This window comes from Pyrgilauda ruficollis, unplaced genomic scaffold, assembly GCF_017590135.1.
Source record: "Pyrgilauda ruficollis isolate IOZ18807 unplaced genomic scaffold, ASM1759013v1 scaffold63, whole genome shotgun sequence".
NCBI classification, from domain to species: domain Eukaryota; kingdom Metazoa; phylum Chordata; class Aves; order Passeriformes; family Passeridae; genus Pyrgilauda; species Pyrgilauda ruficollis.
The window spans coordinates 146-72,234 of record NW_024528044.1 but is presented as its reverse complement, the minus strand read 5'-3'; the positions used below and the strand labels follow the sequence as shown (position 1 = coordinate 72,234).

Here is a 72,089-nt window from a genome sequence, read left to right as displayed (position 1 = left end):
TTTTCCCAATAGAAAGGTACATATTTTTCAGATGGGCCTGCCATTACCTCTTTGATTGTCCTCCTTCAATCACATGTTGTCACCAGACCAGGTCTTTTACGACCTGCAAGGTCACAAGTCTTCTCTACGGCTCAGAGGAGACAGGACAACTTGCAATATCAGATGAGCTCATATTCTCCAAATGGGAGCAGAAGTGCATCTGAGGGTGCAAGGCATCAGCAATTCACTCTGCCCATGCTCAGTGTACTGCTTGTGAGAGTCAAGATACAAAGGTGAACCCTGAAGAGGAGTCAGACTGCCTCTCTGTCTCCCACTTAGTTTTCAATGACTGTCAAGAGAACAAAATAATTCAGTCTGCTATCTGCCCATGCCTTCTTCTACCCATTCTTCTTTTTTTTTTTTTGCCAGTTATTTACATAACTTGCTTGAATAAAAATGTCTTAAAACAAGTCTTTGAAATGGCTCACAGGGAATCAATTATTATTTAACAGTCCAGTGTTCTGGCCCATAAGTCCACTTGCCCCCAAGATATTGCAAGGTTAGACCAGCCATAAGCCTTTTCTCAACAGAATGGTAGTTTTCCAGACTGACAAAGGACTGCAGCTGACAATGCCTGCACTTCCAGCTGTGGTGAAGGACAGAAAATGCTCATGTGAATCCCTCTTCTTCTACATTAAATGGAAATGAAACCAAAATATAAATAACTGCACTCAACAGAACCAGGCTTCAGATAGATCAGCCTTGATTTTAATCCTTAAAATGTCATAACTGTTGCAGACTATTCTGCATAGTGGATTTGGGGAAATGTAAAAAGACTAGAAGTGTTCACTTAGTGTATATCTGACAAGCATTTTTTCCTGTCATTATAAAGGAAAACTGCTGCTTCAAGTAGAGTCTGAATCAGAACAACATTTCTGAGTGCAACATTTCTTTCTATGTTGATTTGGTTCTGTACTGAGCTGAACTGTTCTGATTCATTTGTAATTTATTTAGTGCAAATGTCACATAGTCATTGTTAGGAATACAGATATTATACAATACCTGAGACAGATGCTCTCAACAAAATTTCTCAAGAAGTGTAATTCCCTGAAAATATAAGAAGAGGGAAGAACATTCCGATATATGGTTCTGGTTCTGTTTCTCTTCAAATATCATTTCAGACACTCGTGATAGAGAAGAAAAATCAACTATTCTGAGTACTTAGGGTTCTGAGAAACGCATACCTAAAGACAAGAGAGTTTTCAAGCTTTTAGTTTTCAGATTAAACATTAGAAAAAAGTTTGCACAAAGAAGTAATTCCTCTGAATATAGCATTACTGAAAAAAATCCATTGAACATAGCTGAAAAATGAAACACACTGTAGACTTTAGTTCCTACTAAGCTTAAAAAAACTGGACAAATAAATATCCAAAGCCATAGGCTGCGGTATGGAAAAGTATTTAACCATACCCTTTTAGGAAAGTATTCAGATTCAGGCTGTCATTTAAGTATTTGATCAGTTTAAGGTACGGCATAATCTGGTGATTTTCCTTCAGAATTTTGACACATTATTTTCAGTGTCTGATATTATCTCAGGCATTTTCATTGAAACACCTGAGAAACTTTAATAACAGAGCACAAAACATCAGAATGGTGTTTGGAATATGTGTCTAACACCAGTTGCATGAAAAGCAACTGGCTCCTCCAGGCTATTCAGCGTGGCAGCAGAACTGCTACTGCCTTTTGTCCCTGAAGCCTTGGATTCAGGCGCCTCATCTGTTTATCTGAAATGGGGAGTCAAGTTCAATCCAGCATGGAAGTCTGCTCATTCCTCTCACACCTCTGGGTGCAGACTATTTTGGCTGCCAATCCAACAAAAATTCAAGTGTAATGCAAGTATATTTTTTCTAAATTCTTTATTCAAAAGAAAATTTTTAACTAATTTAAGAAAAAAAAAAAGGAACATACACATTTCAGACCACTTTATAGGTATGGAAAATGTCAGCTCATAAGATCACACAATTGCATATTATTCTATATGCCACAATTTCTATATATTAGGACCTTTAAAGAGGACACTCAATTTTCCATGGAATTGACAAGTTTGGAAATAAAAGATTCACAACACTCTGAAATGCTCTGAAGAGACACTCGAAGTTCAAGGGGAAGGCTACCCTTGTTAAAAGCCCTGAGTACCTCAAAAACCAGGCTTAAAGTCACTACAGTAATCCATACCCCTGCACTGTGTCTTGTGAACACAACCTCTCAGTAATTCAAATGGGACTGTATGTATCCATACAGTTCCACAAGATAACTCTATTAGGTTACTGATGCTTCTGGACTTATTCAGATCCTGTGTTTGACTGGAACAACAATGTCATCTATATCAACCCTACTGAAAAAGAAAAGATACCCTTGGTTGTTGGAGTTCTTCTCTGACAGCTCCCTTAGGAAATAATACAAAAGTATTTATTATTTATATAAAAGCCAGCATGTCAATGCATTTTTAGATAACTCTCTGTACATTTTTCTTTTTAACATTGGAAACTACAGAATAAATTATATATGACAATTGTGGCTATTCTAAGAAACTTGGTATTGCACAACTGACAATCTACAAATTAGATGTAAAATGCTGCATGGAATTGATATTTTTTGGTATGCTGTTATGTTCCTAACTATTTTGTGCCACTCTCTGTATAAAATTAAAGATTAAATCTACTCAACATAGTCTTCTGTAGTCTGATAATATCTGTCCACTTTGTGCACTTTCAGATGTCCTGAGGTGGTATGCCAGATGTTAGGAAGGTTGTATTTTACTTCAAAACCCACAGGTAGAGAGCGAACATATTTTGCTATGCATACCATCTGGTACCTGTTTTTTACCAGAGAACAGAGTGTGTTTAATCATTAAATCAAATCCTGTAGTAGTTAAATCAAATTAATTCATACAGATATATTCATTTTTCCCCCTATGGTTTTTTCTATCAAAGTAATCTGGTTACTTTATGTGACAGCAAATGAAGTCACTGGACCAAATTCTTCTCTTAGATACACACACATAACCAACAGGAAGTTGGTAGGTTTTTACAAATGTAAATGCTCACAGGATGATCAGATATGAACAATAACTATATTTAACAAAAGTATCTTACCCACATGGCAAAGCACTGTCTTCTATTTTCCTATTTTGATCCTCATTATTTAATTAATAAATCAAAATTAACTCAATATTAGTTTTAAAGATATGCATCAATGTTCTTCAACTTATTTTTTCCTGCAATATGGGTCTAATAACATTTCTTTTCTGATGCTGGTCAAAATTGAAGTGACAAAACCTTTATCTATTTCTCTGGCAGTTTCAATAAACAAGGACTTTTTCAAAGAATAAATAAGTTTTGGAACTGTTGCTTCATAACCTGTTCTGTCCGCTCTTTACTGGTTTCTGCCCTCTTTTACTGCAATCAATGATAGAAAAAAAAAAAGTTAATTATATATATAGGTTGGTTTTTTGTTTAAAAAATTATAAAGCACCTTCACAGAGTTTTTTGGTACAGAGATTTGGTACAGAAGATGTTTACCTCTCAGCTCAAGAAGTAGTGTTTCCACAGGATTCTTTTCCTCATCTGGCCTGAGATGCCCATGTCATAGAGGTATTAATCACTGTGAATTTGTTTGCAGCTTTCATCACATTTGAGATTCATTGCATTCTGTGGTTATTTTATAAGCAAGCCCACCTTATTAGAAAAGACCTGTCATGTCCCCACACCATTCATGTTCCTTTCCCTAGCGGACAGGTAGCTGCTAAAAAAAGTGAAATTGGACAGTTTGAAGAGCCTGACTTAAACAGCAGTATTAAATGGCATATAGTGGCTGAGGAACCACAATACCTGTAAGAGTGACACTGAACAAATTAAGGTGATTACCCAGACTAAATACAATCATTATGGCTACCAAATGTTACTGGAAGATTTTCTGTCAGGACAGCAGTCTGCTATGAATTTCCACACTTGTTTAACACAGACAAGCCAGAAATATTTACTTCACTAGGTAGAGAGTGCAAATGTAGCAGCACTGATCATACCCCTGTCTTTGTGTGCAATAGCCACTAAATTAGTGAGAAAGTGACTAAAGGTGATGAGCATTTTACATTGTCTTTGCTAAATCTCAAGCAATAATAGTGAGCTGTTCATTGAGATTAACCTTGCATGAAGACATTGCTCAATAGTCTCAGTTAAGAGGAAGAATAAATTAAAACAGATTAGGTACAAAGTTTTAATTTTCAAAGGTAATTTGCTAAATTAAGAAAAGTGGTCAAAGGAATTACTTATGCTGAAGAGCATTTCTTCTGTCAGTAAAAAAAAGGCTGAAATTTCTTTCAAGCAGATTTGCAAAAAGTACCTAGAATTTGTATCCCAAACAAATAAAAAAACTTTTAAGGAAATATTCTGTATTCAAGAGTGCTCACCTTGAAAAATGAAAACTGATTTTCACAGTAATTTAATTTTTAAAATTTATTGCAATTTTCTCAATAAATCAGTACAAATTTATATGTGCACACTTTTTTTTTTTTTTTGTGGAAATGAAGAAAACAAGTTTAAAATTAAAATCCACTCCTCACTAAAATGAAAACATTATTTGGTGGTTAGAAAAAGCGGACCTGCAAAGCTGATAATCAGTAATCCATACAAATAATTTTGCAGAAGCTGGAAGGCTGCAATTAGATGCGTATCTCACCTTTCCCCTTGATATCAAGTTCTCTTCAGGTGTCACCACACTACATATGGAGAATATTTTTTGAATTGCCAGTTCTTTCACCTTCAAGATTTTTGCATAATGAGATTCACTTCTATTCATCTGGTTTTGCTCAGAAAAGCTGACGAATTACACATTACTTTCTTATAAGCATCCTTGGTTTGGGATCAAGTGATTAAAGCCAATTAATGAACAGAAATTCTAAATGTTTCTTCTTGTCGAGAGTTTTAGACAGTGGTCAGACCCTCCTGACATAAAACTGGCCTACATCTGAATGAGTTCTTGGTCCTAAATCATAACACCTTCAACAGCACCAAATGCTGGCTCCATGCAGAAGTGCCATAGCAAGTATGAAAATTTCATCATGCATGAAAATGTTGCATGATTTTCAGGGAAATTATCATTTCCTACACAATCCAAAGCTTCTGCTAGTCTTTCAGGTGCTGATAGCAGGACTTCCAGGTGCTGTGAGATTTTGAACTGTTTGCAATCCCTGACCTGAGGTGAGCAGACAATCCTCCACTCTGGCTAATCCTGTACTAGAAGTACTGGCTGTCCCTCTGCTTTGCCCTTTTACTGATCTACAGGCTTAATTGACTCCCAGATCTTGCTTTATTTTTCCAGGATATTTTTAGGGTCATGAACACCTCCGTAGGCATAACAGGTGAACCTGAAAGTGGAGAGAACTGATGTTATTCTGCTTTCCTTATGCTTCTTTTTGTGCAGCACTGTAAGACAGAGGGTGAGAGAAAGATGTGTGAAATCTATTTAACTACAGGTTCTTACCTAGAACAAACTCACTCAAAGCAAGAATTTTTAATATAACAATTTAACAAACAGCTGCAGCTACTTAGAAACACCAGGGGCAGTCTTTTGGCCTTTGTGCTTTATTATAGGAATGCCAGGAGAAGACTTTGAGTTATATTGATGGGATTTAGTGATGAATTATTTAGAGATTATGTGATTTAGTAACGTGGCTCATATATGAGTTAAAAAGGTGAATGATAATGAACCTGGCAAAGCTGAGTTACTTAATGACTTAGATGTGATAGGTATGATATATCACTTATGTGTGATATATCAGTTAACAGATTCAAATTGATGCTTGAATATCTTCCTAGTAATTTCAAATAAGGGTTCACCAACTATTAAGGACAGAACACTAGAAACCAGTCAGATGTCGATTTTTAATTGCTAGGCCTTTGGTTTTCCTCTAAGTTTTATTCTGGACTCTGGCAATTATTTTCCTGATGTTGTGTAACTTATGTCTCTGCCATATTTTTTCCCACCTGGCAGCCACAGACTGCTATTTGCACATAAGATATCAAAAGATAGTACATGGAAAAAAGCTGTATTTGAAGAAATAAGAAACCTCACGCAGTCAAGGAAGGAAACAAAATTAATAAGACATAGAGGAGTAACTAAAAGTTCCTGCAATAAAACATTCCATTGAAGATTATTGTTATTTTTGTGACATAACATCAACATTTTTCATAAAACTGCTGATGAGTCCTCTTGTTTTATCATGGCCATATAACAACAGAAAAAAAAATGGATTTCACTTCACAACTTTCTCTTTTATAACAGTGTAGTCCTACCAAAATCTAAAGGTTCATGGAAAACCCGCAGTACACTGCGGATAGAGTCCCCAAATTGCCCAAAGTGGAATATAACAAAACCTGTGTTCAGTTAAACTGTGGCCATTGAACAGGAATGCCACATTGAACATTGTGGCAGGATTGCACTCAGCAGACATTAAGGGGGTGGTATGACAGGATGGCCAGGCTCATTACAGCATCTGAGCATAGCTGTGCAGCTGCAGCATGGAAATACTCCCGGTGAGTGAGAGACTGACAGCAAAGTGTAGAGGGACTAGATGGCTCACAGAGATGTACAGATTTCCTCCAAGTACTCAGGTCTGTAGAGTAGCTAAACAAGTATAACTGCCAAATTCCACATGTGTGGTTGCACAAAATAACCCTTAAATAAAGGTGACTGAATTTTCTCTCACTGTGATAACAAGACATTCTGCTGTGCCATGGGGCTGAGCCATTCACTTTCCTTAACAAGTGTTTCTGTCATTAGCTTTTAAAGTCACCTGAATGAAGTCAAAAGAAGCCTATGGCTAAGCAGCTGTCGAAGAACTGTGCACATGGAAGACCTAGGGTGTCTGTGCAATGAACAGGATTTTTTTATAATGTTTCCTTTCACAAGGATTTAAAGGACAACTTAAATACAGATACAGTCAATACAACCTCAGATCTCTACTATACACATATATATATATATTTTAATCTTTTGACACACATGTGAGTTTAATGAGGAACTAGCAAATTGGCCAAAAATGTGAATGAAATAATTTTTTTTTTAAAGCTGTCTTACTCATTTTGAGGTGTCATACAGTTCTACAGTTCACATTGATGTAAAAGCTGTAACAATTGTGCAACAGAATAACCTGCATTATTTTTTATGACATTACCTAGTTGTCAAAACAGTGCCATATTTTGTCTCTGTTGAAATGGTGAAAATGTGATTTTAGACATTCTACTAATCTCAGTGAAGTCATCCCCTCTGTTCATAGGTGGTAAGTGTCCAGACCACAATGGACAACCCATACTGCAAATATTTCTGCATATTTTTTGTCATTTAGCTGTTTATGTCCTTGTCTTTCCCATGTCTGTTGCACTTACTGCACTGCCTTTAGAGAGGACAGGCAGTGAGCTGCTGTTTCCCAGTGATCTCAGACCTGCCATCTGAAATAGAACATTGCAAAATTGTTCAAGTAGACGTTGCTGGGATTCTAACAGAACATTCATGAGAGGCATTTTATATGCTCTGAAATACTTTCTCCTGTGCCTGTCAACAGCCATCGAGCTGACAAATAGGGACAGAGTTACAAGTGCAACAAGGGCTGAGATACAGTCTATCATTTGAACTAAGCAGATTAATAAAATGAATGACACCAGAAAAAAAATTAACAAAACAAGTCTACCTGTTCCTTCGTGGTTTTAGGAAAGAGTAAATCAAAGATGGTCAAAATTTTCCAGATTTTACGTTTTTGCTAATGCACTTTAAATAACACAGCTGTCAAAGTGAATAGAATAATGGAAACTACAGTATATATAAAAGGCTAATTTATTTTGCCTTTTAAATTAAAACTTTAGATGCAAATTACTCTAAATGCTCAGAAACCCTGCTGCCTTTACAGAAATCATGGCTTTCTTCCTGTTGATTTGGCCATAGAGCTTAATGTCTTGATCCCAGGAAAAAAAACTAGTGCATGCCTTTTTAGGACAGAATCTGTTTTGTCAGCTGAGAATGGGATCTAAGGGTGTTGATAGGTATGGGAGCCTAAGATTGTTGATAGTTATGGGATCTAAGAGTGCAGAAGAACCAGCGAAAATGTTTTAAGTCACTGATGCCAGGTCTCAGATCCTCTTCTCTGCAGGAGACTCCTCAGGACTCAATTCTTCAATGTCAAGCCAACTTTTATTCATGTTATTGTGAAATTCTTCCACTTAGTTGAGGAAAGAACTGACAAAAAGCAATTGACTACACTTACAAAATAAGCAGAATAAACCTTCCCTATCTGCACAGCTCAACTTTCTCTTTAAAAATCTTACCATTGTAGTTAAATCTCCTTCAGCACTTTGAAAGGAGTGTTAGAGGACATTGCACAGGTACAGCCACAACAAATTCAGATTTTCTATCATGCATTTCTGCTATAAGATCTCAGAGAATCATAGGAAATATTCTAAAAACTGCATTTATACCTGGCAAAAGATTTTTATGTGATCAAAGCTCATCTGCACACCCACAAAAGAAGAGAGAGAGATAACAGCAGGTGGGAAAACTCAAAATACACCCTTCCCAACTACTGCCACACCCATTACAGGAGCCAGCAGCCCATAAAATACTCATCTCTACAAGACCAGAGAGGTGCAATAGCACAAAAGCAAGGAGAAGACCCAAACTAAAGATTCAAAGGAAGGATTGCTCTGTCTAGGTTTCTCTCAGAATTGTCCTAGTAAAGCCTCAGCACCAAAGTCTGGATATTAAGACCATCAACATGAATGATGAGTACAGCATCATTTCAGCCTCACCTTAGCTGAGGCTGGGGAATGTGCCTAAGGATATGGGATTTATCTTGGGATGCAAGAGAAGTTCATTTCAAGATTTATTCTGGGATGTTTAGGGGACAAGCCAAAGGTGGGGAAAGAAAGTGATCTAGACAATTTTGGGAGGAACAAGTGTGAGGATAAAAAACAAAGAGGCCAGTTCTCTCCAGTTTTTCTATCCAGTTCTCTCCTTGGTGTGCTTCTCTGGCCAGAGCTGCACCTGAACCTCTCAGCCTGTCCCATCTTTCAAAATTTCTTTCAGTGAGGGGCTCTCTACTGTGCGTGTCTGTACCTGGGTCTGGGTGCCAGCAGCTGCAGTCAGACCACGAGTCAGGAATTCCTGTATGGAAGCGATGGGAAAGGCCTGAGTAAGTGAAACCCAGGGGCAGCTTTGGGTATGTGTGTATGTGTGTATCCCTGTGTGAGTGCAGGCTCTGCACCAGCAGCTGCAGGGAGGCTGCAGCCTCAGGGGCTCGTATGTGCAGGTGACAGCAACCAAGGAGACTGAGATCTAGTGGCAAGTTGTACATGTATATATTTATATATATATACATATATATATATACATATATATATATAAATACATGTATATATATACAGACATATATATTTTCACTGGGGTATCTCCATGCCACACACAACAGATGGAAGTGGGATGAGCTCCATGCGAGTGTTCTGTGTCTGATCTGTGTAGCCAGCCACGTTTATGCGTGATGGATGTTCATGTGTGTGCAGCTGTGCATGTGCATCCTGAGAATATGTGTTCAGTCTTGCTGCTGGTTGGACCTGGGCCGTGAAGCTTACCCGTTTCAGGGCTATCACATCCAGCAAAGTATAAATTCACCACACAATATGTTAAATATTTTTTAGTGACTATCTTAATTCATTGCCTCAGTTCTTTAAACACTTTAAGTTACTCTCTTCTGGCACTTGTTTAATTATTGCATTGATAAATTCTGTTTTACAAAACAATTCAAAGTATTTCCAGAGTGTACAGCCAACTATATTTTTCTTCTCTGGAAGATCTTTAAATTTGAGGATTTTTATCTATTTAAGTATTTTCATATTCAGTATCGAACTATCCTGGAGCTCTGTGTGTGATGAGTATGAGAAGAAAGTTTTCTAAAAAGATTTTTAAAAAACAGCACAAGGACAATCACATATTATGCTTATCAGTAGTAAAAAAAAAGTTCAGGAGGAAGTTCAGGGTTTTTACCTATAATGAGATTTTTTTATAAATATAGGGGAACTTTTTAGAAAACTTTTTTAGAAACTTTTTTAGAAAAAGTTAACCTAATTTTTTGCAATCTTCTCTCTAATTTGCATGTGACATTATGTTCTTTTCCAGACAAGTCTAAGGATTTCTAATTGACATTGACACGAGTATCCTCACGTTTCCTTAGGTAGAATTTAATAAGAAATATGTGTTAATTCTGTAATGAGTCAGCATTTCTGGATGAATGTTCCAACATAAAGAATTTTGCTATGCATATCTCTTAGCAACTGAGAAATAACAGCCTTCATTTAATTTTAAAAATCTTGTGTTTAATAAACCTTTTTAACCTTTTTGTTGTTGTTGTTGTTGTTGTTGACTGTGGAGTGAATTATCAAGGCTTGCCTTGGACTCTTGGTAATTCAGCTGTCTTGCACAAGATATTGTTCTGAAGGATGGTGAAAGACTCCCTGGACAAGTGAGAATTAGCAAATGCCAGGGTCTTTCGGTTGCTGAGCCCATTACAGCCCCTGCAAAGGCACCAGCAGGCAGGAGAGAGCAGCAAGTAAATCCCAGAGCTCACCAGAGCTGCTGGGTCCGGGGAACGGTCACATATGCGAGGTGACAGGCGCCTCTGAGAAGTGAGGACGGGGTGAAGGCAAGGACAAGCACAGCTTTCCTTCCCACTTCTCCTTAGCAGCAGAAAACTGGCAAAGCCAGCTCTTCCTGTTCTCTCTCCCTCCCTCCCCCGTGGTTTTGCTTAATGCTGCTGAACAGGCTGGAGCCAGTTTTGTGTTCTTTAGTTCCTGTGAGGATATGAGCCACTGTCCTAGGATAAAATCTGAGAAAGAATGGTTACTTGAATGAGAGTTTTGACTCTATTGTGTGAAAAGGTGCTGGCCAAAACAAATTAGAGAGGTTAGCTGTTTTAATAGTTAAGCAAGTCGTACAGTACTTTCAAGACAGACAGACAACCAGTGGCAACTCAGATGTTAATTACAATTAAATTGTTTCATACAGGGTTACAGTAGCCTTGCAGAAGCTCTCACAGCCTCATAGTATCATTCATAGTCTAGCAGGGGACATTTCTAAGCAAAACTCTAGTTTGAATAGGACTGGTAGTCTAAACACAGTTCCTTTTTTTTATATTTTTGTTTCAGAAGCTGTCACATTTGCTAAGGAGACAGCATGGTCAAGGACCTCCTGACCATAATATTGGCAGAATTCCAATTTTCTCCTTTATTCAAAGCAAGGTCACTGTAACAAATATTCATAGGCTTTTCAGTACTGAAAGGAATCAAATATCCAATGCTGCAGAGTTCCTTGGCACACTGTATTGCTATAAACTCTTACACTGCAATGTGTAAGGTTCTGTTCCAATGGTGCCACAGTTTCAATGTATCAAATTTGACACCTTTTCAATAAAATAGGCTAAATTTAGATAACCATATGCTCATGCTGACAAACTAGCTTCTCCCTGATATGTGTTTTCATTAAAGAGTACAAGAGGGCCTCAAAGTTTAATTAGTCTTAAATTAATTCAAAATATTGTATTAATTTACAGTAGAAAGGTCAAGTTGTTGAGCAAACAGCAAGAATGAATATTTTTTATTCAATGCAAAGATTCAGCTGTAAAAATTCCATTAATGTTAATAGGAGTCATGCTGCCAAATTCAAAAATCACGCTATAAATATTTTATCTGTCTATGCTCTTACTGCGCTCTAATAAAACTTGTACAATTAAAGCACCTTCTCTCTTGACTACCTGCTAAGCAAAGTTGAAGGGTACACACATATGAACAAAGAAGTACTACTCTGCACTGGGGCAGCCTCACCTTGAATGCTGTGTGCAGTTTTGGGCACCACAATGTACAAAAGACATGGAGTTCTTAGAGAATGTACAAAGAAAGGCCACGAGGATGGGGGAGGCTCTGGAGGGCAGCTGTATAAGGAGTGGCTGAGGTCACTTGTTCTGCTCAGCCTGAAGAAAAGGAGGCTCAGGGGAGACCTCATTGCAGTCTGCAGCTTCCCTGTGAGGGGATGGGGAGGGGCAGGAGCTGATCTCTTCTCTGTGGTGACACTGACAGAACCCGAGGGAATGTCATGAACCTGGGGAGAGCTTTAGGTTGGATATCAGGAAAAGGTTCTTCACTGAGAGGGAGGTTGGGCACTGGAACAGGATCCCCAGGGAAGGGGTCACAGCACCAGCCTGATAGAGCTCAGGAAGTGTTTGGACACTGCTCTGAGGCTCAGCGTGTGACTCTTGGGGTGTCCTGTGCAGGGCCAGGGGTTGGACTGCATGATCCTTATGGATCACTTCCAAATCAGCATATTCTGTGATTCTGTGAAGTGTTTTATCAATAGAGATGTATCTATAATTTGTGCTTCAGTAACTTAAGGTGAGCAAGTGTCACAGTTACATTTCAATATTTCCATAATTTTAAGAGATTTTTTTAAAACTACTTGAAAAAACCTAAAAATGTAATGATTTTAAAGAAATCCTTCTTATTAGTAACTATGTCTTTTTCTTGGTATGACTCCCAACAATACATGACATGACACACTTATGTGTGATTAGGCCATAAAGAGCAATTTAATTAATATATGTTATTTATATGATCAACATCACTCTAAAATTCACTTCTTGTTCAATGTATTCATTAAGCATTATAATTCTCTTGATAGTTCTTGCTGTGTGTTTCTTACTTCTTTTTGGTCCTATTGGTCCAAAGTTGAAATTTGAGCTATAAATGAGCTACATAGATGAAGGCAGATAAAATTTTCAGTCTCCACTAACATAAAAATTACATTAATAAATGCAGGAGATATAATTTCTAAAAATGGAATAATAATTAGATTATGTTTTACCAGGCTTTTTAAACAAAACTCCCACAAACTAAATAAAACATAATTGAATGCCTTGTACATGTTTTTTGAAAAATTCTATATTTTGCTGACACTTTAAGAATTACAATACCTTGACATATGAGCAGAATCTGAGTTAATAATAATAATAATTTTAAAAGAAAACCAGAAAAATTACAGTTCCCTGTAGTTGTATGAGACACAATCCAAACAATAACCAGAATATTAAATTGAAGAATACATCAAGAAAATTTGCACCACACATAATTAAAAATAAATAAATAAAAACCCAAAGCCCAAGTTGCGACATTAATAAAAACATGTTAAATTATTTTTTTTTAAATGTGCTTCAAGCTTTTTATAAACAGAGAAACTTCAAAAGTTTCGTGAGAGAGAAATATGAAGAATTTCACTTTGGGAAAATTGGTACAAACATATGTAGCAGATGTAACAAATTATTTCCTTGGTCCTACAAATTATGTTTCCTCTTGCCTGTGAGAAAATGGTGGTAAAGACTTGAATGTGTTGTCTCTCTATATATGCAAAACTAAATATTGCTCAACTAACACTTGCTGGTGGGCATCTAATAATGTCAGACGTGCACTCCTCTCAGAGTTGTACATATGTACATATGTAGAATTGTACATGTTCTTACACAAAGAACATTGCTAGAACAGGTTTTGTCTTCTTGTTTCAAAGGAGAAAATAAAGGAATTGCTATGTCCCTTCTCTTCCTTCAGAACCCCTGAATCTCTTGCACCTGAATATCACATGCAGTACAAATGTGGAAGTCTCTTTATTTAAGTTGTTTTGGCCTTGCAGTAACTCCATTCTCAATGCGCTCGTCACAAGTCACCCTTAATGCGCAACTTTAAGTCTGGTTGCTCCATTAAAGTCTGCTTGATATCCATGTCAAGCACCACCCGTTTTCAGGCAGGCAGGATTTCTGGTGGCAAAATGGCTTTCCTTACAGAGCAGTGGTGCATTTTCAAAAAAACCCTGAAGTCAGGGGTGAAACTAGGGACACCAATATTCATTATGGCTTTGGACCAATGGCTTTGTAATGCACTATTTAAATTATTCAAAGTAAAACTGGAAAATAGTTGGAAATAATTTCTAGAAACATTTTGCTTACGTAAGAGATAATGCAGAGAATTTTGTATATTTGTTCGGAATATGTTCTGAATATGCTTTAATACCTAAACTGTTAAGTAGGGAAAAGTAAGTCCATAGCATACCTACTTTTTTCTAATGTTCACAAATCCTTACTTTTTTCCCCCAGTTTTCTGCTATACATTTCCTTAAAGGTATCTCTTCACAATATGTACTTCTAATACATTAAAAAATCTCTGCTCAGTGTAAATTTAAAAAAAAAAAAAAAAAGATTTGACAAATAAAGCTTGTCAGTGAAAAGGAAACCATCTCTTCCAAATGTAAAGTTGCTTTACTGGTACAAATAATTCTCTATTTTAGCATTGCTCAAACAAAACCCCAAACTGTTAGCAGATTTAAAATATAGGATTAATTATTATAACGCGTTTCAAAACATAGAGAACTGATTTCAAACAGTAATCTTTTAACCTTTCTCTGAAAAAAATGAAAACATCAATCACGATTTCATTGGAAACTTCTCAAAATATTTAAAAAATGAAAGTTACACTTAATTATGTGCCATGAAATATATTTATAGATAAATCATATGCAGAAAATGCTGTCTTCAGTGAAAGAAACAAAAGTCAAGATTTGTGTAATCAATTTAGGGTGTATTAGTTGTTATCCAGGTACTGGTAACCCTTCTATGTCCTTTTTTGCAACACTACATATGCAAAAGATAGATGGATTAATACCTTACTTTCACATTTTAATTCATTACCTTACTTTCACATTCTTTGAATTCAGAAGTAATTCTCGCTTTGAGGGGATATCAGGAAGCCATTTTATATGTGAGTCTCCATAACCTAGAGATCAAATTCATCCTGTATTTCAGGCACCACCAAGAAAAAGCTGATAGATTTTAAAGTTGTGAAGACAAGTCTCTTAAAAGCTGTCACTTAGAGAGGCACCTGCTTAGCTAAACTCTCTAAAAAACTGGTATAGCCCATAGCCCCAGAAGTCACAGGAAAAGGGTAATTGTTGGGGGTTTTTGAATGAACAATAACCATTCAGGTCATTGCATCCACTTCAGTTTCTAACCATTTCTGGATATGGGACTTCTGTATCCACCTCTGAAATTCAATCTGTAGCACACTAATTCAGTTTAGGTAAAATCTTTAAATAATCTTGCAAACATTTATTTTCATATGTAAATCTATACGCATGGTTTATTTTTAATGCAGTGCCAGGGAACACTCCATATCTGCACCTATCTAATGGACTGCTGACTCTTGATCGACTTCTTTAGCACATTTTAATAGACAAAATATGAAGCACTTCCTAGCCCAATTTTTCTTCATAGAGATACTATCAGAATTTCATTGAGACGATGTGATGTTTAGGATCTAGTATTAGTAGCTGATACTAACTTAGTGTGTCTTCTGAAATCTTACAATAAAACAGAATTTCTGGAAAGAACATTCCAAAATATCCAGGGATGGGTGTGCAATACAGAAATGCTGTAATCTCTCTTGTTAATCGCATGAAATAAAAGCATTTCACCCAGCTGAGAATTGACTTGATCCCACAGAAAATTAAGTCTTGTCATTAAATTCATGAAGTACCAGACCAGACTCTAAGTACTGAAAACATATGCCTGTGTTCTCCTCATATGACCTAATTTTTTAATTCCCATTTCTATACTTGTGCACCAAACAAAGACTCCTAACCTGTTTTCCTGAAGGAGCAAGGTGAAACAGTTATATTCAAGCAAAATAAAGCCAAAAGAATGCAGGCATGATGTCCACCTTATCCAGCCTCTTGCCCTGAAATAAATGAAATCTTTTAAAACTTCAGGAAAATACTTCCTCACACTTAACGTTCCATGTACATCCTTTCCTACAGTTCTCTACATAGCAGCAGCTTTGTCCTACACTGGTAGGTATTATGCAAGAAAAGCATTGCACCCACTCTGAAGATTCTGAGTGTTTCTTACTTCTTTAGTGTAAAACAAAGTAAAATCCATCTGACCACTTCTGTGATTCATTAATCCCAGTTGATGTCTCCGTTCTTCAGTTTTCCCCTGAAAAAGCTGAAAACCCTTCAGTCAGAGGTCTCTCTAAAACTAAACTCTTTATGGGAGCAGTGAATTCACCTTCCATATGCAAAAATGTTACATGTAAAAATGCAGCTAGTTTTCATTACGAAAAAATAAAATTCTTATTTTAAAAAATATTTAATGGACTCTCATTGTATCTTATACATATCTGGTGAAATGGTTCATAACCCCTATGTAAATAGTTTTTGAAATTCACACAGGTGTGGAAAGCACAAGATCAAGTCTATATAGAAATGAAAAAAGTCATTATTTTATGTGCATTTTAAAATTCCATGAAACTGATGGTTTATTAGATTCTGTTGCAATTTTCCATAGGAGCTTAGTGAATATAGCATTAATGTCTACACTTAACATGACACATAATGTTTTCCACCAGTGCAAAACAATGTAAACAATGAAGAAAACAAACATTAACTCAATTTTCATTTTTAATATCTGATCCTTACAGAGATGTAAATGGTGAGACTAATTTATTTCACTGAGGCAGGAGCAAGACCTAAGTAGCCAGTAATGTGCTCTTCAGCTTCATGTTCACTCAGTTCTGTTCAGTTAACACACTTTTCCATTGCTGTGACAATTTTAAAGCATTTATTCTGTAAATGAATAGTCAGCTTTCATGCAAACAGTCCATTAGCATTAATCATATGATTCTCACATACATTGACAAAAAACGTGTTTGCTATATTTCTCTTGTCCATGACAAATGAGTAGTTGGTAAGAAATGAAAAATAACAATTTAAAAGGACGGTTAGAACAACAGATCTCTTGACACATTTCATCTCTCATCTGAAATATTAAAAGCTATATTCCAAGTATATCATCCAAGGATGATGTTTCTGTTGATCAAAATATAAGTCTTTGCCTACTTTATCTCTGATCCTGTTACATAAATCAGCATTTACATTTCCTGATATTCTTGTCTTTGGACAAATCTGAAGAATCCCAACTTACTGGAGTACAAATGTGCAACTACATTTAAAAAAAAATAATTAACTGAGTCATTTGCATTGACTAACATAAACAGATACTTTCTAAATATTACCTTAAAATTTTAAGGTATTAAAATCTTATCTCTTTCAAGACATGCACCTTCACTAGAATTTGACTAAAAACTGCTATGCAGCCACTGGAAAAAACTTGCATTAGGGCTTCTGCCTAACAGGAAAATATGCTGAACCTGAAGCAAAGCCCAATGAAGTTGCTTTTTCAACTTTAATTTGTACTGGATCAAGTGCTTTGCACACAATCTCTCATTTCTTCAACTTTAAAGGAGTGCTAATGACTGTCAAAGAATATTTTTCCTTTCAATATCTGTTCAAAATGAGATTTTGAAAACCATCCCAGGACTCTGCAAAATGAAAATCAGACTTGGATTTGTGTGTCAAATAATAATCTTCAGAAGCTTGTTATTTTGCAGATGGAGATTTTAGCTGCCATGTTGTCCTTCTAAAAATAACATGCAGTTTTCCAGTGAGCATGCAGTCAACTAGCAATATCAGTGTGCGTTTTTATCACAAAGAATTTGAGAAATCCATCTTTAGAGGTTTCTATCATCAAATCAGGAAAACTCTTAAATTTATACATAAGGAAAAATATTTTTTAAATCTTTAAAAACATGACACATCTTTAATGCTTCACAGTGGAAGAAAAAAGACAACAGATGAAAGTGATAATGGATAGACTATCTAAGAATTAATCAACGTTTTTTAAAGTGACAATGCTGGCAAACGACAAGAATGGAATGTTAAGGTATTTGTTGTAAGCCAAGAGGAAAAGATTTATGTGCATCATCTCCAAGCCAATACATAATAAAATCCATTTTCAGGCTTGACATAAAATACAATCAAAAGGCCATTTGTGATGCTGAGCCCATGTCTCCTTCTTATGTTATAAAGTACCCCAGATTTTCCAGCACCATTTTGGCCCTTTTCTTTAAAGGGCAGATACTATTTAGTTAGAAATGCACTTATATGTTTTTTAGTCCTGATCCAACTCCTACTGCTGCCAGATAAATATTTTCTGTTGTATTCAGAAGGAATTTAAAAAATGTTTTAAAAAATCATTAAGTAAACCTTAGTAACCTATTCTGTATTAAGATAATTGCTGTTAACAGAGATTCATCTGAGACTGCCCCAGTGGCTTGCCAGTAAGTTGATGGGACATGAACAACATATTTCTTAAACCAGCTGTAAGGCAGAAAAGCTGAGGTTACTATTTGGATTCCCTGATGAAAAGCTGCAATTGTTTCATTTATGGGTAAATGTATTCTGGCTATTCCTAGAGTGACCTTGGCAGCCAACTGTGTTGCCCTTAGTGTCAGCAGAAAGAAGGCTGTTGGTGTCAGTGGGCTTTGGATCAGGCTTTAAAGACAGAGGAAGCTTGCTTAAGGAGGAAAACAGACATAAAAAACAGTCCTGATTTCCCAGGTTTTGTTGCTTAGAGTTTAGAATACCAACAAGACATTTTAAACCCTGAAGAATAATTGTTGTAAGTCAATTATTTTAACCCTGTAAGTTTTTTTACAGTTGTATACAAGAATAAAGAACGAATTTCTCTGGCTTACAAAAAAAAAAAAAAAAAAGGCAAGAATTTATTTATCAATAGATACTTTAGCTGCTTTTTACACCATTGCAATGACTAACCAAATCACATAAAATAAACAAAAGAGAGTATAAAATCATTTCACTCCAGCTGGTATCCCAAGACAACCTTTTGACTAAGTACAGAGTTAGATGTTTCAAGTATGGCACTTATATAAATAAGAGCAGAGAAAAGAAGATATATTCACAGTTAAATGCAATGAACTCTCTTCCTTTGGTATGTGTGTCATCATAGGTGGCTGTAGGTAAATGCGTAACTCGGCTGGCAAGAACCAACTCTGTCTTGTTCATGCACATATTAGGGAATCAATCAAAATGTACTGATATATTCTGCAGATCACAACTAATGCAAGACGTTTAAGGTCTCTGGTGGATGTGTGTGTGTGTGTGTGTGTGTGTGTGTGTGTGTGTGTGGACAGGCAAAGAAAAAAATGGCAAAATTATATTCAGCATTTATTTTTAGCAGGACTAATTGATGCACAAACCATGATAGAAAATAGATAATAATACACACCAGGAATAGAGTCTGTGATTTAGACAAACAAAATAAGACATCTGTGAGATACGTGAACGCAGATATCCTGACTGAGCTGTGGTTAGGTTCCTTACAGTGTGCTTACCCTCCTTTTAAAACATGCTTATGCCTGCACATTGCAACAGCGTCCCCCACCCCACCCCACCCCATATAGAGTATCCTTGCAGAGTTTTTGATATGAACATTCTACACATTTACAACAATTAGTCAGACAGTTCAAACTGTAAACATCCTAATGACAACCAAAAAGCTGTTTCACTGACAGATAAAACCCAATCATTAGAAAGAAAAGTAGGAATAATAGTAGCTGTGCTGTAAGGCTAGGTCAAGCATGGTTTTATAGCTGTTTTTTCAGTCTTTTATATAGAGCTGCATTTTGCAGCTAGTTCAGTAAGTGGAGATCCAATACCTTAATGGCTTTCTTGGTGGTTTGATAAAATGCTTGCCTAAGCAATGTACCTTTCTCTAATGGTATCTGGGTCTGTTCCACCTGGCACAGTGTTTCAGTTCTGTCACAGCCTCACACATAAGCTGAGTCACTTGACTGAGTCCTGCCGAAGTTAGGCATGCTCATTCTTGGCAGGTCCTTATTTCTGATTTCATATATGGATTTCCTTTTTGCCTGTACTCCTCTCACTGCCATTTTGATCTTTCTCCAGCCCAAGTGGTTCAGTTCTGCCAAATTAAGCACCACACAAATCCCACTGACAGCAAACATGAATACCAAGAATACAGTCTTCTCAGTGGGTCTAGAAACATAGCACTCTACTTCTTTAATGCAAGGGTATCTGTCACATTCGTACATGGAAGGGACATTGAATCCGTACAGAAAATACTGTCCCACTAAGAATCCAATCTCTAGGGCATTTCGAAAGACCACTTGGATGATATAAAATCGAGAAATGCCTTCTTGCCTCCTCATCTTTGATTTTGTAGTTCTGATAGCAGGATTGGGGATTTCCTTCACTTCTAAGCAGTCTGGTTCTGCCTCTTTGGTGGAGTTCTCAGTGTTTTGCAGCACCCCATTGACAATAGTGTTCTTGATTTTCTTACTGTCCTCACGCTTCATTGAATCCTGGTCCCTTTCCAAGGTAAGGAAGACAGTGGAGTACCTCCGTTCCCTTTGTTTAGCAGACTGGTGAACGGAGTATGTTATGAAGCACAGGCTGGGAGTGCACACCATGATGATCTGGAACACCCAGTACCTTATGTGAGAAATGGGGAAAGCCTGGTCATAACAAGCCTGGTTGCAGCCTGGCTGCAGCGTGTTACAGACAAACATCGTTTGCTCGTCATCGTACACCGTCTCCCCTACAATGGCCACAATGAGAATTCTGAAGATCACCACCACGGTCAGCAGGATCCTGCAACAGAGAAGCCCGTCAGTGCGCGCCGCCGCCGCGCGGCCGGGAGCTGTCCAGTGCTGACCGGGCCCCGGCGCCGCGGTACCGCCGACCGGGACCGGCCCCGGCCCCGACACGGGCACCGGCCTCGGCACAGCGAACCGGGCCCGGCCCCTCCGACCGGCCCCGCTTCCGCGCGGGGGGCGCGCAGGCTGTGCGGCATGGCCTCGGCGCGGCCGTGTGCCACAGACCGCGGCCGGCGGTCAGCGCTGGCCCCCGCCCGGCCCCTTCGGCCGAAGGGCGATCGCACGGCCCTGGGGCCCCCGAGAGCACGGTCGGTGGAGGAGCGGGGCTGCGCCGGCAGCGGGACCCCGATGGCAGGGGGGTCTTCCCGACGACCGTCCGGAGCCCCGTGGCTCCTCGGGGACAAGGACGGCGGCGCTTGCGGTGTCCCCGCGCCTCCGCGCTCCGGTGCCGCATACCAGCCTCCCCAGCACACACACACACACACACACACACACACACACACACACACACACGCACACACGCAAACACGCTAGCTCCAGGCACACCCCGAAAGAGCCCGGCCGAAGGGCACCGCGCAGCCGGGACCCGCCGTGCGCCGCCGACCGCCCGGCCGGCCGGCTCGGACAGGCGGGGGTCCCCCCGTGCTCCCCGCAGCTCTCCCGCGACCCTTACCTCCCTATCATAGTAGAATGCTGCTGCACGGCAGCTTCCAGTAGCCTCTCTAGAATAGTCCATTCCCCCATCGCTGTTCATCCGGAGACAAAGACTTTGGCAAGCGTAGGGGATCTCTTCACTTCTGCCTTTTTTCACCCCTCCTATTTTTTTTTTTTTTTTTTTTCGGGGGAGGGAAAACAAACCGAAGAGCAGCCCGTCTCTACTGCCCGCAGTCCGGCGGCGGGAGGGCGGGAGGCGGCAGCCTTGCCGAGGGTTCCCGGCTCGGCTCGGCTCTGCGGGGCTCGGGGCCGCTCGGGAGCCGCCACCGGGCCGGCCCGCTCGGCTCGTGGCGCGGCGCGGCGGGCGGACCGGCGGCGTGGAGGGAGGAAGGTTGGCTTTAATGTCTTGCTGCCTCTAATCTGCCTTTAAGTAGTCTCCGCTTGCGTCACTGACAGGTTGGTGGAGAGCAGCCAAAAGCAGCGCTCGGATTTTCTCATTTTTTATTATTCCGGTGAATACAAACAAATAAATGCAATAAAAATAAATGAAATAAATAAACGGAGGAGGAGGAGGGAGGGCGGAGGAAGGGCTGCCCCGGCAGGCACGAGGCTCGTTGTGCAGCCTCCTTGCCGGAGCGCCCCGGCCGGGCTCCCGCTGCCCCGCCGCCCCCGCCCGCCGGCACACCCCGCGCTCCGCCCGGGAGCCAGCCCCGACAGCTGCTGTCCCAAACGCTGCTCTAGGACCGCAGGACCACACACGGCCCCTCCAGCCACGCGCCCCTGACCCATTGCCTCGCTCCTAGAGATCAAAACAGAAGTGGAATACAGCAGTGACCTTACGTGTTAGAATTGCTAAGCCCTGGAAGATATTTGACTTCAAATTGCATCTTTATTCTCCCCTGATAACAGTTATAACAATCACTGCAGGGAAATGAAGCTCATTTATACACATTTCAGAGAAGTCTGAGACTGAGATTGTATTTATGCTAGAAAAGACACCAAATCTTCATAAAAAGCATCTCTAAACAGTACAAGAAAAAAGTATATTGAATAAATCCCTGCATTATAATCAGTCTGCACATTTTGCTCTCATTCATTTTACTGATGCCCTTACAGACTGTATCTGAGACATCACCAAACATTTCCACACAAAACATTGGTACCAATTGGAATTGACTTCTCCAGTGAAGCAGTGTAAAATATATTCTCATATTCTGTATATTTACAAAATAATCAAGTAAACCTTCACACCAGCTCAACTAATCTCATTAAAGAACAAACATAAGAAAAAATTTTATCAGTCTTATCATAATATTCCTACCATTGAACTCAGTAAAATCAAATTCTTTCTAAAGCAGAACTGCACAGGCCATAATAAATAGTGTAGTGTTCTTTTTGTTTGTTGGTTTTTTGGGGTTTTTTTAGCTCATGAACCAATTCCATGTCATATTAAAGATGTTAATTGTTTTCTGAATAAATGGGACCATGTTTCATCTGTGCAAGAAGGCATCTGTATGCTTTAGACTCCCCAAGGTTTGTTGTCTTTTCATTTGGAGTATGCAGATGGTCTCTGCTTCACGAGATACTGGGTCAGTTGACTGATTGAATTAGGAAAGTATCAAACAGAAGAGGATCAGTGAATACACAGAAATTCTGCACAGAAATTGAAAGATTTTTATTCTCTCCCACTCAAGAGTTGTTGGCTTTTTGTATATTGTTTCCAAAAATTGCTGCTGCAACAACAGCAAAGCTAAAAAGAATAAGTTGGAGTTTGGTTTGGTTTGGTTTGTTTTAAGAGGCCTGTGGTATCTATCCAACTACCCTGACAACTGAGTGTCTCATATAGACCAAAACTGTTTGCAGATGGATCTGAAAAAGAGAGAAATCAAAGCAGTAAGGGAAGCAGTAAGGCATGTGTAGAATGAGAGAGGGCAGGGAATATGCTAAGAAGCTAATGATGATAATCCTATTTAACACACCAAACAGAGGGAAAACCTATGTTTGAAGTCACTGAAGAGAGGGGACAAGATTTTGTCTCCATAGACAAATAACAGAATTTCTACAAAGGAAAGCTGTTCCCTAGTACTGGGATAGAACACCCATTTATCTGAGTTTTTAGGACCCTTAAATGAAAAAGAATTACATTCTGATCATATCAAACACTGTTCTATTAATTAACAGTTAGTCAGTGTTTGCTGTGTTACTGACAGCCAAGTCATGAAGACAGGAGGTGAAATATCATAAATGAATTCTGCAAACATATAAACATTGTTATTAAATTGCTTTTGATTTAATTATGGTTTGAAATTAAATTCTTTCAGACCGTCTTTTACAGAAGTAACATCTCATTCTGGAATACCTGACATCTCCTTTTTCAGCAGTAACCTCATACGCCACCCTGCAACCACATTCACTCATACAATACTTGGTCTTTCTCGTGAGAAAATTTACAGGACTTCAGACCATGGTGAGTTTTGAAAAAAAAAAAAAAATTCAGTGAGAAGGGCAACATTTATTTTACATGGCTAAAAAATTCAAAGGAAGTTTTTATATCTTAAATTTACATGTATGATTTCAGAGGCTATGAATTTCTGTCCTTTATCTGAGGCCTGACTTGCTGTCAAAATAGAAGTAATAAGAATCAACGTGATGTTCTCTGAATGTTTTACACAACAGTAAAAAGCATATGAAGAATGCAATTAACTGCATTTCCATTTACAGCAACCTCTGGACTTATCTGACAAATTGTCTAAATCAAAAAGTGCTCAGACTATGTATAGTGATGACAGTAAGTTGTAGACATAAGAAGATTTTCAGCTTCTAAAGGTTCATCTTAGTTTTTACACCATTCCCCTGAATGCTTCAGCCAATGTTAAACCAGGATTTGCAGAGCAGCAGGCTGCCAGAGATGGTGTGGATGTATGTTGCACAGTGTAGATATTCAGATTGGAAACCCATGCTTCTTTTACAAAGAACTGTTTCCTAATGAAGCAGCAATAACAGTTCGCAACAGGGACAAGCTTGTCTTGTTCAATATTTTTATCTGTTGCATAGAAAGGAAACAAAATCAGCTTGCTATTCCACACATAGGCTTTTGGGTGGTAGGGTGTATTTGTGTTCCTCGTGCTTTGCATTCAAAGAGACTAAGTGTTCCTGTTCCATCCAAATTCAGTATATACTCTGTCATTCCTAACAGGATCTCAAACAAGCTTTGCAAAAAGAAAATTCAATCTGCATGTGTTCAAAGATGCCAGGGCCGTGATATTAATTTCTGATGAAGTAATGTAGACTAAGTTGATCTTGGATTAGGCCTGAAGAATGAGACTGTATGTGTCCTCAGTTTGAAGCCAAACTGAGGTTAATCTGTCTGTAAGAAGCTGTAGGCCAGATTCTCTCTAAGAAATCCAGCCCTTTTGCCCTGATCTGGTTTTGTAAAGGGTCTGGAGAGCAATCAAGTCTTGCAGAATGCACATTCCTCAAGGATGGAGCAGAACAGACTGAGAGCAGAACTGACACATTTGGCTTGTCTGTCAGACCCCCTGCAACCTGGACGTGGATGACATGAGGGGTTCAGGCTGAGGTAGCCACATGGCCAGTGCTAAACAGCATCATTGCCCTGCTTCACTACTTTCTCTGCTGAGGTTTACTAATGTAAAAACACAATACAGATCTTACATGAGCATTCCACACTCGCTGCCTCCTTTTAAAGTTATAAATTTGTTCTAAATTTACTCCGAATATTTTATCTTAAAATAAATCAAATCAATTATTAGTACTGTGCCAGCAATCTCCCTCAATGCAATCTTTTGCAGCTGCTTGCAGTGTATCCATCATCATAGTATGTGAATATATGTCATATTTATATTCTAAAACTGCATGGCAAATGACCGTATTTCATTGTTACATTGGAAACCACTATTTCCACCATGTGTAGCAACTTGAAGCAAATGAATGAAATATATTAAAATTAAATAAATATAGGCTATTAATAAAGAAAATAATGGAGTTTTCTTTCAGCAGTTTTTGTGAAAAAATTACATTGCCCAATATCTGTATAACATATAATGTGACTGCATTTTTCAGCATTACTTTCATAAAGCTTTAGAACATTCTTTGGAAGACTGGTACAATAAATGTTTCATTTCTGCTAGTATTTGGTGTTGTCCATGAAATCTAAGTCATTAGCTACTTAAACTGAAAATGTCTTTTTAAGACCTCTCATAGCCATCTGCTATGCTCTGTTTTCATTTGGTGCCATGTGTGTATTAATGAAATGATTGCATCAGATGAAATCTTTTATTCATAAAATCATCTAGGTCATCTGTTTCTACCTACACTTTCACTCTCATTAAAATGAGAATTTGTGTGTATGTTGCATGACTACAATTCTAGCTGCAATTAGCTGCTAAATGTAGATCTTAATAAGAAGTCCCTCTCGGTGTCTTTTTCTCAAATGGAATTCCCTCAAAGATAACTCTAGTATATCACAGCAGAGAAAGTGTATTTTTTCTGTAGTTTTGAAGGTAATGACATCCCAAAAGGTAAAAGATTTGAATGTGCTAATGACTGCAGTCCTTCACAGGAGAAAGCAACGTTGCAAGAATACTCATTTTGCTGCCAAGAAATGGGTAGAACACTCTTCCCATCCAGTCAACAGTGTTTGTGTCAAAGCTGTCAACCGCAGGGTGGGCTCTTGTGGTCCTTGCTGTGAGCATGGAATAGAGCCTGCATTTATATGCTTCATGCTTGACAGTAGCAGTGTCAAGTGCACAGAATTCAGGGTTTCCTTTAATGCACAAACAGACAAAACACTCAGTTAACTTAATAATCAAATTAAGACTCTATTATGCATCAGAAGTCCATATCTACAAATGAAGATTGCTATAAATGGAAAGCTATTCAGGAAAGCAAAGAATATAATCAGTGAAGAAGGAATGAATCTAGGAATAGTCATGAACTTTGAAAGTGAGGCTTCATAAGTCATGTTGAAGTTCCATAACTATTCTTGCAAGGGGTAGGGGGCTACCATAAGAAATATTCACAATGGGGGCAGGTACTAAGTAAATATTCCACAATCTTCTGAGCTAAGGGGATTTAAAATATCAAAATAGAACTGCTTTAACAACAACAAAAACAAAAAAATAATCATACTTTCTAGTTACAGAATATTTTATTTCCTGACAGAAAAAAATCACCTAAGTTTTATAGGGCTCTTGTAAGCTGTCCGCAGGGACCATTCTATGCACAAATTAACAGCTCAAATCAATTTCCTAGGAAATAACTTGGACCTATATAGTGAATTACACTTGCATTTACTTCTAGCATATTTACAGCTCCTAATGCAGCAGCATTTGCACTTCTTGCAAACTCAGATTTATTTTCAGGTAGGATGCAACCACGGGAAGGAAAATATCTTTGAAACAAATACTTATTACTTGACAGGCTCTGCAAAGAAATACAAAATAAGTAAAATATTCTACTGACCAGATCATCTGCTGCCAGTCTGTTGAGTTTCCTTTCTAACTCTCACCAATCTCAAAAAAAAACCACTCACATTGTGCTAAAGCATCCAAACCTCCATTAATGCAATTTCACAGATTATGATGATCTAAACATAAATTTGTAAGCCAATCTTATGTGGGTTTTCATTTCAGTTTTCTTTTTAAGTTTTCATATACACTAATGAAAGAGTCTTTCAAAAATATCTTGGACAGAAAAGAGTGTGAAGAAAAGAGTGTGTCTCTATAAACAGATTTAGCACACATTTTAAGGATGCAAAAAATATCTACCTACATAATTATTGCTATCTACATAATATAATAATTAATTCAATATGGGAGTGAAAATTTTTCACTGTTGAACAAATGATTTTATTCCTAGAGTCTATTCTTTCAAAGATACATATTACAAAATAAATGTAACCCAATATGACTGATTAGGGAATTGTGATAAAATACCAGCCAATTATACCACCAGTATGCCAGAGCCAGTGCAGTGTATTGTTAGACTCAGTTTGGCAAACCTTATTTTTCTCTTTTCCATCAAAAAGAGTCACAAATTTTCACCAGAAGAAACATAATTATATTTAACTTTAATAATACCTTTAAAAATTTATATCATAATATCACCATCCTGTGGTAGTAAATTTTCATTGTACTAATAGCAATTCCCATTGGCTTTAGATGAGCCAGAATTTTAAAACCTTGAAGATATTTATACCAGAACATTTTAAAATTTCCTATGGCATAATATGAATTATGAGAAAGTTATTGAATGGTTCAGAATATCCAGAACAAAAAAGCAAGATCCAGTAATAAGGAAAGAGTCCTCTCTACTGGAACTCCTGGTAGCATTTTGATGCTTTTCCTATTCCATACAAAAAGAAGAAAATGAAGTATGAGAAATCATGCTTCAGTATTTCAGCATGAATGCATTACATCAAGCACTTTTTCAGACCTACTGCTTATCTCTGCCCTATCTACATTTGTCTTCAACCAAATGCTGAATATCTGTACTCCCAGCTGCTTTCAGTCTGATGACGTGATTTACCAAGGAGATCTTTTCCTTTGTTTTGATTGTTACACCACCATATGTCTTCAGTATTCCTGGTGCCCCCCACTCTTGTTCTCTCCCTCCCCATCTCACCAGTCGCAGAAGGGAATTCACATTACATTAAAGCTTCCCTTCAGAAGCCAGGCTGAAACAATCTCTTGAAATAACTAGGGCATTCAAGTGATTGACTTGAAAGTAAACTATGTCAGTGAACGGGAGTGAAAAAGCAGGAGCTCAGTAAGAAATGCAGAGGGGTTTTAATCCTTCTGTCATTCAAAGATTCTACAGTTGTAACAGTTGTAACAAAAATTTGTGAAATATATTTGATATTAATTCTATTCCAGATACATAAGGTATAAATACATATTCATGCGTGTGCAGATGCATGTATTTATGCATGTGTGTCCTGTCTGGGGAGTCCTATGTAGTGAGACAGAAACTATTGAGGGGCGAGGTGGATCAATTCAGGTTGCAGAGCTGAAACCCATCCAGCTGGATTTGCACATCACTGAACAAGAGAAATGGCTAGTGCTCCACCTCTACACTGTGGCATAAATGGCAGCAAAAGTTGTAGGAGTGTGGCTGGACCAATGGAAAAAGACCCGTTGGCAGTGCAGAGGGAAACCTTCTGGGCTACTGAACTGTGGCAAGACGTCAGTGCCTGGGCAGAGAAGTTGTCTGTAAAAGTACATCAAGAGATGAACATGTGCTCAAGAGCTGGACTATGGAAAAACACCGCAATGGACAAGTGGATTGGGCTGCCAGGATTAAAGTGTCTCAGGTGGATCTGGACTGACAAGATAAGGGTGAATATTTCTGGCTTGGTGGGCCCATGACACCTCAGGTCATTAGGGAAGAGATGCAACATCCAGGTGGGGTTCATGACTGAGGGGTGGACTTAACCATGGGCAGTATCTCCCAGATTATCCATAACTGTGAAACACACACTGCAATCAATCAGGCCAAGTGGGTAAAGCTCTGTGGTGTAGGGGATAAAAGTTAAAACGTAAGTATGGGGAGGCCTGGCAGATTGACTACATCACCCTTCTCCAAACCAGCCAAGGCAAGCACTATGTGCTGACCACAGTAGAAGCAGCCACAGGATGGTTGGAGACCTATCCTGTGCCTCATGCCACTGCCCAGAAGACCATCCTGGGCCTTGAAAAGCAAGTCCTGTGTAGACATGGCACTCCAGAAAGAATTGAGCTGGACAATGGGACTCATTTTCAAAATAACCACATAGACGCCTGGGCCAGAGAGTGATTGGGGATGTCATATTCTCTATCAAGCACTGGCCTCTGGGAAAATTGAGTGGTACAATGGAGTGTTAAAAAACACACTGAAAGTAATGAGTGGTGGAAATTCCAAACATTGAGATTTACATTTTAGTGAAAATTAGTTAACACTTGATTAGTTAACACCTGATTAGTTAATGCTACAGGCTCCACCTCTCGAGCTGGCCCTGCTCAGTCAGAACCTGCTTACCACGGAAGGGGATAAAGCCCCCATAGTGCATATGAGGAATGTGTTAGGGAAGAGTGGCTGGATTAAGCAAAGGCAAATCCATCCATAGGAATTCTCCAGGAATCCTCTTCTGTGAGATTACTGAAGTGAGTTAAATTTGTTCTGTGAGGAAAATATATTTAAATTCCACAAGATTTTAGACTTTGTCTCAGGTAAGATCCTAGGTAAAAGCTATTGAATTTTGGCTTTCAGTAATTGGACCAAGAACATATAGTCATGGGTTTGAGAAAAGAAACTTATGTACTTTGTGGAGGTCATTAAATATTTTTTTAGTTATTTTCAAATTAATGCAAGTTTAAAAATATTCATTAGTATCAGTTTTTTAGTCTAGAATCTCAGTCTAGTATATAGAGCTAAGCACTTTTACTGGAAATTACCAGTAAAACTTACAGAGCCAGAACGCTTTCTCAGACCCATTCCAATCATGCACATCTGAAATTTCACAGGTGGTGATTAAAACTGGCATTTTTGTGAGTTCCACAACTGTTACTAACAAACAGCATCTGCTCAGTGCTGTGCAATGCTTTGTTTTCATAACACCATTTGTTAATCTTTCCTAAAGAAAAATATTTCCAGGATGAGTATTTAATTACATTTTGGTAATGTTTCCATTTCAAAATGGAGCAAAATCAAATTCAGAATATCAATTTCTCTTACCCCACAGGAAATTGAATGCTTACCTATAGATTTTCCAAAATATTTCATGTTCTGAAATATTCAACTCATAACTATATTTTTCAGAATCTATTAGAAATGGTGTACTTTCAACTATAATGCAGGAATCTGTGACACAACAAGAGAAAAAGATAAATTCGATCATTCATGAAACATTGTAGGACAGCTGCAAATGTGTATGATTTATTTACATGTACTTAAGAAAAGGACAAATCAGCATTATGTTTAATGTTGCTATAGATTGGAAGTTACAGCTTATTTTTCTAGATGACAGTGAAACCCACATAATTTCTTGCATAGGTTAGAGTTGCTCAAGAACTGCACTGATTTATGTACATCCTATGCAAACCTGTCCTCGTTTGAATCAAGTATTTACTTGGCATTTTACATTTAGAAATTCTGCTCTGCAGTGTTTGCAACCTCTTTCACACTTTTCCTGCAGGAACATGAGGATTGCTTTCCTCTGATCAACTTAACCAAGCTATCACTGATTTATAGAAAAAAAAATAAAGAAAACATTTTTCATGGTACCTTGCATCATGATTTCACTAATCTAAAGCTGTGTCCGCTCTACAAGTAGGAAAGAGCATGGAGAGACATATCTTCCATCACTCTGTCCACATCTTTACCACATTCCCAGGAGCTGGGGCCTGGGGTGGGCAGGGTGGCTCACCCTACCAGCAGCACCAAGCACCTCTTTGAGCCACCCCTGGACACGTTTCCACCTTGTGCTCCACACCTCGCTGAGGATCAAGGGAAGCTGAAGGGCTGCATTACACACCCTGCATTACACACCTCTTGTGTGGATAAACACCTAAATCAGAGCCTGAACTAAAGAGTCTTTAAAATGTTTGTCAGTTGAACTTCAAAGGATGCAACAGAGTGTGAATGTCATATATTTACATTTACATGCAAATGGATAAATATTTTATATCATAAACATTTTTACCAACGGTTGATTTTTTACCAGTTACTAAGATGCATTACCAATATTTCATCAGGTTTTACCTATGTTTTCTGGGGTTTTTTCAGGTTTTCAAGCATCTCTTACACCTGTATGTCTCTGTATGTCTGTACCTGCCAAAACACAATAAAGGAAATATATTTTCTTCAGTAGCCCTCCACATAATATCTTCATTTCACATACAAATTCCTCATTACAGAGTCATTCAAGCCCATAAGGAGGTCATACCTCCTAACATGGGACAGTAACTCTCCCTTTCCCCATCCTGATTTACTGCACAGAGGCAGGATGAAACACATTCTTCCTGGTGGAGACTTCTAAGAATGAATCTGTGAAGGACTTGTTGCATCCCAGAGATTTCCCTTTGCCTAAAAAGGAAAGAGGGTTTAGAGTGAATCAAAAAGCCAGCAGGACTAGGGCTCCCAAGCTTTCGATTTAATTAAGATTTTTCAATGCTTAAAATAGATGAAAATTACACACAGCTTTCAGATGGGAGTTTCAAGATGCCATGGTGAGACACAGCTTCCCAGTGTTTTCTCATAACAGACCCTCTCCTGATCTTAAAAAATAGAAATCAGTTGATTTCCAGCCTGGGTTTCACTGTGTAAATATATCCACCCTACAGTTTTAGTGGACAAAAATCAGACAAGGTGATACAAGTATTTTCTGACAAGCACTTGAAGGTTTCAACAGTTTAAAATGTATTTCAATCAGTAACATGCCAAAAAAAAAAACATGGATAAATTATTGATCTGCTTTTTTTTATTAGTGTTTTTTGATACATTTCATAATTTTAACTATTTCCTTGGCATGAGGAATAAGCCTTGGGACAGAAACTGTATCACAAAGGGGAAAGGCTCACAGGAATTCTAGTGCAATGGGAAGAGAAAAAAATGTCAGCCAGTCCCACAGGGCTTTAATAAATATTTGTGAAGCATATTTAGTATAATTACACTAACTAGTTATCAATGTCCCAAGCCATTCTACCTGAAATGTCAGTGCAAACTGTACCTTGGGCTTGAAGGCACAATGCACAGCAAAAATAAATGTGTGAAATCCAAATATGACTGCCACAAAAACAAACAAGGCATGAGAGAAAACACGAGCTCAAAGATAGATCAATTAATCCAAAGAACACCAACTAGACAGGTGGATGAGTCATACACTCGGTGTAGGCACAGCTTCTGCTGAATGGAAAATACAACTTAACACTGCATGTTTCACTCTGAAAGACAATGAAGCCAACAAGATAAACTAAATTGGGTGGCAAAACTCCTACCTGTACCGTGACTGTAGAAACATTCTCAAACAGGAAGCAGGGTCTGAGTTTCCCCTTTTGAAAGGTCATTCTTCAGCCCTTCTCAATAATGTGATTTTCTTTGTTTTTAAGATGGAGGGGGCGGGAGGAAGTATAATGTAAAGACATTGATTTTGACATCAAAAAGATGCTATGCTTTCTTTTCACTGGGTTGGTCAGCAAAATATATCAAGTGTATATATCAAAAGAATTAAATTAAAGATATTTAATTTTTCTTTTCCCAGCAGCAGGGGAAAACAGTCTTTCCAGAACTAGAAAATGCCAACATACTTGCTTCACAGGGCATGATGATTGTCCTGCAGAGACCTATCACAGCTGCCTCTGAAACAAATCAAGCATGCTGCTACAATGGCTTTAATTAACTTGTTAAAATATTTTTCTTTTTCATTAAGTGAATGTGTAGATAAGAAAACCAAATCACAATACATACAGAAAAGGCAAAGTTAAGGAAGTACATAACCCAAATTCTAAGTGGTCTTCTGTGACTGGGTATTATTGCCTTCTTACTCAAGAGAGCACAAAAGTGTTTCTTATGTATGATATTTATTATGAAAATCATTTTCTCAGAAGTCAGAAAGTACATTCAGAGGTATGCATCAGGTTGCACTAGCAGCTAGATTGAATCACACAGTGTGAAATATCCACACAAAGTGCCCTTTCACAAAGACAAAAATCCACTTGGTTCTTTTTAGCTGCTATATTCAGTGGCTGACTGGAAGCATGCACTGGAGATTTACAGCATAGGAAGGAAAAAAAACTGTTTTGGAAAATAGCCATACCCTCACCTACTTTAGACAGCCCTACTAGTATCATCAGCTTCAAAACAAGAGCAGTGTTTAGATTTATTTGACTTGAGATTTTGGCACTTTTTTCTTTTCTTTTTCTCTTTCTTTTTTTTTTTTTTTTTTATGGACCTAAGAATAGAGTGCAGCCTTTTTGTTCCACATTTAAGGTATATCTGAAGTTCTAGTCCTCCAAAGAAATACTCACTGAAGCAAAATACATTAGACTCTTTAAGAGATTTTTCAAAAGGTAAATTTGTGTAAATTTTAAATGATTATAGAAATGGCTGAAGTTGGAAACAGTACCCTGTTTTCCTACCCTACTTCCCTCCATTGCTTTCACCAGGCAAATTGTGTTTTTAGAAAGACCAGGGAATTTGGAAGAGAATAGCAAATGAATGTGAAGAGTTCATGTCATGAACTAACATTAGGAGTGACTTGTGGCACACAGGTCTTGTTGATAGCCCAGGAATTTCATTATATACTCTTCAGTGCCATCTGCTGTAATCAGATGCATTCAAAAATGTAAGAGATAATGAAATGGCCAGTCTCAATAGCTGCATGTCAGGGAACTCTAGGCTTAGGGCTGGTCCATGAGGCTAGAATCCATTAAGGAATCAGTGCACATCACTGCCAAAGATTAAGAACTTGGTCTCAACTATGGACACATTCTTTCAACATTTTTCCTCAATTTCTTAAGCTGTAGCAAAACACTCTTTACACAATTTAGAGAGAATTGTTACTTTTGCACCACAACACCTCCTCCAGCCAAGCAGGGACAGAACTGCACCTGCTGGTGGGACTTGAGGGCAGCTGTCCATTTCACGTTCACCCTGGGAGCTTGGGAAAAAGAAGTCAAGAAATAACATCTTCCAAGGCACAAGTTGGATTTGGGTGCCTAGGCTCCACAAACCTAAACTCATAAGACAAAAGCAAAGCCTTCATCTCCTCTACCACCAACTACTGAAGCTGCTTTCTTAGATGAAGAAAATATAGCTCTGTTAAACACTCTATTATCATAATGTCTTTTCTGCAGTTATTGCAAAGAAAATAAAGATGACTTTTGTGTGTTTCTTAGAGCAAGTGTACAGTGTGATTGATTATATCAATTCTGTCCTTCAGGATTTAAACAGAGCTCCAAAGCTGAGAGTTGTAGAGAACAACTATCTGCAGAAATGTAATTTTTTCCAGTAGGAATTCCAAAACTGTCCATCACAAGTTACATAATGTATTTTCCAATAGAACATTTCATAAAATTCATGCACTATCATGTACATTTTGTCTGTGTGAATGATATGCCATAGCATCATAGAATCATAAAGGTTGGCAATGACCCCCAAGATCATCAAATCCAGCCCTTGCCCAAATATCACCACTAAACTATAACAACAAAGTAACAAAGTGTTAGTCCGTGATCTGGTTTTTGTTAGCTTTAGGATATTTAAACTTTGATAGGGACTCCATTTCTCTGGAGGCTATAGACAGACGCACTGAAAAATTTCCTATACATAAAACCTTTTAGTCTAAACAGCCAAAATAAAAGAAAAGAAAAATAATAACAAAAATTTTTTTGCTTTTTCATACTAAGAAATTCCAGCCAGTAGCACCAGAATGGAGAGTGCTGTAGATTTAGCAAAGAACCACCAGCAGTTGGGTTTTGGATAGCAGCATTTATCTGTTCTGTGGTATTTGTGGCATTCTCTATACTTAGATTGGCAAATGCCACAAATTCCATGATAAATTTAAACACTGTGAGTGATAAATGTCAAGCTTTTAATAGCACCCACTGTCCCTCTGTCACCACATGACCCTATTAGGAGATTGCACAATCACTATCTCTGTATAATTTCTTATACAAGAAATAGCCTTACAGCACTTTCAATGGCAAGATATTTGCTTTGTAAGCAATGGGACTCTTTGAATATCTCCTGCAAAAAGAAGAGGCTGCAGGGTACTTACTATTCCTGATGATTTCACTTGTTTTTTATTTACAAAAATAAAGTCAGAATGTAGTTTCCTATTTCTGTTAGGTGCCAGTAAAATGGAGAGAATTCATGATCTTAGTTGAAATGGCAGAAAAAGTTTGATGACAACAGGTGACAATATGTTCCATCAGAAGGAAAAGTCTACAAAACCATTGCTGCAGCCATTAAAATGCAGAATGTGACACCAGACATCACAAAAGTTTTCTCTGGCCATTTTTTACATTTTTCAGCAGCACAGTATCTCTGTGGCACTTTTTGACTGTAGATTGTAAGAAGGAAAGAGTATTTCACACTGTCACTAAAAATACTTAAACTCTGATCTCAGAATTCCAAAGTTCTGAGGTTTTCCTCTGAGCACAAAAATAAAGAATTAACTTCTGTCATAGGAACAAGGCCACAAAATATTCACAGTTTTGTCTTACGAAAATATCTCTGTGATGTTTCTGACCAGAAATATTTTCCTTTCCATTTGTTGTGTGGCACAGGCATGGTGTCTGAAACTTGTTACCAAGTCAGGGATGCCCTTCCATTGCAAAGTTAGAGAAGGCTTAGGGAAAATATTTGTATGCATATATATGTACAAATATGTAAAAATACATTTCTGTGTGCGTGTATGTATGTGTGTGTGTGTATATATATATATATATATATATATATATACACTTTATATATATATATAAAAGCAGTAAAATGGTTTTGTTCTTATAACACATTCAGTGGTTTCTCTTTAAAATCTGCTGAGATTTCTAGTTCTGCAAGAACTCTTCTCACTGACTTATCAGAGAATCAGAGCATTGTAAACACATAGATACACAGAGATCTAAAGTAGACAATTTTCTTGTTTAAGGTTAATGGTTCTTATTCTCTTTAGGTTTGGGGTTTGATTTGGTTTGGGTTTTTTAATATAAAATAGTGACTGTTTTTGAAGATAGAAGCCTGTGTCTTGAAAATAATTTACATCATCAAAATAAAAATAAGATTTAATGTGAAATTAAGTGTCAGAACTCATCTATTACATGAGGATGTGGCTTGCATTCCCTAAATGTTGATTCTTTTTTTTGATAGCAGATACTGTAAAATCACTGTGATTGTAGATGCTGTGGAAGATGTCCCCACAACTATTGGCCCAGCAGTATGTGCCTCCCAGAGCCTTTCCTTCCCAGAAGGCAATCAGCTCCACGTTTCACCTGTTTGCTGTCACAGCCAGCTGCAGGGAGCTGCACAGGGGGGTACTCATGTGGCAGGAGTTGCTGTGCTGCTGCATTTCCACTCTCTAGAACAGCTGGAGTTGAAGGCCCCCTCTGACATTCAGGAGCTCCTTGATTTCCCTTTGAGCACCATCTTTGTGCAAAAGCATGTCCAGGAGCCACACTGTAATTCCCAAGGCGTTTGGCAGCCCTTTGGAAAGAAAACTCATGTAGCCCTCATTATTGTTGACAATGACAATGTCAATGATAATGTTAATCACCCTTTCTGGTGATCTAAACCTGAGGGGCTTAGAGACTCAGAACTAATCTTTAAGCTCTTTCTTACTGCCTTCCTGTCTTCATCTTGTTGGGTACCTTCCCAGACTTATTATATCATTTACATGTTATACAAATCTATGTCAATAAACCTTTAAGCTATGCCTCATCCACTTTTTTCTCAGTGTGAATAATCATCTCTTGGCTAAAAAAATGTTTCTAAAGTACAATTTATTCCTCTACAGGAGCATATTACCCTGTATTTGGTAGATAACATATATATTGTATTTTGCGAATTCTACCTTTATGATGATGGCAACATAAAATTGCCACCAGATATATTAATTTGTGCTAATTCCTACTATATTAATTTAATCCAGTTTTATTTACAATGGACAGCTTAATCATAAATTAAATCCATCCTTTAAATATATAACAGCATTATAACATTCTTCCAATAATTAAGATTTCTGATTGCTTACTTTTTATGTTTCAGCAGTTGTAGCTGTCCTCAGGATAAAAAACAAAGGTAATTGGTAGTATATTAACTGCCTGAATTGCTTCTTATCTGAAGGATAATGAGTGAGATTTAATAATCACTCAAATTTATATTATTTTATTCTCTTTCTTGTGTCTTGATAATGACAGAGACTTCTGTCACAGGTTGCTTCAGGGTAGGACAGGATTCAGCTGTTACTGGAAGCAAGCATCATTTTCTGCCCAGGCCTCATATACAGTTATCCAAACAGCAGGAATTTATCTATTTTTTTTTTTCTACTATTTTAGTGTTAGTATTTTAGGTTAATCTGACTGTCACATATATTTAGAATCACTTGATGATTTCTAAGTATAAAACCCTCTCTCATTCTATGTTAAAATAATTACCACTCTACAGAATGCAATTATTCAAGCCAAAAATTTTCCTATTAGTGCTACCCCTCAGGCTGACTTTCTTAAAGTGTTAGCTAAAACAGCCTTTTAAGAAAAGATTAGTACAAAGTAGACAACACTATCAAATTTATGACTCTGCTACCAATTTTTTTAAGGAAACTTTAAGCACAAACAAACATCTGAAATATCTCTTTATTTCCTGTAAAAAACTCCACCCATCTTTTTAAGCAGAATCACAATGACTCCTTAGTACACACTTAGTACAGATATTAAAAGCATTGTGTTTTGATGGTAATTCTCAATACTCCTAAAATGCCTACAGTCTACAAGGGAAGTTTTCTGGAAGATCTGAGGGTCAGCCAGCAGTGGTAATACCTCAGTGCTTTCAGTCAGAAGCATAAGTACTGGGCACTGTTTTTCTGGCTGCCAGAACAGGCAATAAGATTCTGTCTCGGGTCTTACTGATGTATGCATTTCTTAATAGTACTTCTTAATACTGTTTAGCCCTTCCTACTGAATAAATCTTCTTTAAGTAGCTTAAAAATCACATCAGACCGACTTCCACAGAATTCCTTCCACTCCATTTTACATACAGAGCAGCAAGGAGCTGCAAAGTCAAATAACCAGACAACCTTCAGCGTGGCAGACATATTTTTTGCCACGTATCCACACTGCTTTTCAAAATATGTGTGATGAATCTATAATTTGGCTAAACATTTATTCTTGTTCTTCCATTGAAAGGGCAATCTTCAATCATCTCATCAAAAGCAGTGAAGGTTAGCTGGGTTCCTTTTCTCTTCAAATTAATGTCAATTTCTTCGTTAGGTGAGGTGTTTCAGAGGTGAAGATTGTTTACCACAGCAATCTTGGGTACAGATATTTTTAAATCTACCTTTTTCAAGGAAATATCCAAAGTAGTTTTATGTATCATATAGGTGCTCTGCAGTTAGTTTCTGCATCCCATTCCACCAACTTCATTTTGCATGCAAAATGTGTAGCACATTAATTCTTGTAAAATGTAAACAGACGGCTAAGTTTAACAGTGGCCCCTCTTACCAGTATTTTGAATCCTAGACTATGTGACTTAATATTCAAATTCCTCTCAATCAAATTAGATCTAGTTTTGCATCCATAAAAAGTTATTATAATTTCCATATGAATGAATGACTAGTTTTCATTGCATTGAGCAGGAATACGTCATTTTCAATGGCCAAATATGGGATAATTGCACTAAAAATTAACGCATCTGGAAAAACTCCATAAGAAGAGGAAAAGGGTAAGGCATTGATGCTTTTTTTGGTCCTGTCCTACCTATATGCAAGCACATGACTATTTTGTACAATCCTTGCTGCTCATAGCCATTTCCATAAACTGTGAATTACAAACCCTGAAATGCCTGCGGAAGGAATTTTTCCATCAATCCTGTAGTCAGTGGCTTCCTTCAATTCCCTGCTCATGCCCACACGCCCAGCAGTGAATCCCTGACCAGAGCTGTGAGTGTGGTGCCAACTGTTGCCTCCCATTCCTGACCTATCAGGCAGAGCCAGTCAAGGCAGACATCCACTGGGGTTGATTTAGCACGCCCTTTGCATACTTGCCTAACATTTTAAGCTCCAATTAGTTGCAATTTATGTCCAGTATCACCCTATTAATTCACACTAATACCTGAGATAACCTTTCTGCCCAGCCAAATCTTTCAAATTAGCAAGCAAGTCAAGCGAAAAAAGTGGAATGGTTCTAAATAGCGATATGTGAAAGTCATTGGCAAATGTCTGCGTTGGTCAGACATCTGGAAGAGTTCCCATGTTTTCAAGACATACAAAATTTCTCCATGGTGTGAACTTCAGAATAATTACCTTCGGTGGGAACCTTCTTGAGAGCAGTGGAGGCTGTTGACTTTGCCTTAACAAATTCACAGGCTAATAAAGTTATATTTTATTATGAAAAGGCCTGTTTGCAGCAACATTTCAGTAATACTGTGCGCACTATTAAAATGAGTATTTCACCATTTTGTTTAAATGTTCGTACTGCTAAATTTCATTTTTGCTTGCCTAAAATATTTAAATTAATGTCCATATTGTAAAACGTTTTATATGCCACGTTTATGTTTAAATTTCTTTATATTTGACAATTCCATCCAACTTCTCTGCCCAACCCCAAAAACATCTAGAAATATTTTAATATTTTGATTGCAAGGCAATGCCAGGAAATTACAGTGGTCCCCCAGTAAAATGCCTCCTAATAATAAGCAAATTGGGGACAAACATTAAATATATCTTCATCTTTTTGAAAAGAGTAAAACTGGTTCTATATAATTACAGATCACATCTTGTGACTATATTTAATGCCTTTCAAGAAAATAAGAGCAAAAAGGAACAGAAAGTTTCCCAACAAATGTGTAATTTTTTTTTTTTTTTTTTTAGTTAACATTGGATTATAAAGTTAGCATAAAGTCTTGTCTTTTCAAACAGGTCCAGTGAAACTCAGTTAACTACATACACATTTTGCTCCATGCTTTAACTGATTTCCTAAATCAAACTTGGGCATATTCCAGTCTCTACATAGTTCAAACTATGACACTGACTGGTTCTACTACTTTTATGAAAATGTCCCAGATCATTCTGTATTTCCCTTTTTAGCTACTTTTTGAAAAAAAAGCCAAAGACCCCAGTTATAAGAATTCTTGGAGAGGAACACAAACGCCCACAGAAAGTGTGCAGTTTATGATTCTAGTATCTGGGTCAAATAGCAAAGAAAGGATATCAAAGATTAAGGATTAAAAATTGCCTAAGACATATGAATGATGATGTGAAAATAATTGTGATTGTAAGAATTCTGGGTTTATACAACAAAAGTTTGAGTCTTGTGCATTAGTACAATAAAGACTTCACTTCTTTCTCTGGCTTTGAAGAGACAGGGGAAGATGAGTAAGCTGTCAGTTTCAATTAATGTTTTGTCATAAATATTTATAGCCCTTGGAAAACAATTGCATGACTCTTTAGGATTGAGCTAATTATTTATAAGTCACATTCTAAATGTATTAACATAATTCTTTTACAGAAGCTTTGGCTTTTAATAAATGAATATTAAAATGCCTGGGTTACAATTAATGGGATAGAAGAATCTTTCTAAAGTGAGTGAGTGAGGATGAGAGGTTTCTTTTCACTTGTTCCACTTACTGGGTCCACCCTAAGGCTTTTTCTTTATAAGCCTTGAAATATATTGCTTCTTTTGTTCCAAGTTTCAAGATTAAAACTGTAAAGTATAAATTCTTACTAACAGAAAACCATGACCTAACATGCCTGCATCAGTTAGGACATAGATGCAGTAGAAGTATTCATAGGTCTGATGGGAGTTTCCAAATCCCAGGGGCTTAGTCTCATTTTTCTGACCAAAAAATACTTGAAATAAAACAAAAGACAATATTTTGTAGGTTGCAAGTCCCAGATCTCATTTATTTATAAAGCAATAAATATTAGAAGCACAAATAAATTGCACGGGTGTGTAAACAAACTGTACAATGACTGAAGAGTTCGGGAAGGTTTGCCAGAAGACTCCAAGAAGCATATTGTCGTCATCCTGAGTGGGAAGTAAATTGAGGGGGGAAGTGCTTAGAAGCACTTGCGGTGTACAATGGATGGACCAGCTTCATCATACTCCTGTTTGCTGATCCACATTTGCTGGAAGGTGGACAGAGAGGCTAGAATGGATCCACCAATCCAGACAGAGTACTTGCGCTCAGGAGGAGCAATGATCTAGGATAAAGAAAAGCAACAAAATCCTCATTTCTGAACAGTGAATCCATATTGTCAATGCTACACACCACTATTTCCTCAAGCAAGTAAAGAACATTTCTATAATCGCATTGATCTTCAGCAGCTCCTAAAATACATGTAATGTATTAAAAAAATGTGTAATCATATTTTCTTCTCTTCTAACACTTGCTTCTAACCAACATAATTATTCTGATTAAATGGAATTTCTGCTCATCTGCCCATCAGCTGTTGATCTCATTTTTGAGTTGCTCCCATATCCCAGTTTAATGAAGCGGACATTGTCTCCACCTTTATCCACACTTTATAACACAAAGTTCCTTACCTTGATCTTCATAGTGCTAGGAGCAAGAGCAGTGATTTCTTTCTGCATGCGATCAGCAATGCCAGGGTACATTGTTGTACCACCTGAGAGGACGTTGTTAGCATAGAGGTCCTTACGGATATCAATATCACACTTCATGATGCTGTTATAGGTAGTTTCATGGATACCAGCAGATTCCATACCTTGAGAAAAAAAAGACAGTAGGCCAGTGAATTATACAAGAGGTCTCCATGAAATGAAATACTGGCATTCTTGATCATCATTAATATGAACTTCTTTGGCCTTTTTCTTGTAAAAATGTTTCCTGATTATAAAGTGTTACAGAAAAATATTTAAAAAAACAGAATTACAAAACTAATTTAGGAAGTGAACATTATTTGTTAGAAAAGGTAAGAATCATAATGCATGTGCAAAGGCAAGAGACTCAAAATACACAGTGAGATAAAGTAGTCATGTGAGATAAACTCGTTTAGTATATGGCAATGGAAGAAGGGTATCAAGAAGAGAAAACTTGAGTACTGGTTTACGTCAGTCTCACTAAAAGCATTAGTTGAATATAGTAAAAGACAGCAAATGAAGACAATAAAATAGTTCAAGTAGAACTAAAGAAGACAATAGTAACTTCTTCAGTCTACTCAAAGTGTAGTCTATATTACTCAGAGTCATCAAGGCAAGACATAACCGTGACACAGAATAGGATATTAGTACTTGATGGTAAGAAAAAAGAAACAAGAAGCAAGTCTTTGTAGGTTGCATTCCAATTTGTTAATTTTAACAGGTGCTTCCTGAAAGGCCTGACATTGGATCCACAGTAAAAAGTCAGCTGATGAACAACTGCATGTACTACTTGGGACTTAAGTGTATAACATTTGCTGTATCCGTCAGCTGCATGCACAACCAGCAAGGCTTACCACCTCGACCATGGCAATGTTAATTACAGTGTATATAAATATACACACACCTTCACTCCATGTCCTTCCCCTCTCTGACACTTTACTTCTTCATGGAAATAGATACTGTTTCAAGTGTAAGCCCTACAAATACAGCTCTGAAGTCTATTCTTGCCATCAGTGACAGAGAATCATAAAATGTCTTGAGTTGGAAGGGACCCATAAAGATCACAGAGTCCAACTCCTCCATGATGGTATTCTAACTGTATGTTTTATCATTAAAAAAATGTGATCCTAAAACTTGATCTAAAGCTTGCAGCAAGAGCCTGGAACTCAGCTAATTACATCATTAATTAACGATGTGAGCTTGATGAGCTCACATCAAACCCATCTTACAGGAAACCAAATTATGTAAATTATTATTCATTCATGTTGGATTTTGTGCCAAATTTAGGTAAGCAGGAAGAGGAGCGGGGCACCTTCCAAATCTTCTGATTCATTCATACCTCCTACAGAAAGGAGAATTTCCTGGGAACACTTACCAATAAAGGATGGCTGGAATAAGGTTTCAGGGCAGCGGAAACGTTCGTTACCAATTGTGATCACTTGACCATCAGGCAATTCATAGCTTTTCTCCAGAGAGGAGGAAGAGGCAGCAGTGGCCATTTCATTCTCAAAGTCCAGTGCAACATAGCACAATTTCTCTTTGATGTCACGAACAATCTCACGTTCCGCTGTAGGTACAGGAGAATCAAATCAAGCTTTGGATAAGCACAGTACTAGGGAAGATGATCAGCCAAGAGAGACGTGAGGATTTTCACAGCAGAGAAAAGCTGAAGCACTGACCTGTTGTCACAAAGGAGTAGCCACGCTCCGTGAGGATCTTCATGAGGTAGTCAGTCAGATCCCTGCCAGCCAGATCCAGACGCATGATAGCATGAGGCAAGGCATACCCTTCATAAATAGGCACATTGTGGGTGACACCATCTCCAGAATCAAGAACAATACCTGGGAGAGAAATGTCACAGAGCAGTTGGGATCACCTAACGAATGCTTAGAGCCCTTACACACAGGAAGCAGCAAGTAACACAACAAAATAAAGGATTTTTCAGGTAGTATAAAGTAGCATAATTCTTTTTCAGACACAAAGATCTTTCCAATTCTTTCTGCCTTTGCTTGCATGGACATTCCTGAGAGGTGTGAATTTTCACACAGAATAGTTGTTCCATACATATTTTAAGATAATCCATAAAACCAGTCTTCCTCTGCTACTACACCGAGCAGTAAGAGTATCTGCAATAGTGACTGTCTTGGTCTGATAACGGGCACCTTCATGTCCAGTTTAAACCCTTAAACTGGTGTAACAATTTTGTATCTGCAGTATCCCCACAGGAATGTCTCATTTGCACCACAACAAGCAGTGGCACAGTCAGTTCCATGGGGCCTCTCCGAAAGCAATGCAAATTGTCTGTGGAAAGAACAACGTGGACCTATTTTGTACAGGCTTTTATGCTACTGTTATTGTTAATTGCTATAAACCAAAAAGACCTATTTTTCTGTAAATTGAATGAGTTATGGTGTGTTTTCCTATTTGGAATGGAAAGGAGGGAGAGTTCCTGAAAGGAAATGAAACAGTATCTAAACAGTGTTTATTTGTTTGTTTTACCTGTTGTACGACCAGAAGCATACAGGGACAGGACAGCCTGGATTGCCACATACATAGCAGGTACATTGAAGGTCTCAAACATTATCTGGGTCATCTTTTCACGATTAGCTTTGGGGTTCAAGGGGGCTTCTGTGAGCAAAGTAGGGTGTTCCTCAGGGGCCACACGGAGTTCATTGTAGAAAGTGTGGTGCCAGATCTTTTCCATATCATCCCAGTTGGTGATGATGCCGTGTTCAATTGGGTATTTCAAAGTAAGGATACCTCTTTTGCTCTGAGCTTCGTCACCCACATAGGAATCTTTTTGACCCATACCAACCATAACACCCTAAGAGAAGAAAACACAGAAAAGCATTATTTGAGGAAGACAACATCACAGAGCCCAAACAACTACATCACAGACAACTGGCCAGAAGCTGAGTCAGGAGAGGTTTAGGCTGGATATTAGAAAAAGGTTCTTCACTCCGAGGGTGATTTGGCACTGAACAGGCTCCCCAGGGAAGTGGTCACAGCACCAACCTTGACAGGGTTCAAAAAGAATTTGGACAACTGCCTCAGGCATATGGTGTAACTCCCAGAGCTGTCCCATGCAAGGACTTTGATGATCCTTGTTGGTCCCTTCCAAGCCAGGATATTCTACGATTCTGCAATTCTAACTATCTTATTTTCAAGAAAGGTACAAGCAGTCACACCCCTGAAAGGCTGTTCAGGAAAATAAATTTAACATTACTAAAATATTAAGTCAACAAAATCTGAGGTGTTCTCATAAAATATTTTTCTCCTTCCATTAATGGATTTTTCCCCTTTTGTAAAACACCTCTTATATTAATATTCTTTTTTTCTTATTTGTTTCTTTCTGATTTCCAAAAATTTGACTGAAAATAAACTGCACAATATTATGAGCAGGAAAAGGAGTTTGTAAACAGGACAATACAGAGGGAAATCAGCATTCTACCGATCAAAGATACTTCATATTACTATGCAACATTAGCAGTAATTTATCTAGGATTAAAAAAAAATACAAATCGTAAATGTTTTCATTAAAAACCCATTTTCTATGGAGTGTCCTGCCTCGGTCCTGCCTCTGAATTTACCTGGTGCCTTGGGCGACCGACAATGGACGGGAAAACGGCCCTGGGAGCATCGTCCCCGGCAAAGCCCGCCTTGACCAGCCCCGAGCCATTGTCGCACACCAGTGCGGTGGTTTCCTCGTCGTCACACATCTTCGGAAGGAAGCACGAACCTGGAAAACAGCACGGCGGCACGCTCAGAGCCCCGCGGGCAGCCCTTCCGCGCCATCCCGGCGGGCACGGCCGGACGGCTGCGGCGGGAGCGGGAAATTCGAGTCGTCCCGGGAGGATGCTCGAGGCTCGTGGGCAGGGCTCTAAACGGGATCCATCAGCCGCTTTCTTCTCCGCGCTTTAAAAGCCGCCCCAGCTTGCAAGACGCTCAATTAGGGCGTCATTGGCGGATCCCTCTGGCCGCAGATCTCAAAGGGAGGGAAAGCTTTTTAAACCGCAGGGATCTGTCCTGCCCAGAGCGCCTCGGGGCGAAGCGGCCGATGCTACGCGGGGGCGGACGGGCGGGCGGTGTCCCCGGCAGCAGCAGCGCTCCGCCGGGAGCTGCACGGCCCGAGCTCCGGGCGACCGGCGTCCGCCGCCCGGTGGTGCCTTCCGTCCATCCTTCCCGTGTATTAGCTCCCTCCCATGTATTCCATCCCGTGCCGTCCCGTCCCGTCCCACCCAAAGCGTCCCGTCCCGCCCCTCGGGGCTGCGGGTGCTGCCGCGCTACTCACCAGACCAGCACCGGCGGCGGGGCGGGCAGCGGAGGAGACCCTGGCTGCTGGCTCGGCGGAGACGCCCCGATTTATACCCCCCGAGGGGCAGCGTCGCCCGGGGCCGCGGCGGGCCGGGGCAGCCACCTTGTCCTTATTTGGTCGGCTCCGCGCCACTGAGCGGCCGCGCAGCCATGAATGGAGCCGGGCCAGCCCCGGCGCGGCGCGGCCGCCCGGCCCATGTAAGGCAGGCGCGGGGCAGCGCGGCCCCGGCCGCCGCATGGCCAAATAGGGAACCCAGCGCAGCCCCCGGGGGTCAGCGCCGCCGGGCAGGGGCTGCGCTGGGGCCGGGAAGGGGCCGCCGCGCCCGCAGCCCCGCTCGGCCCCCGCGGTCAGCGGCCGCCGGTGCCCGGCCAGGTGCGGCGCCTCAAACTCGTGATGCTCGGGCTAGGCGGAGGGTGCGAGGGAAGCCGCGCGGGTGTTCTCTCCCCCGGCTTTTCATTTTTCCGCCGAAAAGAAAAGGCCAGTCGAGCTTCTGTTTAATCGAGTGATGAGATTACTTCGGTGCCAACAACTGAGGCTCCTCTCTGCACGGGGGTGGCATCTGCTCTCTATGTCGCCTTAGGAAGGAGCGGTACACACTCAATTTCTTTTAAACTTTGATGATCACATGCTGCAAAAATCACCCTTTTCTCTGCTTTTGGCTGACATCTATGGTGCAAAATGGAATGTATTCACTTATGTTAAGATGCATACACTTAAACTCCTCATATTTGCTCTTTTAATGCACACCAGATCATTTATATGTAATATGTCTAGGGCAGAGGACGAGATATGGAAATAGCTTGGACAAAACCCAGCTATGGTATTAATGTAATGTGACAGTTGTTTTCCTGCTCAGTTGTTGAAACATCCACATTGATAATTTGTTCCAGCGGTGAAACCTAGAAAATCCATGTGTCTTCAGGACTTTTTTTTTTTTGTTTGTTAAAAATAGAAAGACTGGAGAGGCATCCCTTGAGTGGGTTTGGCCTGGTATGTGAAAGCAGAGATTGTCAACTCATGTCCCAGAGAAACTCATTATAATGTGGAGTACAGTGTCCTCCAGGAGCTCATCTTGTAAAATGCCCCATGTCCGCCTGTGAAACAATGCTAGGACGGAGTGAATTGAGGTTTGGGACAGGAGGGAATGGTGAGATTCAAAGTCAAGAGAGGATCACCCAAGTGGATCAGCTGTTAAACACAGGTCCAGTTTATGAGATGCCATACAAAGGCTGGCAGACATCACATGGGTGTATACATCTTAAATTATGTGGAAGGAAAGAGCTTGTGAATGCTACACAACCTGCAGTCTGGGGGCTTTGAGAAGTGTTCACAGAAGAGCAATCTGCACGGTGGTTTAACTCTGACAAAGCACATAACAACTGGAAGTCATTATTTGTTTCTAAACGATATCCAAAGGGGGCATCAGAGACCCTCAGACTTTGATTTCTTCTGAAATCAGAGATTGTGGAATCAGTTTCCTTTTTTCTAGCACAATTAATGAGGTGGTTAGCTCCACCCCAACCCATGTATCTTGGGTTTGTGCCAAATTATGAGCACAGCTCTGAAAGAGATGTAGCAGCAAACTTCTTGGATAAGCTCCTGCTTTTCTTTAAATGTTGTGAGGAAAGAGAACCTGTTCCAGGTGAGACACCATTTTTGTACAGAGTTGTGTATGTACATTTAATACATCAGTATATATAAATATGTATGCCCATATATATTTTACATAAGCATGTATTTATCTGTGTGTGTATGTATTTATTTATATATTGCTTTTTTGTTTTTCTTAGCAACCTAAGAAAGGCTGTGTAGGACTGTGAAGTGCAGTGACCTCAAAAGGTCAAAGCAGCAAAACACTGTGATTCAATGCCTCTGCTCTGGACAAGCTTTAGCTCTGTTTGCTTTGTCTTGATGGAAAATCAACCAAAATCAATACTGGTGGGATAAGGATCCCAAGCAAGTATATGTTTATCTAAATTGATCAGGGCCACGTAACAGACACTTGGAAATACTTTGGTGGTAGCGATGCCTGTTTATACAAGAATTCATACAGATGCAGGGATTTCTAAGCACATACACCCTGGCACACAGCATCCTTTCAAAGAAAAAAACCACCATATGTTGCTTTCAGTTTTAAAAAGTCAGCATATTTTACCCCATGGTAAGTTGCCATATATAGTTTAAATCTGCTTCTTTTTTTTTTTTTTTTTTTTTTTTCCCTCGGACATCTTTTCTACAGAAACCATATAATGTGAGGGATTGACCAGCTTTGCCAGCACTAGAGATTAGTTTACAGTGTTATCTCAGCTGTTGCTTGGTTCAGAGGTGTTGCAGTATTTACATAGAAGTCCAATGCTGATAGCTGCATTGAATTCCTCCCCAATCAGACCCTCTCTGACACATCCTACATTCCCTCTGGCTAGAGAGAGACAGACTCTGCTGCAACTGTGACAGAGCCAGCTCTCACTGAAAAATCTATGGAACAGTTTGTATTTTCTTGTTTACTGCCTAACTAAATTTTTGCTGTCTCTACTATCTCCTCAAGTTTTACATTTCTAATCCAGCAGGACTCACAGTTAGGATCCCGGTGCTCTTGGGAACTCATCAGTCCACACACCAACACACTCCCATATATTGCAAGGTCAAATGAAAAGGGCACCACACAACGTACATAATTCCAAAATATCATTTCCTTTCTTGTAGCCACTTGAAAATTGCCCAGCTAAAGTTATTCCTTAGGCCGAAATAATTCTGCTTTCTGCAATAAAGTGTCATCACAGACTCAAGTAAACCAGAGAAGCAAAAACCTGCTTGAGGTATGTTATGCAATGTCATCTGCAGGAATAACACTCTAGCTCTGACTGACCAGGGCCCCCACATGCTGTGAACATTTCTCATGACTTAGCTGTTGGGAGTGACCCCAGGGACAAGGGAAACACAGGCTGTACAGGGTGTTGGAGAGCAGACAGATCTGCAGTGGACGTGATCTGCATGTCCCTAGAACAGCCTGAAAACACAGAAGCATGAAGCCTCAGTGTGTTATTAATGATTATTAATAGGAGCGCAAAATTATATATATGTATGTCTGTATATATATAGAGAGATATATATATAGGAGACACATGCATATAGGCAATACTGGATGTGTTGTTCAACCAACAAGACACTGTTGTGGCTGCAGCCAAAATCAGAACATGAGTCCTTACCACTCATGGTCAAAAATCACATTGTGATCTTTTGATGCCTAGAAATCCTCACAACTGCATGGTAAAAAAAGTGAACCTCTGCATGGTAAAAAATCACATTGTGATCTTGTGATGCCTAGAAATCCTCACAAATGCTATTCATCTTTTGACCAAAAAAAAAAAAAATACAAACACTTAAAAATATAGCCATGATTCTTTAAAAGCTTTAAAGCATAGAACACTTATTACAACAGACTTCAGATTATTTACAGTATTTAGCAATGCATTCAGAAATTCAGCCTTTCAGTTTATGATTTTTTTCCTGTAAATTTCCCAATAAAAGCAATAAATTTTTCAAAATATACCAAACAATTTTATATACAGTACATCCTGACCTATCAGATTCTACAGCAACTTCTCACTTAAAATCACTTTTTTCTAAATCCAATGGATGTTGACATATAAAATCTGTCCTAGCACAGAGCCAAATGTTACCTCTCTTAAGCCTCAGGCCAGTGTAGTCTTTGAAAAAAACTTAACATTTTAAAGAATAAGAAGAAAATGCCATTCTGACAGGTTTTCTTTTGTCTCTTTTGTCTCACAACAGCTGTTTGGAGCTATATGGTCTTTAGAAATATAAGCAGCATTGCAGCAGAGTCTTGTTGATGGGCAGAAGTCCTGATGAGATAAGAATGCCAAACATGCAATATATGATGAAAATCACTGTCATGAAGGAGTCACTGTCACGAAGGAGCCATGTGTTGTTATCAATGTCTGTGCAGTTATGAATCTCCCTGTGTATGCAGACATACCAAGAGAAGCCAGAGAAGACAGTTCTGCAGTCACCACAAATTCCCTATGAAACTGGTGAAGTCTTGAACCTTCCAAATGAGAAATCTTTCTCCTAGAAGAGTTACCCAGTTTAATAATTACATTGTCTGGTAAACTTTTCCAGAGAATTTACTGGGTGTTCACCTCTCTTAGTTATGTCTCATCCACCCTACTAGCCCATGTTTCATGCTTTATATATTCCTTGTCTCCTTAGCATTTAAACCCTTGGCATAATTGCAGGCTCTTATCATCTCCCTGCGAGTCTCTCTCACTCACTCACGTGCTGCTGCACTTCTATAATTAACCTAAAGCATCTTAAGTGTGCGCTGAAAGGGTAAAATCATGAGGTGGGCACTGGGAGTCAGACGTGCAGCTAAAACTTCTTGTTCTGAAGCTGACAGGTTTAGGCACGGGGCAGCATGAGTGGCAGTCAAAGGAGTTTGTTTTTCTAAGTCTCTCACTCTCCAGGAGTATTGTTTGCCACATGTCAGTTCCAAAGAAAGGATGAGATTCTTACACCCATTCTGCACCTCTGCTATGAGGAAAAGCTGAGAGAATTGGGAGTGTTCAGCCTGGAAAAAGGAAGGCTTTGGCGTGACCTAATTGTGGCCTTCCAGTACCTGCAAGTAGCCTACAAGAAAAATGGAGAGGGACTTCTTACAACGGCCTGGAGTGACAGGACAGGGGGGAATGGCTTCACATTGAAAGAGAGTAGATTTGTATTAGGCATTAGGAAGAAATTATTTTAATTTCAAACTAAAGGACCTTGAATCTACCAGCTGCTGCAAAGTAAGGTGAAAGTATCCAGATTGTTTCTCAGCTGCCTTTCAGTTTTCCAGAATCAGAGGCAGATGTCTCATGATTACAACAAAACCAGCAATTTAACAGTCTATTATAGTTGCATTCTCACTAAAGAATTACCCTTTAATAGAGGAAACCATCAAATACTTGCTTTTCTCTTAACCTTTCTGCATGCATTTGCTTATGCTGTGTGTGAAAGCACACATTTCTTAATCTGCATAGGCTAAGGAGAGAAGGAAATGACGCTTTAGAGCTGAGAAGCTAAGCTTCAGCATGATGAAGCCACCCTGGAAATTGGCAGTTTCTGTAAGAATTGAATCCTGCTCCCGAAGACCAGTTCTGCCATAGAATAAGAAGCACTCCATTGCTCTCAGATATGAGTACATAAGATTTTCTGAATCTGTGGTCTGTGCAGAGAGTTTGCTTTGCCACAATTCATAGATATATCTTTCTGAAGAAATGTTGTGTTACAAGACCCATGGATTCTGCTGATGATATAAGGAAAACAAATATATTTGATGAGTCTTAAAAAATTGCAATGCTTCCCACATACAATTTTGCAAAGCTTTGAGATGATTTTGATAAAAACATCTCAGTTATTAACAGAGGGTTTAGCTGCACTGTGTTACATGGAGTTGAAGTAAGTGGATTCAGGTGTAGAACCAGATGATGCAGAGACTGGCTTGGAAATTTCTTTAAAAATTCTTTATCTTGCTAAAAAAACCAAAGCTCCAACAAAATACATTTACCCCAGAAGTTTGCTACTCCATTTTTCAAAGAATGGTCTCAAGTCAGCTCATTTTACTTTCTTACAATTTAAAAAAATCCACAAAGCCACAGATTTACTTCATAGAGGAACACTATCCAAATTATGAAGAAAAACATTTATTTGATGGGAACTATTTTTTCCCAAATTTTGTTTCTAAGTATGTTGATATTTTTGTCCCCCAGACAAATTCAGTAGAAAAATTATTTTTGTCTCACTGTTTTCAAAAGATGAAAAATTATCTCAAATGTAACAGTTTATTAAGCAAAGCTAAAACTCTAATAACCAAAAAAAAAAAAAAGAAAGAAAATTCTCTGGAATCTTGGTGACCATCAGATTCCCTTGAAAATTGAGCAATTATCAATTAAGCAACTGGCTACAAGATTGAAGAAGCTTCCACAAGGTTACCTTATAAAGAGAGTTTATGTAATAAAAAAAATTCTTATAAGAGTAAGTTCATATATTGTGATTGCGTATCATGTTACAAATGCAAATTGTATCCAACTTGATAGTAAGAGAGATAGAGAGACTGGGAGACAGAGAAAGCATAATTCAAAAATCTACACTCACCAGGGAAGGAATCGTTATGTAATGTGGGTTTCTTTTCCTGAATTTTCAGGAACCACAAATTTTGCTTTCATAGGGAACCTATAATATGGCTACCTTTTTTGTGCAGGTTTGGCTTAGGCTTTTTACCAGATTTTATCAAACAATCGTTACTTGCATAGTGTGTTTTATAAAGAACACACAAATATTTACACAATCAGTATCTTACAATGAGCTGTCTTCAGTAATGCAATCTTAACTCCAATCCAGAATTTCCATAATATATTCAGTACAACTAATAAGAATCCCTAGCAGACTGACATTTTTCATTTTAACAATAAAATATATGTGCAACATTTTAACAGTACTGACAGACTTTTAACATCTCAGAGAGCATATTTTAAGTTACTCCTATTAAGTACCTACAGGTTAAAAAACCAATACCACAACAAAAAATCAGAGTGAAATCAGAATAGCAAACCCATATTTTAAACCATTATAGAATGCTTGGTGATGGGAACAATCTCAGTGGACTAAAAGGGGATTACGTCGAGGGTTTAATAACTTTCTAAATAGTGGGAAATATTTTCTACCAGTCCTTATTTTGTCACTTACTTATTCAAAGTCCTAACTACAGAAAAAATATAAGTGAGGGTATTGGTTCCACCTGCAATATGTGAGAATTTGTTTCTGAACAAATTCTCCTTTTTCTTGCTAAAAAGCCCTGTTTTATGCAAGACTAAGCATTGCCAAGGTGTCATTAACATGATAGAAAGTGGAGACTTTCTGAGTTAATTGTAGAACAGAATACTGGATTTCCAAGGTATTGGAATACTTTATTTGAGGTACTGTCTTCCTTAACATAGGAAGTTATGTTACTGGCTCATCAAACTTAATAATTATTTATGCTTGCTACAAAGGTGTCTAAAATTCAAATTTCATTTAGCATTTTGTATAAAGTTGTCCAGTTTGTACTGCAGGTAGGAGTCGTAGACAGCAGCAATAGAATTTTTCATTTAAAATACTGTTAAGGCATAGCTAAAATTTCTATTGATTGTCATTCATCCAGTAAAGAATTGACAAACAGGAACTATTCTAAGCTTGGGAGCAATGATCCGCTGCAGGTGCGGGTTTGACTCCTTGCAAAATCCTGGAAAACTTCTGGGAAAAAAGAGTCAAAATTGAAAGGTTAAATGCATATTCAAGGAGCAGGTAATGTATCTAAAATCTCAGTAATTCAAGATCAGAGAAAGTACCAGATGGAAATCAGTAAAATCTCACTGGAAAAAGTTCATCATTTAAGTCAGCTGGGGAAAATGTTGCTGAAAACACAGTTTTAATAGGTTGCCTTAAGCATAGTAGATGTTCAGGGGAAAAAAAAGAAAGGTCAATTCAATGGTACATAAAGCAATTATTTCCCCATAAAATATTTTCGAAAATAATACACATAGTACAACCAAAGGCAGTGACCACAAGGAAAATCTAAATGTTTTCCTACTTTGCAAAATGGTATCTAAACTACCAGGCCACGAGGTTGCCCTCAGAGGAATGGCTCTCATGAGAAGCAGCTGTTTCCCAGTGCCAAAATGTCTTGTCTTGGATTATGTTGTCTTCACGGCATAGCTTGACATGAAGAAAATTTCTAATATATCATACTGCATTTCAAAATGAGATAAAATGGCCTTAACAAAGGATTCAGCAAAAACTAGTAAAAAAGAGCAGTTACTTGCTGAGGGTTCCAAGCCATCTCACATATTGCAGGTGGAACCAACACACCTACGCCAATTCTCTAGACTCCTGCTGAGTGAGAGGCAACTAAGAATTAGGTATGCAGCACCTCCAACCTTCCTTACATTTAGCACTCTACACATATTTTTTTGAAAATAACAATTAAAATCTATGATGCTTTCAAAAATGATACCATTTCTTTTTAAAGCTAAAGGTCTTAAATACAGAATCTCTACTGAAATGCAAATTTTGTTAAAGCTTTTGGAAACTGAAAAGAAATACTTTGTCTTCTGTAAGACTCATCTGCATTGCTGCGTCCTTTCTTCTGTCATTCATGGTCAAGCTGATTCCCACGAGGACCCTATGATAACTCAGATGGAAGCTCTCTAAATGGCTGCTGTGAGAATTAAACCATTGCATGCAGAATGCAGGTTCTAAGTACTCCAGTCCAAGAAAAATGGGAATAAACTCCGGAAATTCTCAAACATGATATGTTTGAGAGCAAATCTTTAGAAGAAAGCTTAAGGAGTTCATAAAAACTGCACCAAAATTCTTACTAACTCTCACTGAATTTATTGGCTTTGGAATAAGCCCAAGAAGAATTGTCTAGGGTATATTGCTTTCCTATCAATTTAAGAAGGACATAACAACTATTTATAGTTAAATAGAAGGCATTAGGATAAAGAAATATTTGTTTGATAGAAATATAACTAGCGTATTTACTCTGGCCATTAATTATGAAACATTGTGTACCCTACAAAACTGTTAATTTAGGTTGTCACCTTGAAAGGATACTGGAAGAGTTCAAACCACAGCAGAAACTGCACTATTCCTATTGAACTAAGCAACTGACAGATTATTGTGCTGAGTCAATTTCCATAATACCAGGAAGAAAATGCATTTCCATACAAGCTACAAGCACAAAATAAATTCAAGATTACATAAATAATAGGATGAATATTGAAAATATCGTGTCTAAATATACTCTGAAAATTTCAGCTGGCCTGGAAGCATATACACTAAGAAGCATATAAACTAAATGAGGTCTCAAAGCCTGAACATTAAGAGAAAAATATAGAGTATGGCTAGCTAACAACCTGCCTCTGTCCTAGAGTCAGTAGTTTTCTGGATCTTCAGAGGTCTTCCAGTTTGATATAACTAAGATGTTCATGCTTCTTAGTGAATTTTCCACTCCCAAAAATCCTGTGAGTCTTCTATGCATAAAGCAATGAGGTACAGGTTAAATGGGTTACTGATAAATAGGAAATTGTTGATCAACCCAAAAAAGAAAAAAATTTTCTAAGTACCACTCCAATGTTTTAAGCATCAGTCCTACAGTCCTCAAATTTTCTAAATATCGCCATTCCTTTGAGTGTTTTGGGGAATGCAGTTTTACAGATGACTTTGACATTATGACATAGTTGTCAACATGAAGAAACTCCTTTACTCAGCCATATTTTCCAAGCTGATCTTCTTGAAAGCCCTAGAAAGTACTGCTGGTTTCAGCAATTATACCCACCTGAAGCCAAAGAGCAGTAAGATTCTGCGTTCAATTATTATTAAAAAGGAAACTAAATACTGGAGGCCTTACCTTTAGAAAAATTATCTCTACATTATTCAAATGAAAAAAAAAAAAAAACTTGAGCACAGGAACACAAGAAGTTTGAAAATCACAGCTTAACATATCTTCTTGGTTTACCTCCTGGTTCTAGAACTGTTGGGAGAATGTAGTTGGATATAAAAATGTCACTGCTACCAAAACAATTAGTATGATATAATGAGAGATTAATTACTTAGCATGGAAAAAAACTTGTGAGATAGGTGAACTCTAAAAGGAAAACTGAAGAAATTATCCTAGAAATTTGAGTTAGGGAAAAGAATGTTACAAAAGGTAAATGCTGTGGGATCCAAGTGGCATGCAAGGACCGAAGGGGCTGCACAAGACAATCCACTGGGGTGCGGGAGGAAAACATTCATTGTACCATTAATAGATAGGATAAAAAATATTTTTAAATTGTGTTTTTTTCATCTTTATCTCATTCACTCCATAATTTTGGGGCTTTTTTAATGTTTTATAGTGTACAGAATGTGTTATTACAGTAGCACTCATACATAAGTTATACATTAATAAATATACATAGATTGGATGTGCTCGCTTAAAAATTTTACTGATAGAGGTGTGCAATCAAAAAACTTTGAAAACCACCAGCCTAGAACACTTAATGCTGGAGGCCCATTCCAACTAGGAAACAACAGTGGGATGTAGTCCAAAATCTGATCAAGGATGGCTGAACAAGAAAACTTAATAACATAAGGTTTAACAGACTGTGATCCAAAAAACACAACAAAAAACCAAAACACCACAACACAAAATGCAACAACGCCTTAAGACACACTCAGCACAAGGAATTCTACAATTGTTATGTCAGGCATAAAAACAGCTTTTTAAATATAAAAGGGACTTTAACAAAGTACGGTGTGTAATGGAAAAGGTAGAAAATATAATGAAGGAAAATAAAATCCATTAACAAAATCTCAAATTTTAAAAAAAAATCTTACAAGAAAGAAAGAAAAAGAGGACATAATTACAATTAACTAAAGAAAAACCCAGCAAAAATAGGAAAAATAGAGGAAAGACTTAAAGAGAATAAAGATGGATAGCACATCAAGAGTGAAAGGAAAGGAAAAGAATGGAGGCTATTCGGACTGACATTCACATCTGTCTTGATTGGATGGCTCCAAAACTCATTGCAATCCAAAAGTTTTTGAGCAATCAGCTACCAATTTTTAATTTGAGGGAGATGGGGAGGGAAGAGCAAGGAGGTGCTCATAGACATCACTCAACATTCTCATTCCCAGTGTACGTCTCACAAATCCTCCTGGGACTCTGGGCCACAGACACAGCCTTGACATGTTGGTACCCTGTGGGTGTGTAACTGGGTGTGTGACAAAAGTGACACAAAGAGCCAAGCAGCTACTGCTCCAGTACTCCCAGGATGCTCCTGCTAGGCTTGAGTAGCTTAAAGATGTTTATACATTGGATGTTTGTACATTGTTCCGTTTTACCAGCCAGTACAATCACTGCTGGAAGTCACACAGCAATATTTATGATTGAGAAGGAAATCTAATTAAAAGATTGTCTTTTAGAAAGTGGACTTCTATGCAGAACAAAAATTAACATGTACAGATATTTCAAAATCAGCTTTCAACAAAAAAATCTGATTTTTCAGAAGTTTTTCTCAATACTGTTTGATGGTTATGGAGCTATAAAAGAGAGAGAAAAGAGAAAATATCTGAGTCACTCTGTCTGTGCTAATAAGTCAAACAAAAAATATGCTTTCATTCCAGCACTTAAATACCAACCTACAGTGATTCCCTCACGTGAACCATATACTAAGTTTAGTATGGGTAGGGTTTGAGTTTGGGTGTATTTATTTTTCTTATTTTTAATATCAAAAACACATACTGTACCCAATCTAAATCTCATATTTCCGCCTGATGTATTAACATGAATGTTAGATGAATGTTTAATATCTATGTTTTATCTGTCTGCTCTGCCCTAGCAGAATTCACAGCTCCCATGTTAATCCACAGGGCAAGTTAAATGTTTCAGAGAACAGAATCAGCAAAAAAAAAACCCCAGTGAATCACCTCAGTCAGTATATTCTCTGATCCTATCCTCTAAAATATTGAATTTCTCCTGTGTATCATCACCCAGTTCAGCATAAGATGATGCTTGAAGGTTGAAGCTAAATGAGGACAAGGGTATTTCTGAAATACCATTCATCTTCAAAGCTTAGATGCTCTTTTTTTGCCAGTTTGGATTCACAGCCTGAAACCACTTTCTAAAGGCTCAAAAATGCATCAGTTATGGCCAACTTTATTTTCCAGTGGCTTTTTAATTGCAGTAACTTGTTCATAAATAGTGTATATAATTCTTTTGTGTTCCTACTGAGGTAGAAACACATATATCACTACCTCTTGGAGCCAAGTTCAAGGCAGTTCTAGACAGATGCTATTACAAGCGTAATTATGGATAGCTATACACAGGATTGAATCTCTCACTATACCCTAATGATTAGGTGCATCCTCAAAAAGAGGTAATTTTTGAGGTATTTGGGGATTGTTTCTCTATGTATTCTTCCCTTTCAATAGCTAAAAAGTACCTGCATTACATAAATACTGTAAACAGCCTTGGAGATGGTTCTCTAAGCTGTAGGCTGGAGAAGAGGAACTCTGGTTTCCTCAGGCATTTTCCCGCAGCCTTCTTCACCACAGAGTTTTCGGAGGGTCCTGCAGAACAAGAGGATTCATTGATTTCCACATATGAAAAGCTCTGGAATAGGTTTGAATAAAATTAAGGTCTGAAGCATCACACCCAGAGCACATCCCTGTAGTACCCAGAGTGATACCAAACCCCTGCTGAAGAAAATATATTCAGTCATTTAACTTCTACTTAATCAGTAAGAGAAACATTCCTGACTTTGCAAGCATGGTATACTTTCACTGAATTGTCATTGCACTAAGGCTTCAGGGATATTTAAAAAAGGAAACTGAAATTCAGAAGTGACATCATATAGCACCATAATGCTTTTTCCCTGGTGAGCTTTGTGTCTTTACTTTCACCAATATTACTGTCACAGTAATATATGTTTTCCACAACCGTATTGGAGATAAGTATCATTCCTGGGTCCATTGTTTTCCTCTAAGTCTTTCAACAACATCTCATCAGCCCTATAACCTCATTCTTACTTACTTCCATTCAAGTCTATCTCCACAGTATAACCTTGGCTGCCCTTTTCTCCTCCTGTTTTCAGTCTTTTCTAATTAATTAGATTTTGACACTGAGTTCAAAACCTGACAAATGCATATATATATATCTACCTTTTCCAAGTAAGCTACTTTCTAAAAGTACAAGGTATCATTACTCATTTTCACTACAATAGATTCCATTGTATATTTTAGGAGACAAACCTCTGGATTGTTGAGGTTTCTGTAACATGCTCAAGAAAAAGGTCGTTCAGACCTCAAAAACAAGGATTAACATAGTAAACTATGAAATCCAACAGCCTACAGCTGAGAGCTGGTCTGATGCAGAGCTGTCTCCACTGCCTGGCACAGGAGCTGCCCATTGTGTGCATTCTGAGCATGCTGCCTCCCCAGACATGCGCCCTTCAGCAACACTTCGCTTCATTCATCAGGTCCTGCTGAAGCCAAGGGAGGAGAGAGGAATCCAGGGAGGGCACACAAGGCTACACCTATGGGCCAGCCAAGAAACACCAGCACAATGAGGCATGAGGCAAAATAAGCTCCATGATATGCAGATGGCAGTGGTTTCTGCCATCTGAAACCACTGACATGGAAAAGAAGGGTTGATTTTGACTGCAAGTGCATATAGAGATATATAGATAGACCTCTTTTGTTTGAATTTTTTTTTTTTTTTGAGGGAGAGAGTGAAAGATATTTGCAGCCAAGAAAGATCTGTTTCCTCTATTTAACAAAAGTTTAATTTAAAAAATACCAAGTCACACGTGCCTTTTGGGGCTTTCTTCCTGAGGAAGAAAGGAAAATACCAGATTCTCTTTAATGAGTAGCATTCTAAAGCAGAATGAGTTAGATGCAAACTTCTAACACAGCTCTACAGAGATAAGTTTCAGTGTCCCTTCAATGCATGGTAAAATATGGCTATAAATGAAGAAGAAAATTAATGTATGGAAGAAAATACATTTGGAATATAATACATTATTAAAATCTCAAGAATTAGACTGTGGCTAGTCCATAAATCTGCAGAACATCTCAGGCTGACAACATTGGTTATTTTCTGGCTTAACAAGGAATAGATTGCACACAACCAGTAGCAGGTTAATTGAGTTTGCATATCTGCTGGTTCTTTTCATTATCACCTACTCCCTGTGATGAGCTTTGAGACTATGTGCTTTATTTAACAGATCCATCAAGCCTATTATCCACTAAGAATATTAACAGCTATCTCCCCAATGACTGAGATGGGTTGTGAGCTGTCAGAGTATTTTATTTCTGCTTTGCTCATTCTTTCAGCAGACTGGAAAATTGCAGATATATTTATGATAACACCACACAATTGAAAACACAATCTGCTGTTTTCTGATGGTGTTGTGAGAAGTCCAACAACTAAATAAACCTAGAAAAAGGATGCAATGGAAAAATAAAGCATCATATCTAAAATACTGAGACATTTTTAATAATTCATAATTGAGATTTCATGGTAAAAATATAAGCTGCTCAGGAAATTATTTTAAAATTAGAATCCAAGAACTCTGTACACTCTTGGTTGTCAGATGACTGCTGTTAGCTAATTATATATACAAGGTGATAAAGGGGTTAAACATCAAGGAGAGAGAAAAAAGCAAAAGTTGGGGTAAAAAACAGTATTACTCAGCCTAATGAGAGATAACTTGATATGGTACAGTATTATTGAGTTAAACAGATTGCTCTAATTCAGATACATGAACAACACACAGGAGGAACCTCTTTAAAATCATGACAAAGTAAACAATGACATGAAAAATAAGAGTATCTCTGGGTGTATGGGCAACATACACAGTTCCATTTCTTCGGACAAGTTCTGCTTACAAAGCATTTAAAGTATGAATGTTTTCTTGAACACTATAGCTTTACCGAGAAAGTGTTGCTCATAGACTAATTTCATAGCAATCACACTGATCATACTAACACAATCACACAATCTAACATACTAATCTAACATACTGCTGCAGTTTTCATCATTCCTGTTAATGAAAATGGACCAAAGAATGGATCAAAGATTAGAAGGTGTGAATTAACTAGCTGAATTTTTACTGCCTTACGATATCATACTGTAAAGCACACAAATTTATCAATTATGAGTAAAATCAGAAAAATATATCTGAAACAGCCTTCCTTACCTTGGCAGCACAGATTTATGGCTTGCTAAATGATCATATTTTCTCCAGTAGGCATTCACCAAAGCAGGAAACCAATATGAATACAATGTTTGACACACACCTGTCTCCTATTGTGTCACCAACCCCACCATAGCCAAAACAGGGCCGTGCCACAGAGACAGGGGTGGTCTCAGGAAGTGGCTCATGCTTCAGGAGGGCTGCAAGGAATGGAGGGACTTCTGTGGACAGCAAATGCCTCTCAGGAACTGAGGTGCTCTTAAGCCTGACATTCCCCAACACTCACACCTGTAAACCAGCGACCATGGCAGGAAATATCTTTGTGCTGGCTCATGGAATCCCAGCTGGTGGCTGGGCTGTCTGGAGCTGCTGGGCAAGGACAGAAGTGTGCAGAAGTCACCAGCATCAGCCAGAGACTGCTCATCCCAAGAGGCATTGATGGCTGCCCTGGTAAGACCCTTGTATGTCACCTGTTTTGAAGAGCTGAAGATGCAGCTTCCAGCCTCAGCCATGGTTTGGCAGATGCATTTTAGTGAATACAGTAAGTTTCTTCTGATCTCAGCTACAAAAAACATGAGGCAGGGAAACTAAAAACAGACACTAATGCATATGCATGCTGTGTTTTGATTAGTGAAAACTTCTGGAGGAGAGACATGGCACACATGAAGATATTCAAAATTAGTCCCTCCATTCCTTCCATGACAGGAATAATAAAATAAGGAGGGCTAGAAAAGTTTTGCAGTGACCTTACAGAAAACTTCCCTGTGATTACTGTGAAGGAGCATATTCTTCATGTCATTCACATGGCATGAAGCTGAATCAGGTGAGGTTTAGATTGGACATCAGAAAAACATTCTTCCCCCAGAGGGTGGTTGGACACTGAACAGGGTCCCCAGGTACATGGTCATAGCCCCAAACCTGACAGAGCTCAAGAAATGTTTGGACAGTGCTCTCAGGCACATGGTGTGACCCTTGGGGATGGTGCTGTGCAGGGCCAGGAGCTGGACTCGGTGATCGTTTTTTTACCCCTTCAACCCAAAATATTCTGCGATTCTGTGATTTTGGTACAGGCATAGAAAAGAAAGAGAAAACAGCCAGACAGGGAGGAAAACATGTCCCAAAAGCCCTATGCCAACGTTTCTGCTTTTATTCATTATACAAGCACTTCCTCAAATCCTCCAATTTACTTGTCTTTGCCATCATTTTGCTAGATGACAAGAACATTCTATGACTTCCAGGGAATGTTCAGTCTGTATTTCTGTTAGCACATTTGGTAATTTTTTAAAAGGCATTTAACAAATGCTTTTGTATAGACAGCTTTTTTTATAATTCAACAATGTTTATGCTTCAGAAAGTTCTGTTAAAATCCACTTAGACTATATTAAATCAAATCAGAATTAAATGCTGTAAGATATTCTAAGTAACTTTCGTCTTGTGGAGATATCTCAAAGAAAGTCTCTGCCACAAAATGAGTTGAGCTTTTAGTTTAACAAAACATCTTATAGTCAATGTAAATATATTTTGATTTGAACTATGTCAACATTTTTTTTCACAGTGTATATGAAGAAGTCAGGTTTTTTTCATAAATTTATTCCATCACTGAAGTGCTAAACAAATATTTTGGTTGAAAATTTAAGTATATGGATGTCATGATATTCACAGTTATAATGCTTCTGGCAAGCCTGACAACTTGTCAGCTGAAATTTTAAACACACAGTCAACTTAAGCAAAAGAACAAATTAAAATAAAGTAAATGCACCGGACACAGCAAAATAATGGCACTATATCTTCAGTCTCATATTTGCTGAACAGGCCCTTAACATTCATTTGGAGATGGTCTGAATTTTTTCTTCCATTCGAAAACAAACAAAACCTTCACTCTGAACACGTACCCACAGAAAAAGTATTGCAAATTAGTGCTTAATTTCTGATTGTCTTTCCTAAACAATTAAATAGCTAATTAAATCTGTCTTCAAAGTTCTCAGTTATGAATAAATTTACCATGTCCCAAGTCTGGCTTCAAGCTAGAACAAGAGAAGAAAGTGCAGTCTTTGTTGTTCTATTGGGTGATGGAGTTTCCTATTTTAAACAGATTTTATAAGTGATAGTCCAAAAAATTTAATGAAAACATTATGAATGCATTCAAGTCTTTTCTCAGAATTACCCAAAAGATTGCTATGAATAATTGTTCCTTGTCTTCAAGATTGCTGTTTTGAAAAGATACTGATACGCATACAGCATAGAGGTGGATCTGAAAGGAAAAACCCCTATCCAAACCAAAACTTTTGTGAATACAACAGCATGTAAACATCAAAATATAAAACCATAACCTGAAAATCTGTGCATAGCTCCTACCTAATGCCACAGGGTTGTGTGGCTTAAGAGTGACTTTGATGTACATGGCTGACATTGAGTCAGGCAGTGGCAGTTACCCTTATAAACCTTATACAGGTTTCGTCTTATGAGCAAATTCTTTCTTTTTCGCATTTATTTCTCAGAGGCTCACCTTGCAAGGTGAAGTTTATGTCTTTCCCTTCAACTGTATGTTGAATGTGGCCGTATCTAGAGTGCAAAACGCTGCAAAACTTATTCAACAATGTTTCCAAGCTGAGAAGTTCCTATCAACAGCAAACTGAGGCAGAAGGCAGAAGGTAGGGGAAGATTCCCACTAAGGCTTTTCTGGTTGACTTGAGGAAGAGAGCTTGGCTCTGTGAGAACAGAGACAACACTGTGAGAACAGTAACAAACACAGTTGCCTCTTGCTTCTCAAAGGAGAAAAGTAGCCTGAGGTGCAGACAGGTGCCAACTGGGAAAATATTTTATCAAAGCAGATGTATTTATAGCCCATTTACAAGATGTTGCCAGAAGAAACACGGAGCTGTTGCTACATTCATAAATTAAAGCTAAATCACTGAGGTACATATTTAGTTTACTGCCACACATTACTGGGCATCTCCTCACGCTGTGCTCATGGCATATTATGCACCTCTGATCTAAAGTTCTCGCCACCTTATACCTATTGCCTTCCAGGTCCCAGTTACTGTCATGCAATCCCTTACAAAAAGTTTGGGTAGCAATTTTTAGGACAAATTTATATATGGGTAAATTTAGCATCTTTCTCTAAGGTCTAGGAGAATCAAGATAAATAGTTTCGATCCAAAGCCTCATTTGCTTGGGTGAAACATGCTTTCCTCTAGTACTCTCCTTTGCTGGCAGAATTCAGGAATGTAAGAGAGGGATTGCCTTCTCCACACCTCCTCCTCCATGGTAGAGGAGCATTAGCAATAACATTAACTTGCATTGGCCCTTTATTCTACTATATTCATTTTGAAACACTGTAAGACATCATTTCTAAATGTAATACAATAAATGCAAATAGAATAATTTTGCAGGACAAACCCTTTTATGTTGTTTAAATTGAAAGGCTTTTTGCATAGAAAAGAAAGCATGGGTACCTATTCACTCATAGTTCTTTAAAATGAAACAGTATCAAAAACCTGGTTTAAACCAATAATTTACAAAATAGGCTTTACCTTATATTTATATAAAATCTCAGGCTTCATACTGACAAAACTGAACACACTTGTGATAATAGTAAGAGATTCTCTTTAGAATCAGCTTGATATAAATTTACCACTACACAAGGTATGCATGTGTACTTCCACTGATATTTGTGTTTCAATAGATAAAAATTTGAAGTATTATACCTGCTGTGTTTGCTCAGTATTTGTTTCCAATTTACAGTGATTGTTCCAGCTCAGTTACAGGAAGGTACTGAGCACCGAGATGAGTCAGGAGCAGCAGCTGTCCTCAGTGTCTCAGCTCATTACGCAGCTCAGACTGACAGAACGCCAGTGGGTGAGCACTGCAGGAGCAGGGAGCAATCTAGGACAACTGTCCCATCACTGAAGTATCTGTGTATGCAGGAACAAGATTAGTTCATAGTACATTAGAGATCAAATGAGATAAAGGACAGAGCCTGTGAAAATTTCTTAGCATTTCTTAGCTCTGAGTAAAACTAGCAGGTGCCTCAAACATGGACAGAGTGGACAAGGAAAGAAACATTATGGTACTACATCTTTTACCAGGACAGGAAGGCAGAGCATTTAGGACAATTCCAATAGCTTGAACTTTATGAAGACTATAGTGAATCACTCACTTCTGCACAGAGATTGGCCATTTTTCAAAACTGGAACTCAATCAGTAGTGGAGGAATGGCTCAACATTCAAATATATTTGACCAGAGCTGGTCACAATTTGACGTTTTCATTTTGTGTGAAACTCCAAATTTTAAATTCGTTTCAGTGCTAATTGGATCAACAAACAAAACAAAACCACTGAAATTTTAAACAATCAAATGTTGGGGTGTTTGTTTTGTTTTTTTTTTTTTTTGTTTGCTTTTGGTGTTTTTCAATATTGCACCTTTCACTTTCTATTTCATCCCTTGACTTCCTAAAAATGTATAATTCAGGTAAGGGAAAAGTGCATTACTAAAGGAAAGTGCTTGAACAGTTTCTATTTGTTGTTTGTTTTTAAATAAGTGCCCAACAAATTGCAACATTAATACAATATTTTGGGAAAAGCATTGCTTTGGGAAAATTGTCATCATGTCTAAAACCCCATTAATTTTTAAACTAATATCCTACAGGAATTTCCAAATAATGTAATTTATTTTCTGTTCAAAACCCCATAGTTCATCACTTAAAGTGTATGTAAAACACATCTGTTGCAATAGTTCAGATACAAAGTTATAATACAGAATTGAACTGGAAGCCTTGGGTTCTGGCCTTGCCCTCCACAAGATTTCTCACTACTACACATCAACAGAGATAAGAGAATCCAGATCAATACACAGTAGGCTGTGAGTAAAAAAACAGTCTGCAAAATAAGAACTCAAAATTTTCTTGAAGGTGAATATGTAGCATTGTCCTCTAGAATCTGTATGAAACCACAAAACTCCTATCAGAGATTTAGTAAATATTTTAACCAAAGAATAGTAATTTTCAGTATATCTTTCTCATGTGCAAAACCATTATCTCATCTTAAATTTAGTCATTATTAGTTTTAATTCAGAGCTATACAGAGGCAATATTTGAATTTTCATGAGTTCTCTTCAAATTTAGATCATACATTACGTTGCATAATTACAATACAGCAGTTTATTTAACCCTGGTCACATTTCCAGGGGTTGTCAGTGACAGACAGCAAGAAAACCTTTCCACAGCTGGACTTTTTTCATCCCAGTTAGTCCTGTTCCAGTGCTGTTGAATGTGTCCTCAGCAGAGGAAGATTATCGGTGAGTCGATTTCTCCCCTCTCTGACTCAGCTTGCAAAACATGGTCTCATTTTAGAAAACAGGAATTGCCCAATAGGACATGACTGCTGCTGCCATAAATCACTCTGAAAAAATAGGGCAAGCCTAAACTGCTGTGGCTTATGGTCAGAAACAGAATCTTTGTGCCTCTATACTGAGCTTCTCCCTACCCACTTGTGCTGCCCCTGAACTACTTGCTTTCTTCCTTTACAGTAGTTAAGACACGTTCTGTTCCTAACGACTGTCCCATCTAAAAATAAGTGCTCTTGACACACAAGAGATGTCAGACTAGCACAGCAGGATGCTGAAGCGTCTCTAGATGCATAGCAGGGCTTCTCTTACAGTGGGTTGCAGCAATTTAGGAATTCACACTTGATAAACACAATATGGGCGGCTTCTTTTTATCTCTTGCAAATGGTGCCAGGACTGATGTATTCCTGATCCTTATTTGGCAATCCAGCTTGCTTCTTTTATGCTGTTCTTTGGAATCACAAAATTCTAATGTTTGATTCAGCAAACATGAACTGTTTTTGTATATAGCTTTTTCACTGACATCTATAGGTGAACTAAGTCATTGTCAGCTGCTGGTTCAACCTTTTGTTTGGGTCTACATTTTCTTAGAACATGTACAGAAACATACTCTGCTCTGACTTTAGTGCTTCTAAAGCAGAAAGATAACACCTGAACTCTGGGAAGTTTCTTACCTATAGCTGAAACAACTCCTCTTCAGCTTCTTTTTGAATCTGGTTTTCCAGATATAGTGATACAGCAACAGACTACTCTGTATTCCACATAATGCTATTACTCGATCCAATTATTATTGCCCTTGCTCCTTTTTCAAGGTAAGAGAAAATCATAATGGCAGCTAAATAAAACACAGTCTTTCTTAATAACAACATATTACATTATCCCTTATATTGGTTAGATTAAGCTAAAGGTCTGCCAGAGCAAGGCCTGGAGAGATGATCTGTCCTTGTTACCTACCCTAAGTGTGGGGAAAAAAATCACTTTCTCATTACTGTAGTAGTGTTTAGTCTGAAATACTACTATTTAGAAACTTAGAGGGAGTAAGTAACTACAATTATTGTTTCTCTCCCTCCTCTATTCTCTTTAATGTAGCAATTTTGTAGATGCTCATGTTTGCAAGGTTTGGAAGTTTGTGTACTGTACTTTTTCAGATACCTCCCAAAAACTTAGGAAAACACATAATTTACAGAGGATATGTAGCTGAAAGCCATTCAAGAACATTCTTCTGCAATTTGCAATGGAAACAGCATTCTCTGAAAACATTATAGCATATGAACATTACACTGTTATTGGGCTTTTCCAACAGGTACCTAAGCAACCAATACTTCGAGAAAAAGGATTGCAAAAGAACTACGCTTGAGAAACCACATAGCAAAGACAACACTAAGCGCCATAAAAACAGCTTCCAAAACTCCCACAAAAACATTCATTTTCGATTGATTATCTCTCCTGAGAGCATCACCATATTTGGCAAAGGAAACTATGCTGTCATATATCTTAACAGCACTCACAGCTTCTTGACTGCTGTGCGTTGGGATTCATTTGTTGACCAGGATATTCACTTTTGTCTGCTTGCTACAAGAGTTCAAGTGTTACTGGCTCCTTGTTTCAATAGAACTGTATGTCACCAGGTTTATCCAGCATGTGATCATCACCACCTCTAGGTCTTCTTTCAAAAGAATTCAGTGATTTCAGAAAGCTGGTCTCTCTGGTCCTGTCAGCAAAGCCATTCTGTTAAAAAACACCCCTTAATTTCTACTCCATGTGAGAATACTTTTCTTCAGGATTCACAGCCTTTTACATGCCAGGAAATGGCAAGATCCATTCCAAGAGAGAAGGGAAACTGCCAGTGTTTGCTTCCCCTCCAAAGGAAGTTAGGTTCTACCTTACTGAACACACAGAGCAGTACTCAGCATACCCTACTAAAGCAAATACCATGTAGGGTAGCAAAAAGTAATGGCCCTATCTTTAGAAGTTCATCATATATTATTATATTTAATATTATAGATTATATATATTGTATGTCTTACATTTACTTGTCCCTTCTTTTCCCTTGAAACTGCTTCTGAATGTTCTAGTCCTGACTTACCCACCACCTTTGCCAAGCCCTTTCAAAGTCCCTACAACTAAAGCAAAAGCAAACCGTGCTCTGAGAGTTACCAAGGCATTTTCTTTGATAATACCAAAACCTGCACTTACTGCATTATTTCAATCACAGACAGAAACCAGCCTGCATTTATACAGCATTATTTCACCTACATGTGGATGACAGAGCCCAAAGTAAATTGCTCTCTACCTTTCTTTTTCTGGCTATTACAGAAATGAACAGGACATTGCATTACATTTTTACATTAGCACTACATCAGCACCCAAGGGTTCAGCTGTTTCCAAACCAGTCTCTAAGTCTAGGAAGCAGTAACTAAGTTGTTTTGCAGGCTCAGTGTAAGAGGAAAATGAGCCAATTCATGGAAGGGTTGGCTAAATAAATATGAAGAAAAAACACTAATAGCTATTTAGTTTCACTCAAATGTCCTTAATGGATTTCTCACTCTATAGCTTTGGAACAATAATATAAAGCAATTTTATATAATTTCCTCCAGTTTGTACCCTTATGGGATCTTGCCCTCAGAAAGATTTTAATTTTGTTCACTAGGTTTTCATGCACTGCTATAATCTTTGCAATAATGTTTATAAAGATTTTTTTAAAACAATTAACAATTATTGTTGTTCATTTAAAGATTCTTTTTAAAGTAATTAAATTTGTATTTTTTAAAATTTCAATACATTTAGTTTAACAACTGGATATTGTTGTTCACTTGAATAGAGATGCTAAATCCTAAGCAAATATTGCCATTGGAAAACAAACCACATAGATCAAAATTACAGTTTTAGACTCCTTCACTTCTCCCACCTAATCCTTCTTGAAAGAAAATGTGAATCAATCATTAAAAAAACTATTTTGGTGGAAAAAACAAAATTCATCCTTTACCAAAAATTAAAAACAGAACTAAAAAGCTTTGGAAGTAAAAGGCCCCAAACCCGACCTCACGCTCCAAAGCAAAGCCTCAAGAACTTTCCAACCACTGCTAGAACGATGACATGATTTTCCCAAATTCCTGAGGGTGTATTCTCCTAATGTCTCTGAAAAAAAAAGCCAATAAAAATTTTTTTTAAAAAAGCACATTTAAGCTGTTCCAGCTTTTACAATTGTTTGCAGTTCCACTGCCTCTTCCTGCACTTTAACCAGAAACAACCTCCATTGCCACTCCTCTCATCACTTCAGGGCAATGCTGAGGTCTAGAACAACTCCACACTTAGCTGCTGCTCTACAAGGACTGAGCCAGAGTGACCAGACACACCCAGGGCCTGCACAGAGCACAGCGTGGCACAGCCAGGTGTGGACACTGTCCACTGCAAACTGCACCACTCAAAAAGGTCTCTGCACCCCCTTCAGCTTCGGGTGCTCATTAAGAGCCATTCTGTCCTAATTTTTTATAGAACCTCTGTCAGTTAAATTACTCATTTTGGAAAAAAAATCCCGAACAACAGGAGAACCCTTTTCAAATTCCTAAAATACTAAAGTAAGTAAATGATTGTCAAACTCAAAATTTTGGGGGAATTTAGGGAAATTTCTGAGAATTTTGGGGGATTTTGGGGAGAAATTGGGGGGATTTTGGGGGAATTTTGGGGATTTTGGAGGGAGCTTGGAGAATTTGGGGAAATTTGGGGAAATTTGGGGAGAATTTGGGAGATTTTGGGGAAATTTGGGGAGAATTTGGGAGATTTTGGGGGATTTGGGGGAAATTGGGGAATTTTGGGGGATGTTGGAGGGAAATTTTTGGGATTGGGGGAGTTTTGGGAGATTTTGGGACATTTGGGGGATTTTGGGGAGATTTGGGTGAATTTGGGGGGATTTATTCATTTTTGGGTGGATTTTCGGGTTTTTTTTTTTGGGTGGTTTTGGGATATTTTGGGGATTTTTGTGAATTTTGGGGCAGTATTTTTGGGATTTTTTAGGTTTATTTTGGGATTATTTCTGGATTTTTGGGGATAATTTGATTTTTTTGGTTTTATTTTTTGGATATTTTGGGGTCATTTTTGTGTATTTGGGGTATTTTCGGGATATTTTTGGGATATTTTTGGGATATTTTTGGGGTATTTTGGTTTTTTTTGGGGTATTCTCGCATTTTTTGGGGTCATTTTTGGGGATATTTTGGGGTATTTTCGTGTATTTCGGCAGAATTTTGCACATTTTGGGGCTATTTTGGGGGGTTTTTGGGGTATTTTTGGGGTTTTTTTGGGGTTTTTGGGGTATTTTTTAATATTTTGGGAATTTGGGGGATTTTTGGGGATATTTTGAGCCCATTTTTGTGAATTTTGGGGCATTTTTGGGACTTTTTTGGGGAGGTTTTTTGTTATTTTTGGGGATATTTTTTTGCATTTTTGGGGGATTTTTTGGGTAAATTTTTGGGGAATTTTGTGAATTTTTTTTTTTGGTTTTTTGGGGTATTTTGGGGTGGTTTTGGGGATGTATTTTGGGTTTTTTTGGGGGGATTTTTAAACAGTTTTTTGGCTTTTTTGGGGGTTTTTTGGGTCTTTTTTTGGCATTTTGGGGGATTTTGGGGGTATTTTTGGGAGGTTTTGGGGGTATTTTTGGGAGGTTTTGGGGATATTTTTGGGAGGTTTTGGGGGTATTTTTGGGATATATTTTGGGGGTATTTTCCTGGAATTAAAAATAAAAATTGGGCTTTTTTTGGTGCATTTTTTGGGCAGATTTTTTTTGATTTTTGGAGGGACTCAGTCGAATTTTGGGGGATTTTGGGTGGATTTGGGGAAATTTTGGGGGAATTTAGGGAAATTTCTGAGAATTTTGGGGGATTTTGGGGAGAAATTGGGGGGATTTTGGGGGAATTTTGGGGATTTTGGCGGGAGCTTGGAGAATTTGGGGAAATTTGGGGAAATTTTGGGGGATTTTCTTTGAATTTTGGGGAAATTTTGGGATTTCTTGGTGGAATTCGGGGAGAAATTGGGGGAATTTTAAGAAATTTTGGGGAAATTTCTGCAGGTTTTGGGAAATTTAGGGGATTCTGGGGGGATTTTGGGGGGAATTTGGGGATTTTTTGGGTGGTTTTGGGATATTTTGGGGATTTTTGGGGGGATTTTGGGGGGAAGGGCGGATTTTGGGGTGGAATTTGGGGATTTTTGGGTGGTTTTGGGATATTTTGGGGATTTTTGTGAATTTTGGGGCAGTATTTTTGGGATTTTTTAGGTTTATTTTGGGATTATTTCTGGATTTTTGGGGATAATTTGATTTTTTTGGTTTTATTTTTTGGATATTTTGGGGTCATTTTTGTGTATTTGGGGTATTTTTGGGATATTTTTGGATATTTTTGGGGTATTTTTGGGGTATTTTTGGGGTATTTTGGTTTTTTTTTTGGGGTATTCTCGCATTTTTGGGGTCATTTTTGGGAATATTTTGGGGCATTTTCGTGTATTTCGGCAGAATTTTGCACATTTTGGGGCTGTTTTTGGGGTATTTTTGGGGTTTTTTTGGGGTTTTTGGGGTATTTTTTAATATTTTGGGAATTTGGGGGATTTTTGGGGATATTTTGAGCCCATTTTTGTGAATTTTGGGGCATTTTTGGGACTTTTTTGGGGAGGTTTTTTGTTATTTTTGGGGATATTTTTTTGCATTTTTGGGGGATTTTTTGGGTAAATTTTTGGGGAATTTTGTGAATTTTTTTTTTTGGTTTTTTGGGGTATTTTGGGGTGGTTTTGGGGATGTATTTTGGGTTTTTTTGGGGGGATTTTTAAACAGTTTTTTGGCTTTTTTGGGGGTTTTTTGGGTCTTTTTTTGGCATTTTGGGGGATTTTGGGGGTATTTTTGGGGGATTTTGGGGGTATTTTTGGGAGGTTTTGGGGGTATTTTTGGGATATATTTTGGGGGTATTTTCCTGGAATTAAAAATAAAAATTGGGCTTTTTTTGGTGCATTTTTTGGGCAGTTTTGGGCTATTTTTTGGGGTATTTTTGGGGTCTGTTTTGGGGG

The 72,089-nt window shown here is 38.2% G+C and overlaps 2 protein-coding genes and 1 long non-coding RNA gene across 3 annotated transcripts; 1 reads left to right on the top strand and 2 right to left on the bottom strand.

Annotated features, from left to right (window-relative positions):
* Positions 1-19,440: 19,440 nt before the first annotated feature.
* Positions 19,441-21,472, bottom strand: GJD2 (gap junction protein delta 2). The gene is made up of 2 exons (XM_041484110.1): positions 21,319-21,472; positions 19,441-20,640 (listed from the first exon to the last, which is right to left on the bottom strand). The coding sequence occupies exons 1-2, from the start codon at positions 21,387-21,389 to the stop codon at positions 19,797-19,799; spliced, it is 915 nt and encodes a 304-aa protein (XP_041340044.1). The 5' UTR covers positions 21,390-21,472; the 3' UTR covers positions 19,441-19,796.
* Positions 21,473-40,883: 19,411 nt separating this feature from the next.
* Positions 40,884-46,024, bottom strand: LOC121362526 (actin, alpha cardiac muscle 1). Its single transcript, XM_041484098.1, has 7 exons — positions 45,900-46,024; positions 45,199-45,347; positions 44,108-44,432; positions 43,288-43,449; positions 42,984-43,175; positions 41,552-41,733; positions 40,884-41,208 (listed from the first exon to the last, which is right to left on the bottom strand). Exons 2-7 carry the CDS (start codon positions 45,325-45,327, stop codon positions 41,065-41,067), a joined length of 1,134 nt encoding a protein of 377 aa, XP_041340032.1. The 5' UTR covers positions 45,328-45,347; positions 45,900-46,024; the 3' UTR covers positions 40,884-41,064.
* Positions 46,025-47,491: 1,467 nt separating this feature from the next.
* LOC121362525 lies at positions 47,492-49,837 on the top strand. Its single transcript, XR_005956520.1, has 2 exons — positions 47,492-47,565; positions 49,716-49,837. It is a non-coding gene; the product is annotated as an uncharacterized LOC121362525 (long non-coding RNA).
* Positions 49,838-72,089: the final 22,252 nt, after the last annotated feature.

Excerpts from the sequence above, each read along its gene's own strand:
- GJD2 (XM_041484110.1), bottom strand. The coding sequence starts at position 21,389 with ATGGGGGAATGGACTATTCTAGAGAGGCTACTGGAAGCTGCCGTGCAG. Across the intron at positions 20,641-21,318 it reads CATTCTACTATGATAGGGAG|GATCCTGCTGACCGTGGTGG; the intron begins GTAAGGGTCGCG and ends TCTCTGTTGCAG.
- LOC121362526 (XM_041484098.1), bottom strand. The coding sequence starts at position 45,327 with ATGTGTGACGACGAGGAAACCACCGCACTGGTGTGCGACAATGGCTCG. Across the intron at positions 43,450-44,107 it reads TGCTTCTGGTCGTACAACAG|GTATTGTTCTTGATTCTGGA; the intron begins GTAAAACAAACA and ends TTTCTCTCCCAG. Across the intron at positions 43,176-43,287 it reads CTACTCCTTTGTGACAACAG|CGGAACGTGAGATTGTTCGT; the intron begins GTCAGTGCTTCA and ends CTGTACCTACAG.